This window comes from Mesocricetus auratus, unplaced genomic scaffold (assembly GCF_017639785.1).
Source record: "Mesocricetus auratus isolate SY011 unplaced genomic scaffold, BCM_Maur_2.0 Super-Scaffold_100021, whole genome shotgun sequence".
NCBI classification, from domain to species: Eukaryota; Metazoa; Chordata; class Mammalia; order Rodentia; family Cricetidae; genus Mesocricetus; species Mesocricetus auratus.
Window position 1 is genome coordinate 21,691,283 of NW_024429202.1, and position 72,089 is coordinate 21,763,371.

Here is a 72,089-nt window from a genome sequence, read left to right on the forward strand (position 1 = left end):
GTATCATGTTTAAATCCAAATGTTATTTCCCATTCCATTGCTCTTACAGTTACAAAGGAGCCAACTTCCCTGTTTTCTCACTTGGAAAACTCTGAAGGAGTAAACTGTCAAAAGCCCATTAGTCTAGGTCCTGTTACTATCCTGCTGATTGTTCTATTCCTTTTTTAAAACAATTTAAAATTCATCTGCTCTTGAAAGGGTCTCATTGATATTCCTGAAGTTTTATTTAAAGCACAATTACAACACCCAAATTGATTGCTCTTTGGGTTTTAAAGCATCCTTACATAAGGCAAGGTGGAATGAAATGGATTATTCCCTTACTGCAAAGGCAAAGTGGTTGAAATACTCTATGGTAGGTGTGGGGAATTACTCAGCTCTCCACAGATAAGTGAATAATTCAGATACTCTCAGAACCTTGGCAATTTTTTCCAAGCTGCCCCCATGATCTTAGGCTGTGCTGTGATTATATGTGTTCTCGCCACTGCTCAAGAAGACACCAAATGAAAGACCTCTGATGCTCTCCAGGAAGTGTGCCTGGTATAGAATCCTGATTCTCTGACACTCTTCCCTTTATGCTTGAAGAATACCAGCTCTGTTTTGACTACATACTCTCTGCCCTCAAATCAAGGTGTCACCTAGCTTCCGATAAACTCTGTCTCCCATCTTTGTATACCAGATATTTTCTCTAGGAGGTGATGTGCAATCGTTCCACTCACATCCTTAGTTTGGCCATTTTCTTTGTTCAGAAGTCTTTTGTTAATTGAAACCAATATTGCACAGACCACACCCAGGTTTTGTTACATTTTCAAACCTTGGGTAAATCTGATCCTGACTGCTCCAATTTCTCCTCAGTGCCTTCGTCACTTGTTTATGTGTGTGTGTATATCAAGTGCCCGACAGCAGAGACAATGATTAAGGATGCTGGAGTATAAATATTTCAGCATTGAATCACTTCTATGTGGAAAAACATCCACTGATACACATGAAAAAAATTGGAAAAAGAGCCAAGTATATTTGGAAACTTACAATATCACTTTTAGCAGGAGGTTGACAACAATTGATGCTGCCTTCCAATTAAGGTCACTATGTTTGGTTGGCAAAAAGTTAATGACAGAAAACCAGTCAAGCAACATCCACACTCCAATGGTGCTTGAAAGACTGTGAAAAGTGTTATATAAGAACAACACATGGGTCTTCACTGCTTTAAGGTCATAGGAAAGCTCACCAGAGGCATCTTGAATGTAATCACTTTTGCCACTGAAACTCCATTGTCCCTGTTACTAGTCCTAGTGTGTCTTTGTCTTTGAAATCTTAGCTCAGGAGAATTGCATGGCTTTTCTAGTATATTCCCCCATACTAGGGGGGAGATCTAGTATGAAATGGCATGATGTATTCTAAATATTCAGGCCTTCTTAAGAAACACTTCAGGACCTGTTTGCTATGGAAATGATAGGCGTTATAACCGATAGGGAGTCAGCATGAAGCTTGAGGGAATTATTTCAAAAAGCAAAGGAGAACAGGTGCCATCTCAAAGATGGAGAAGATTTACAGAGAAATGCATAAGAAAGCAGCAATCCAGAGAAATAAGCATAGATGTCCTCAAGTGTTATTTGGCTTTCTGTGCAGCACAGAAGAGCATTTGTAGCCTAGCACAAGACTTACACACCTCCAGACCACTGAGCACATGCCTGTTTACAATGCTACCTGGTAGATGGCTGCTTATGACTATGTGGTCACTGTTCTCTAAATTCAGAAGGCTCAGACAAATGTGTCTAGAAGAGAACCAGAAAGAGGCGCATGGCAGAGATGTACAGGATCTAACAACCTTACCTTCTGGAATAAAATAATAATAACTAAAGTAACTTATAAAAAGTTTTGAGGGTATACTTTATTAAGTAGGTCTTTGCAAATATATCATTATATATTCACACAAAATATGGGAGATTGTGCTTGCTTTAAAATATGTGGCTGTATTTGTGTGGCAGTTTTCTATTTTAATCAATAAATATTATTTCATGTTCTTTTCTGCCCAGAGGTTTCTTCTTATGTATTTTCCAATTATTATTGATGAGCACAGTGTTTTTCCGTGGCAAAAGAAAGTACAGACCAGACACAAGTAGTTACTGCAATAACAGTAACAATCTAGGCCATGAGAGTGTCTCTGGAACACTTAATAAGAAATTGAATTTGCCACCAGCCACTATCTTATATATAGCAATTAGTAACAATTTCAAGGAGACTTAATTATTCAACAATGTCAGTAGAGGCTACTTTGCAACAAGGTTTAATGTGGATGATTAATGATTGATGACTGATAGCATCCCAAAGCTGTAGGACTAAATGGGTAGATCAGGGGAAGATTGCCCAAATGCCTCTGATGCTTCATCAATGTCTTATCCTTTTTCTTGACTGGGCCTCTGACTGTATCTATTAATTAGTTTTAAATGCCACCAGACCATCATTAGAGTTCAAAACAATCTCTGGATAGTTCAGGGATGTACCAGGAGTTCCATATTTGCTAAAATGTCCCAGTGATGCTGAACTTGTCTTTCTAATACCTAGGATCACGTAATTTAGACATTTTTGATGGACAACCAGATCACAGTCTTCCCTGCAACTATTGGATTTTTCAGCAGCATGGAGATTTGTCATTTGCCCCACAGTGACTTTTAGCATTCAGAATCTACCACGTGACTCTAATTTGCTTATTTAGAAGGGTCATGAATACAAGATGAATGTCACACTGCAGGTAGTAGAGCTTTTAATGAGAGGGAAGACATTCTAGTTATGTGGTCACCCTATTGCTGTTACATTCAATAGACTACTTTGAGATGAGTAAGAAGAATAAGACAAAACATGGCAACAACAGCTTTTAAGATTCCTGCATTTGACCCAAAATAAGTGCATTTTAATTTAGACAGAGAATAAGAGTGGGAATTGTATTTCATACAGGACAGTTTTTCCATATTTAACACAATACTACTCTTGTCGTTTTATCAATTTGAAATGGCTAAAATGCATGTGTTCTCTAGAGAATAAAAGTTATTTAGCTGTATAAACACAGAAAAGTGATCACTTGGAATGGTATTGCACCTAAGGATAGAGACATAGAATCCTTTATTCTCTTTAGGTGTCTATCTGTGAGGTAAATTGAAAAAGTATGTAGAATGATAAATATGAAATAATGTAATTTGAGTGCTTCTTTTCATTTCAATTCATATTTAGAGCATTTTAGATTATGCAGTTATGCTAATACAATAAAATTCATGGACTGGTTAGATGGCTCTGTATATAAATTCCCTTGCCTCCAAGCCTGATGACCTGTGAGTTCCCTAGAATCTACATAGTGGAAGAAGACACCCAACTCCTTCAAGGGGTCCTTTGACTTACCACATGTGAACCATGGCTAAGCCCCTTCCATATGTACGCACACAAATACATATTTTGCCTAAACATATACACACAAACACATAAGAAACAGAATCAAAGAAATTTCAAATTAAATAATATCACATTTTGAAACTCAGTTACCAGTGTGATGTACTGGGAATTAATAACCTCTATGAGGTGATTAAGTAATAAGATTACAGCCTAAGATAATGGGTGGGATTACCATTCCTAGAATAAATGAAAAAGAACTAAACAGTCTTCCATTTACCCTCTACTACTTCAGTGGACACAAGTAATAACTATATCACTAACGTAAGATGTGACCTTGGCACACAGGCAATCCTTAGGGCCACAATTTTAGGCTTCTCTATGTAGGAAGAGATCTATGTACCTGTAGCACTGACCATGCCCATTTGGGTGTGGCCACAGGTATGTAGAATGTACACAGGATAAAAGAGCTAGAAGGAGGAGACTCTTGCTCTTTGCTTTAAGGTTTCAGCCTGGTGAGCAATGTGTGGACCTTTGGTTCTCAGCTTTCTTGGCTTCTCATGTAAGTGATTTCTTCCTCAATAAAATATCATACCACATCTCTATTTTGTGTGGATTAATAGTTCTGCATTACCTCTGTCTCTGAAATTGTGAGAAAGAAATGTTTATTTTTGTATAAACAACACAATTATGGTGTACTTTGTTTTTCTATTTTTCTACCATATGTATTTCTGTGTGTCTGTGTGTGGGTTTGTGCACCTGTGTATTAGTGCCTGCAGAAGCCAGAATATGCTCTCTAACACTTGGGTTGGAGCTATAGACAATTGTGATCCAAGGTGGGTTCTGAGAACCAAGCTTAGGTCCTCTGCCAGGACAGTACATTCTCTTAATTGCAGAGCTCTTACTCAAATCTTATCTCATATTTTTCAGTAGTTGTTGAGTGGTAAGGAGACATGACATCATATTATTACTCCTCCTGTTCTTACCAAAATCAAATTCAGGAATGACAATTTGAGATTGATAGGGAGAGATTTTCAAGTCATCTATCAGTGAACCTCTAGTCACAGGCTGATAAAGTAGTCATGTGGAAGGGAGGGAAATCGGGCTGGAGAGATGGCTCAGCAGTTAAAGGCTAGGCTCACAACCAAAAATGGAAGGGAGGGAAATCGTCCTTAGCATTCATCTATTTAATCTAAACTGAATACAATGTTATTAAACTGATCACTACACAATAATTCATTTAATTAAGCAGTGGGTGTTTTATTTTGAAATATGTGTCCCTTAAATATTTTCAACTCCAAGATTCCATTAGTTGCAATTCATGGGACCTTGGAGAGTAGATCAGTATTTATTCCTGGCATACAATTGGACTCTGGGAGCCCATTCCATATGGAGGGATGCTCTCTCTGCCTAGACACCACAGGGAGGACCTAGCACCTGCCCAGGATGATATGACAGACTCTGAAAATCCCCCATCGAAGGCCTGACCCTCCCTGGGGAGCAGATGGGAGATGGAGTGGGATGGGGGCTTGGGAGGAATGGGGGCCACGGAGGAAGGGAGGGAAAGGGAATGGAGAGTAATATGTGTAAAACGTTAAATATATATATATAAAGATTTTGCAACTGCACAGCAAAATGTGCCTTAAACAGTTGGTTGGTTTTACTACAGTGATTTTAAAAATAATGTTGTTGATATATAATTAACAAAATAATATGCTATAAAGATTTTCCTACTATGCTGTGTGTTGGTGGCACACGCCTTTAATCCCAGCACTTGGGAGGCAGACGCAGGCAGACCTCTATGAGTTCGAGACCAGCATGGTCTACAGAGTGAGTTCTAGGACAGCCTCCAAAACAATACAGAGAAATCCTGTCTCACAAAACCAAAAAAAAAAAATAATTCCTTCTAAAGTACAAAGTTCACTTGTATTCAGCCTGTGTAGTTACAGTATTGTGTACCATCACAGCTACCTAAATTGGTATGTTTCTCCTACCTCCCAAAACAAACCAAAGATTTTTTTCCCATTTCTACTTTCCCAGAGTACCAGGAATTTACTTGTATTTCTGATACTATACATTCACCTGTTCTGAGTAAGAGTGATTTGTACTTCATGGTAATAGAATATATGGGATTTGGTGTTTGGTTCTCTATTGTACACAATAATTTCAAATTTATGTTATGGCATGCATATTCATATTCATTTCTAAGAAACTTGCTTAATCTAAAAAATAGGCACCTTGGTATTTGGCTACTATGAGTATTTTTATTTTGATATATTATATGCATATTTGAACGAATATTCTGTTTCCTTTGAATATGCTATGCCTATGCTTTGCATTTTGAGAAATGACTTTTCTAAAATGATTGCCTGATTCTGACATGAGACTGTAGACACATGTTCTTGCAGTGCAATTGCCAAGAAGTGGTATGCAGAATTGGTAAGTGGTGGATCATCAGAGCTCAGATTTACCTGTGGATCAACCTGCTGCGGGTTTGGAATTGGATGGCAGCATTTGAAGGTGGTACAGATAGGAGTAATGATGAATTTAAAGGATGTAGGTTACTGGGAATGTGTTCAAGAGAGCATTGCTTAACCTGGTTCCCACTCTCACTCTTTGCTACCAAGATGCTATGAAGTGAGCACTCTGTTCTTGCATTCTTTCATACTCCTTGTAAATGCTCTGCTTAATCAGGTGGTCCATACATTAACCATTCTAAAACCCCAACTTAAACTTTCACTTTATTTTTTATTCTTTGTTTTTTTCCAGAAAGAGTTTCTATGAGTAATATCCTTGACTATCCATTCTGGAACTCACTATGTATACCAGGTGGACCTTAAACTTACAGAGATCTGCCTGCCTCTGTCTCCCGAGTGCTGGGATTAAAGGCATGCACCACCACTACCTGGCTGTATTTCTTTAAGTTGATTTTCATAACTTACTTTCTCAAAGGAATGAAAATTGGACTAAGATGCCTTCCCCCCAGGACTTTCCCCGCTTCCACATAACCATTTGTTTTTTGACTTTTTAAATTTATCATTTCATTTAAATATTTTTAAAATTTATCTCTGAAAGAAACAGAGAGAGAGAGGGAGGGAGGGAGAGAGAGAAAGGGATAGAGAGAAAGAGTGTGTGTTTATGTATGAAAATACCACATGTATATGGTGACCATGAAAGACATAAGAGGACATCTGACTCCTTAAAGGTGGAGTTACAGGTGACTGCACACCATCTGATATGAGGCCTGCCATAAACACTGACCGAAATCACCAAATCAAATTCAGAACCTCAACTATAAGCAGCAATTTATATCATATTTAGAAGTCTTTATTAAATAGGAATAGTTGAAAGTAGTATTCCAGAATATCAAATTGCCATAATCCCATCTTGTCAGCATCATGACAATCTTAAAAAAGAAATAAGTATCCTTGCATTCCATGCATTTGTGTAAATCAAAGAAATGTAGCCTTGAAGGAGACATACCAGGTCTGGAGATATTCAAATCTCCAGTCTACAACAGTTCTCATTGCTTGACCTAGCTGGCAGTTCTACAAGAGTCCTATTTTTCTGGGTTTTTCTTAATTGGTCTGGTTTAGATTATTTCCACAGTGAACATCTGTTTTCCTTGGGCATTTTAAAAATTAATCAATAACCGTGGTTTAACATCTCACTGATTAGGGGGTCATAACATTTAGAGGTCAACAAGAAACCTTAAGCTGAAAAGTGAAATGTCTATAAAGCTCTTCGAAAAGCTGAGCTACTTCCCTAAGAGTATGGAAGCCATTTTCATGTGTAGTGTTGTTCACATGAATAGCAATTCCCTAGGAACCACCTAATCATTCCTGACTGGCTTGCACTAACCTTTCACTAGCAGGAAATCAACTTCAAGGCACAGTTAAAAACTACCTGCTGGAATGGTGAAGACATACTACAAATGAACAGGTCAACTCAAAGTAAAACTGGAAGACACGGTGAGAGATAATTTATGAAAACCTCTGTCCATTCATATTTGGAAAAATTAAGTTAAGTGTGCAGAGACTGGGATAACACTTGCCAAAGAATGGAGATATCCAGATTTGTAAGATGTTTTTAAATAAGCAGCACCTGCGGGAGAAGGGCCAAAAGAACATACAACAATCACCTGGCATCAAACCTTGGAAACAGAGGTCGCTTAGTTAGTTGCAGGTGTTAACTCTTTATAGTTCTAAATTACCTGAGAAAGTCTCAGCTGTGGAATTCAGCAATCAAATTAGCCTGATTTTAGAATGCTAATTGATATGAGTGTCCAGCCCACTATGGTGAGGACATCTCTGAGCAGGTGGGCCTGAACTTCAAAGAAAGGTAGTTGGTTGTAAACCTGGTTGCAAGCAGTAAACAGGTCTTCTCTGTGGTCTCTGCTTCAGTTCTTGCCTCCAGATTCCTAGTCTAAGTCCTTGTTCTGATTTCCAAAAGTATTGAACTATTACCTGGAGTTGTATGCTATAGTAAATCCTTTCTTCATCAACTGAATTTTCTTTACAATGGTTTATCATAGCATCATAAAAGGAAACCTGATTTTTAGGAACCAATAGAGTAATGAAGGTTAGTTATTTCAGCCAACTCCAGGACAAACATCAGGGCATGATATTTAAGAGAACTTGGACAACAAATGCAAAATATATGATTTTGGGTTGCTTTGTCATTTGTGTTGTTGTTGTAGCTTAATTTCTTTCATCTTCATTGAAGTTTTTTGTTGTTGTTTTCAAGACAGGGTTTCTCTGTGGCTTTGCCGGCTGTCCTGGAACTAGCTCTTGTAGACCAGGCTGGTCTCGAACTCACAGAGATCTGCCTGCCTCTGCCTCCCGAGTGCTGGGATTAAAGGCGTGTGCCACCAACGCCTGGCTCCTTCAGAGAAGTTTTTGAGAAAGAAATTAATTACATGATGTTAGGTGAGTAGGAAGGTAGGGATGGTTTGGAAGTACTTGGGGGGGGGGAACAAAATGTAGTGTAATGAAATTCAAACAAAACTATAATACATAGGAAAGAAAGAATTAAATTCACCTTATTTGCTGATATCATCATCTTATATAAATGATGTATGCTTAAGATTTATTTATGTGTGAGAGTGTTAAATGCTACAGCATATAGGTGGAAGGCAGAATACATATGACAACTGAATTTCTGCTTTTACTAAATGGGTTCTGGAAATAAATTTGTTGGGGTTAGCAGCAAGCACCTATACCTTTTGATTATCTCACTGGTCCAAAATGAATGTCTCCATGTATTTTAACTCTCAAGGCAAAGAGATTAAGTTACACAGTACAAAAAAACAACAACAACATTTTTAGGTTATGATTTTATACTGAGAACATTTAACACTTTAAATTGTAGCAAGTCTGTTTGTAGTTGCAGTGATCTTACAGTGTCAGTCCCCTGGTAGGCAAATTATTGTGTTCTGTTTTCGTATCTCTTGAGTTCAAGAACTCTGCTTTAAAATGTAGAAAAATGGTCTACTCAAATGGGTTCCTTGATAATACCAATTGCTGCCCATTCTATTAATGTGAGATTGAACCCTGAACTTATATGGCAGAACTGACCTCTACATGTTTGCCATGTTGCATATGTACACACACACACACACACACACACACACACAGACACACACACACACACAAAGAGAGAGACACCACACTACAAAAAGAAATATAGGTGATGTAGGAACATGCCTCCTTGATTTGAATGACAAATGCCCTCCATGGGCCCTGGTATTCCAACACTTCAGTTACAGTTGTTGGCACTGTTTGTGAAGGTTCCTGTGGCACAGCCTGAATATGGGCTTTGAAATTAACAGACTCACATCACTTACACAGTTTGCTTTCTCTGATTTGATCTGGCATTTGAAGATATTTGCTCTCAGCATCCTAGCTCAATGCTTTCTGTGTATTATTGTGCCTCGAGCTCTTCCTTGTCTGGAGCAGCAAGCCCAAATAAACTCTTCTTCTAGGAGTTGTTTGTGCTCATGTTTTATCACCACACCAGAAAAGTAGCTGATACACAAGTCCATTATGTGACAGGTTTAAAATGAAGATAAAGGCAAGAAATCCTAGACTTAACACATTTCACTTTTCATCTGTTCCAGTCCAAATTTCATTAGGTTGAAATTGAAGAAAAAGCAGTTTCAATGATACCATTGAACAGAATGAACCGAATTCATGGTTCATCAGTGAGGGGTAACCTCATTGTAGTGCTTCGATGAGAATTGTACTTACAGGATCATATATTTGAATATTTGGTCCCTTGTTAATAAAGCTGTTTTGAGAATTATTAAAAGGTGTAGTCTTATAGGAGGAGGCATGCTTCTGGGGTTGGGTTTTTTATTGTATGCCTTCTTTTCCTTCATTTTCTTTTCGTAATTTTTAAATTTAAATTAGAAACATGAATGTTTCACATGCCAATCCCAGCTCCCTTTCCCACCCTCCTCCCTTGTCCCTCCTCCAGCCCCCCCAGCCCCCACCCCATCCCCACATCATTCCCCAGGGAGAGTGAAGCCCTCCTTGGGGGGATCTCCAAAGTCTGTCATTTCATCCAGGGAAGGACCTAGGCCCTTCCCCATATGTCCAGGCTGAGAGATTCCATTGTGTTTTTTTTCCACTGAATAGTACTCCATTGTGTAAATATACCACATTTTCTCTATCCACTCTTCAGTTGTGGGGCATCTAGTTGCTTCCAGGATCTAGCTATTACATATAATGTTGCAATGAACATAATGGAACAGACATCCTTGTTGTGTGAATGGGTATCTTTTAGGTATATGCCTAAGAGTGGAATTGCTGGGTCTTGTGGTAGACTGAGTTGTGGTTGGGTTTTGAAGTTTCAAGAGCATATTCCTGGCCCAGTCACTCGAATTTTGCCCCAATTTGCAGATAATATGCAAACTCCCAACTAGTTCTCCGGTGTCATACCTTCCTACCAGTAGTCATATTCCACTCCATGATAACCATGAGCACATCCTCTCAAACTCCATGCAAGTCTGCAACTAAATTCTGTTTTTCTGTAAGTTGCCTAGCTATCTGCAATAATACAAAAATTTCATGTTGTGAAGAGAACATTCTTTTGATCAAACACTTGCATTCTCCTTTCCTTGGTGTGAAAACATTGCCTTATGCAGCATTTTCATTTATCATTGCTAATTCAACATAACTGATAATAAAGGAAAGTAAGGCTTATCAGGGGTAACAGTCTGAGGGCATCAAGAGGGGAGTCATGATGCTACTGGACCCATGTGTTCACACTCAGGACACAGAGGAAAAGGGATGTTAGGGCTCAACTTTTATACTGGTTTGTTTTTGACAGTCAAATAAAAACTAGAGTCACTTGGTTAATCACATATTACTGAGAATTCCTCTCCATTGGCCTTGCCTGTGAGCAAAACTGTAGAATACTTATTATTGACTGTGGTAGATGTTGGAAGTCCCAGACTACTGTGGGAGGTGGAACACCTTGACAGGTAGTTCTAAGCTGTAAAATAAACTGAGCAAGACAAGAGGAGGAAGCCAGTAAACAGCATTCTCCCATGGTCTCTGCATCAGTTCCTGCTGCAAGGTTCTTGCCCTGACTTCCTGCCCTGACACATCTAAATGGTAGACTATTAGATGGAATATGAGTCAAGCAAGCCCTTTTTATGTCAACTTGCTTTTACTCGGATTGCTTTATCACAGCAGCAGACAACATCTATGAAATGGACCCACTGACATTTTGGTTCATGTATTCTAATCTAGATAATCACTCACAGCCACACAGAATAATTAGAGTTTGTCCTAGAGCCTCTCAATTTGGCAACCATAAACCATAACACCTAACAATGTCAAGTTTTGAAGCTAATTTTGCTCATCTGCAAGAGGAGATTAATTCCACTTTTCTCACGTGGCGGTATAAAGGTTTAATGACATAATGTGATTATTCAGCATAGCAAGAGTCACATAAGGACTTAGGGTTTGAGTTAATCATAAATAATAAATAGTGTTCTTGGGAACTCCTCATTACTCTCATTCTTTAATTTCAATGCTGAGTTTCAGGGCGCATTCGGTCCTTTGTTCTATGTCTCTTTCTCTATTTTTGTGCATATGGAAAGCAAACACAAAAAGCAACTTTTACAACATTTTTCTGAGTCTTGGAGAAACTAGGGATTCTTACTAGACAGGGAATATATATTGGTGACAATAGTATCTATTCATCAGTCACAGTACTTAAATATATGTGCTTTCTTTGACAAAATGTAATAGCAATATTCAAACAAAATAAATTGTCTTTTGGTAACTAAACCCCATGAATGCAGTTAGGTGAGCTTAAAAATTTCTTTTATTTAATACTGATAATTTCTGCTGTCTAAAACATTACCAATTTATAACATGTCAAAATATTTATTTGATGTACTCAGTCAGGTTTAATAGGATCTCTGTATATAACTTAGGTACACAGATTGGAAATGCAACCAAAGTGTGTTACTAAAGTAGGTACGATGAATGTATTCTTTTGATACATAACTAGAATAATGGTGGTCCTAGATTCTATGATAATCGAAGTAGAACAAGTCCTGTTGACCCAGCCAGTAAGCAACATTTCTCTAAGGTCTTGGCATTACTTCCTGTCTCCAGGTTCTTAATTTGAGTTCCTGCCTGGCTTTTTGTTTATGTTGTTGCATTTTATTTTCCTGTTTTTCCAGTAAAGAAAAATACTAACAGTCCAATTTTCCTAACAGGAGCATTTTCTGATAGCTGAAAATGGATGTAAACATCATACTGACTTCATTTTAATTTTTCCTCCTTCAATTCTGTTTAGAGTTTTTCTTGGATATTCAGTTTTGTTAACTATGGTAACAAAATAGATTTATTGAAGTTATTTCAAATTTTTCATATAATATATTGTATTTATTATTCATTAGTTCATGAACAACTGTGGTGTTTTCAGTTAGGGGGTAATAATGTTACTATGAACATCTGTATATACCTATTTTTTCCAGTATACATTTTTATTTAAAGTAGAAACATGCTTGCTTCACATGTCAATCCCAGTTGCTTCTCCAATACCCTCCTCACTTGCCCCTCCACCAGCCCCTTCCAGCCCACCATCCAATCTCCACACCATTCCTCAGGGAAGGAGAGGCCCTCCATGGGGCATCTCCAGAATCTGTCATTTCATCCAGGGCAGGACCTAGGCCCTCCACCATGTGTCCAGGCTGAGAGAGCATCCCTCTATGTGGAATGGGTTTGCAAAGTTCATTCGTATGCCATGGTAAACACTGTTCTGCTACCCAAGGCCCCAGAGATTGAAGAGGCCATCTCACTGACACTACATTCAGGGGATCTCTATCAGTCCCCTGTTGGCCTCTCAGCTATCAGTCTGGGGTTTAAAAGCTCCCCATTGTCAGGTTAGCTGTCATGTGGGTTTCTCCAGCATGATCTTGACCCCTTTGCTCATTACTCCTCCCTCTCTGTCACTGGGTTCCAGGAGTTCAGTTCAGTGTTAAGCTGTGCATATCTGCCTCTGCTTCCATCAGTCACTGGATGAAGGTTCTAGGATAGCATATAAGGTAGTCCTCAATCTCATTATCAGGAAGGATAATCTCATTTAAGGTAGTCTCTCCACTATTGCTTAGTTTGCCAGTCGGTGTTATCCTTGTAAATCTCTGGAAATCTCATTAGTGTCAGATCTTTCCTCAAGCCTATAATGACTTCCTCTATTATGCTATCTCTTCCTGCTGACCTCTATTCTTCCCCTTACTCAACCTTCCTGCTCCCCCATGTCTTCCTCTCCCCTCCTATTCTCCCCATCTCTTTTTCTAAGTCCCACCCCCGTGTTCCCAATCTGCTCAGGAGATCTTGCCTCATTCCCCTTCTCTGTATCATGTAGCAATTCTGCTCTTAGTCATATATCCAAAAGATTCCCATTCATACAACAATGATGTCTATTCCACTATGTTCACAGCAACATTATTTGTAATAGCCAGATACTAGAATCCCCACAACTGTAGAGTGGATAGAGAAAATGTGATACATTTACATAATGGAGTACTACTCAGTGGAAAAAAAGCAATGGAATCTTGAAATTTGCAGGCAAATGGATGGCACTAGAAGAAACCATACTGAGTGAGGTAACCCAGTCACAAAAAGACAAACATGGTATGTACTCACTCATATATGGATTTTAGACATCAATTAGGGGCGTGTCAACCTACAATTCCATTCTGGGAAACAGCTACTTCGATTTTTTATCTATGTTTTTATGTGGGTTCATGCATATTTGTATATATATCAGCTTGCATATGCATTGGTGACTATGCAGCGGTGCCTTTATATAAACAGGTTTAAAGTTGATAATAGAGATGAATTTTGATCACTCTAAACTGTTATCTGTAGGGGAAGGATCTCTAAATCAAACACAGAACCCATTAATACAGCTAATCTCCTTGATTCTTCTTTACAAGGTTGGAATCATAGGCATGCTGCCACATCCACCAGGTAAATATGGAGGTTCTGAGGCCATGAACTCAAGTCCAATACTTGTGTGGAGAGAGTTTTAACCACTGTAACATCTCCTCACTCACAATCATTGTAGCATTTTGTTTGTTTTGACTAATATTTCTCTGCATTTCCTCCAATTACCTTAGCTCCTGGAAACCACTATTCTACTCTGTTTCTAAGGGATCAACATGTTTAATTTCCATATATGATTATGGCTATGTAATTTTCATCTTTCCACCACTCTATTACTTTTGCTAATATAATAACATATATGTTAAACCATATAGTGTCAAAGAGAAGAATATCCATATTTTTCAAACTACATTAACTGTTAAAACAAATATTTATTTGAGGTAGTTCTGTGTTGGTATATATTTTGTTCTTATCCTCTCCTTTGATGAAAATCATATTTCTGTATATCTCTTCAGAATCTTTCCACTTTCTAGCTTTAATTTTGTTCTGTTTTAATGTAGAATGGGTCTATGAGAATAAACTGCTGTAGTTGTCTTCCTGATTTTGGTTTAATTTAGCTTACCAACATGGTCTTTATTTCCAAATACTTTCTTGTAAATTTTATAATTTCATTCTTTTTTCCCTCAATATATGTTTTCATTTAAATTAGAAACATGAATGCTTCACATGTCAATCCCAGCTCCCTCTCCCACCCCTCCTCACTTGTCCCTCCACCAGCCTCCCCAGCCCCCCACCCCAGCCCCATATCATTCCCTAGGGAGTGTGAGGCCCTCCTTGGGGGGGGGGGGATCTCCAAAGTTTGTCATTTCATCCAGGGCAGGACCTAGGCCCTACCTCGTGTGTCCAGGATAAGAGAGAATCCCTCTATTTGGAATGAGCTCCCCAAAATCATTCATACACCATGGTAAACACTTATCTACTACCCAAGGCCTCAGTGATTTCTGTGGCCTCCTCACTGGAACTACATTCATGGAGTCTGGATCAGTCCCTTGGTAGCCTCTCAGCCATTACTCTGGGGTTCAAGAGCTCCCCCCTTGTCAGGTCAGTTATCTTTGTGGGTTTCACCAGCATGGTCTTGACCCCTTTGTTCATCACTCTTCCATCTCTATAACTAGGTTCCAGGAGTTCAGTTCAGTGTTTAGCTGTGGGTATCTGTCACTGCTTCCATCAGTCACTGTATGAAGGTTCTAGGAAGGCATATAGGGTAGTTATCAACCTTATTATCAAGGAGGGGCTATTAATGTTGTCTTTCCACTATTGCTTATCTTGCCAGTTGGTGTTATCCTTGATCTAATAGATCTCTGTAGTTTGTTTTTCATTCCCATTTCTCTACTTTAAAGGTATCTGTTCTATTCATTTGCCCACTTAATTGCCCATTTATTTGGTGGATTAGTTTTTAGCTTCTTATATAATGTATTTGTTATGTCATGTCAAATGAATTGTTGATAATAATTCCCCCCATCCTGTCGGTGTGCTGTCTACTCAATTGTATCCTGGGCTGATCAGAAGCGTTTTAAATCTGATAGCTCTGTGGTACCACACTTGTGAAATATCAGCATTTCGGTTACAGATGCAAATAGAGCATGAGTTAGAGATTTGCCTAAGCTACAGAGCAAGTTCACCTTAAAGGTCACCTGACATAGGTATTCTCAGAAACTGTGAGCAGATATAGGGGTTAATTACATGTAACTACATTTGTCACTCTTGCTATTACTTGCTGAGCTATGGGGAATCCTAATCAGGAGGCTAATGAGTATGTCCTGTAATGGAGTGTTTATCCTTAATTTTTTCATGTAGCTTCAAAATATCAGGTCTTAATAGCTATATAATTGATTATCATGAAGTTTATTTCTATACTAGCTGAGAGAGAGACATACCCAGTTTCATACCTGTGTAAGTAGTTATCTAATGTTCTAGGCACATGTGTATAAAAGAGCTTACATACAATGCATGGTTTGGGCAGCCTTGCTGAGTTCAACAGTTTATTGAAGCAAGAGGGCTAGCTTATATAGCTTGAATGGTCAGGGAGGAGAAAAAAAAAAAAAGAAACACAGGGAGGAGAAAAAAAAAGAAACAAGGGAGGGAACCCACCTAATTGGCATTTGCAAAAGTAATCGAGGACAGACTAATGTTAAAGACTCACCACTTTGAATACCAGAGCACAAGGGAAGAAAAAGGGAAATGTGCTAAGTCATCCTCTAAATAAGGTCAAGCATCCCAGCCTAGAGTCACTCTCCAAGTAAGGTTTAGGCAGAGAAAGGGAAGCCACTGCTGGGAAAGGGAGGTTTCTGGCTTGCCCCAGCTCAGAGAGCTCTCCGGACAAGATGAACCTCAGCCTTAAATGCATGCTTCTCTAACCGGTTTGTTACTACTTCCTTATATTTTGATTTGAAAACAGGTACCAGGATTCTTACAGAAATTCTCTATTGCTTGGGATTGCTCTGCCTAATCAAGAATGTGTGTGCTGCCAAAAGAATGTTATACATTTCTTGTCATATGATGGACTGCCCTAAAATATCATCTTGAATTTATTATCTTCCCTGCTCTGTTCAAAACAACATTAATTTTACCAGTCCACAATGCCTTTCCATGCTCATGGGACTTCAACCTTTTCTTCTTTGTTTTATAATTTTTAAAATAAAAAATTTCCTTTCCTTTGCTAGATTCTTCTATATGTATTATTTTTAGGTTGTTGTAAGTCAAACTGTTCTGGGATCTCTTTTTCATCTTTTCATCACTTATTAGAATAAAAGATTATATATTTTATACCAGACTGTTTTGAGGGGTCACCAACCAGCTCCCAAATCATGACATAGAGATTTATTATTGGTTTTGAATGATGGGCCTCCCTTAGGCACATTTATGCTAGCTCTTTGAAGTTAAATTAATCTGTTTGTCTTTAACTTTTCCCCCAGGGCTTTTTACCTTTCTTACTTTTGTATTTCTTTCTTTCACTGCTTCTCTAAGTTTGCCTGACTGAGTCTGCCTGGCTTCTTTCCCCAGGCATGTACCTCATTCTCCCCTCATTCTTCTCTAGTCTTCTTCTTGTTCTTATTTTTTCTTTCTATTTATTCTCTCTGCCCTGCCTAGCAGCCTCTCCTATCCCTTTTCTTCCTAGCTATTGGTCATTCAGCATTTATTAGACTTAGGCAGGCAAGGTGAAACAGATGCAACATATGTTTAAATAATTAAACACTCATCCTTACATAGTTTAAACAGATGCTGCATAAACAAATGTAGCACACCTTTAAACAGTTAAATCAATATTCTGCAGCTAAAACAAATGCAACACATACTTACATAGCTAAAATAATATTCTACAACAATTTTTTATTTTTTAAATACTGATTCTGTAGTGAAAGTAATTGTCAGACTTTTTAAAAAATCTTGCAAGCTAAATTTAGCAATATACAACACACTATAATTCATTACTTGAAAGGATGGTTCAACATATACAAATCATTTAGCAATTTAAAATACATTAAAAGTCAAGGAGAAAATACAATATATCAAACAAGCAAAATTCCCACCTTTTATTCATGGTAAGAATCTGAAGGAAAATATCACTATATGAATAAAAGCTTTGGAATAAACTAGAATATGCAGAATTGGGGATAGGGGTGAACCATGACAATGTGTCATAAGCCTATTTTGTTTTTTCAAATATAATAATTAGTATTCTAAATATCCATTATGATCTTTTTTCAAAAATAAATTACTTACAGAAAACTTCTTCATATAATACATTTGAAAACGTTTTTCTCATTTTTTTCTGTTTATTGTTTTCTACTTATTTTTTGAAGTCACATTGCATTACTTTTCATGGGTGAAATGAAGTATGGATGATAAAAATCTATATTCTTATTGTCTCTACTGACTACTAAAGGCAACTAATTATACATTTTTTCTAGCATTACTACTTTTAGCTCCATGAATGATTCACATCTCTAATTGGTTTAAGTCTTTCTACAGTTTATCAGCAAATTATAAATTTGAAGTATGACAAATTCTTTGTGGTATTGTTATTATCACATTATCATATTGGATAATAACTTATTTTGTATTCACTTGTGTTTTTTGAGACTGTGTGTTCTAGACAGGCTTCAAACTTGACATGTAGCTAAGGATGACCTTGGAAATCTTATATTCCAATGTACAAGTGATACTCAGGTGTCTGTTTGTTGTATTCTTTCCGGTATTCTAATATTACAAGTTCAGAATAATCCTTAAAGTGTTTTACATACTTTGTTACTTACATTGAGACCATATTGCAAAGCATCCTACTGAATCTGATGTAGACTTCTTTGTTCTTAATACTCTTTGCTGCACTAGTTTAGGACAAAGAATCTGAAACTATCTGAGGGCATTGAAAAAGAGAGCAGGTATACAAGAGGGAAGAATTCATATGCAAGTACATTTTACTAGATCTAAATATACATGATAACACCAGAAGTAACCTAAAATCTATTCCTTATTATACAAGGGCTATACTTTTCTTAAAATGGACATAAAAACATAAGAAATAATTTACATCTCATTTCAAATCTGTTAGTAACTTTATAATTCACATTGCTCCTCCCCAAAGGTTATGATTTCAAATGTTGGCTTAACTTACTATTTCAAAATTTGAAAATATTGAAGAGGGCAGAGAAAATGAAACAGTATGACCTCAAAAAATGCTAATTCCTATATTCTCAGTAGCGAGTATAATTGTGGTTTTGGCAATAGACAATAGCAGAGTTATAGGGAAGATGGGATGGGATGACTGTACCTTAGGTACATATAACCATATCTCCATTGTGTTGCTAATTTCAGTTGGACTACTTAGTCTCCTGCTTGCCTGTTCATACAAGGGCTTTTATTCATCTTTAGGAGTATTTTCTCCCTTAAAAGCCTGAATTTCATTCCAACTGGTAAAAGATATTGCATATACATTCTAAGATATATGCAATTCAATTGTAGAGACTCACAGACATTAAATGTAAATGTAGTGTATTCTAAGAACTAACTCAGTTGTATTATTGTATTCAGAGAAAAGAGCCTAAGCTCTTGTTGTTGTTGTTGTTGTTGTTGTTTTTCCGAGACAGGGTTTCTCTGTAGCTTTGGAGGCTGTCCTGGAACTCACTTTGTAGACCAGGCTGGCCTTGAACTCACAGAGATCTGCTTGCCTCTGCCTCCAGAGTGCTTGGATTAAAGGCGTGCGCCACCACCGCCCGGCGAGCCTAAGCTCTTATCACTAAACTTTATCTCCCAAAAGTAGACCATTTAAAAACAATTCTATATTATAGAAATAAACAATTCTGAATAATAAAATATTGACTCTCCCTAGAGTTTGAAAGGATTCAATAGTAGTTAAAAAAGGAAAAAAATCCTAATTATATTAAAATGCACATATTTCCAAAGATAAATAAATGGAGCAAATTACACTATAACCTTTTACTTTATTTTCAGTGGATTTGTGAACAATTCCAATTAGGAAATCCTACAGTAGTGTATCTAAGGGAAATATGCATGCAGCATTGGACTTATTACTATTACTTGGAGTCAGACTATGTGTGTGTTTCAACAAGACATTGTACATAATGAATTTCCTATGAAATTCATTTTCTAAAAGTGGTTTAGAAAAATATAAACAAGCTTTGTTTTCAGTCAAAATATCTCTTTATTTGTATGTTACAATTTATATTGAAGCTTGGATATAAAAACCTGAAATAAAGAATCCCATAATAAACACAGATATTTCTTGGAAAATGTATCTTCAATATGAAGGTAACATAATATTTCACATTTCTATGACATTTATTTGAGAAAATGTGTGCATAACCATAGATTAAGGATTCATTACTCATCCTGATATGTATAAAAATAATTTAGAAGGCTAAGGTATGTATGAAATTTAAAAATGAAAGATTATTAACAAGAAAATTGGAATAACTTGTCCTTCAAATGTATTTTTTTGTTTTAAATAGCTTGTTTTACACGTCGATCCCAGTTCCCTCTCCCTCCCCTCCTCCCGCACCCCTCCATCCCTCATATCCCCCCACCCTATTGACAATTCCTTCTGCATAGGGGATATCTAGAGTCTACCATTTCATTCAGGGTAGGGTCCAGGCACTTCCCTAAGAGTCCATGCAGAGAGAGCAAGCCTCTTTGTGTTATGGACACATGATGTCTGTTAGTATTCGAGGGATAAACACTGATCCACTGCTCACGACCCCATAGGTAGCCCAGGCCTCCACGTTGACTCTCACATTCAGGGGGTCTGGATCAGTCCCATGCTGGCCTCCCAGCTGTTGGTCTGGGGTCCATTATTTTAAGAAATATAGCATAATGGCTTCATAGTGCTTACTTCTAAGTGCACATTTGCTCATTGAAGTTAAAATATAGATGGATAAGCAACCCTAATTTTTTTATTTTCTTATTTTGTGGTTTTTCAAGACAGGGTTTCTCTGTATTGTTTTGGAGGCTGTCCTGGAACTCAATCTGTAGACCAGGCTGGCCTTGAACAGAAATCTGCCTGCCTCTGCTTCCGGAGTCCTGGGATTAAAGGTGTGTACCACCAACGCCCGGCAAAAACAACCCTAATTTTAAAATACAGTTTTATAAAAATTGAATAACTACCCTTTATATTTTAAAGAAATTTTCTTCTAAGGACATTGACAATGTTCCTCTTTAATAATTTTAACTTTTTCATTAAAGGTGGCATAGCATCAAAAATTTGCTAATTTTTACTCTACTTCCTCAGGACTTTAGTTGTAGGGCTTTTTTAAAAAGTGAGTAACAGTTTTATTGGTGAATTTACAGGGGGGTGCTGGTCATTTCAGCTGAAGGGTTAGTTGCTTTGTCTACAGGGGAATGGCAGTGATCATATCTTGGCATTAAAACAGGATGTCTACATGCAGGCAGAGCTTCAGTGTCAGGTCAGGAACAGGTGTGAAGTGGCAGTTTCAACTCCATTGCATGCCTTTGACATTAGATTTCTCAACCTCACCTTCCATATTATTTTCATTGAAATTTTCAGTGTACTTTGCCCCAGTTGGGAAAGTATAAGTCTCCAGTCCATGAAGTGTATTGTTCTTAAATTGTCCTTCATACACTGCTCCTGAAAAATGTTCCGGTCTTCCAGGGCCATTCGTCTTTTCATCGTTCCAGCTTCCTGAGTAGACAAGTCAAGTAGGAGTGTTGTAGATGCCTGTCTCATTTTCTCATAGATTCAACAATATTGTCTTGTGCAGGAACCACCTAATGAGGAAGGGAGCCTGAAGTATACTTGTCACCATTTGGAAATATGTATGTTAAACACTTCTGAAGATGTTTTTCTCAGTACCATCTTGCTTCTCCCTGTCTCGAAAATAAACTTTCCCACTGTATGGGGGTGGGATGGAAGGGTTTGTGGGGAACATGGGAGGATGGAAAGGAGAGGGAAAAATAAAATATTCTCTTAGTTACACTAAAGGAAATATTGTAACAGATGGCTCATTTGGTAGAGCATGAAACTTAATCTCAGGGTCCTTGGTTCCTGACCAAGTTTGGATGCTGTTTTTTTGTTGTTGTTATTTTTTTCTAGTCAGGGCTTCACTGTGGCTTTGGAGGTTGTCCTGGAACTAGTTCTTATGCACCAAGATGATATCGAACTCTCAGAGATCTACCTGCCTCTGCCTTCCAAGTGCTGGGATTATAGGCATGTGTCACCAACACCTGGCTGGGTGCTATTTTGCAACATGTTGTTTTCTTGTCCCGCCCAGATACCAGAGCTACTATATTAATTATAAAACTGTTGACCGGTAGCTTGAGCATCTTATTTGCTAGCTCTGTTTTAATTATTAACATATTTCTATCAATTTATTTATTGCTATGAGGCTGTAGCTTACCCAAAGCTACTCTGGCAAGGGCCTGCCTACCTTTCCCAGAAATCCCCTCATTTCCTAGTTCCACGTATTTCCCTGCCTAATTAGCCGAACAGTGTTTATTCATTAACCAATAAGAGATACATAGATACAGAAAGACATTCCCATCATCATGTAATGAATGCAAGAGTTAAATGGCTTGACAAAAATTTAATTAGTTTTAGAAACTGGAGAAAGGGTACTTTTGCAAATCATTTAAAAAAGTTCATGTGAAACTATTTATTCTGGGACTACAGAATTTATTTGTGTACTTAAATGGTATTCAGAAACTTAACAAATATTTTCAAAGGAAATTATTTTTATGTCAAGTATGACTATATGGATGGGAATAAAGTTTTTAATTTAATTTTTTTGTACTTTATCATGGCCTAATTTTAAAATATACATTGAAAAATGTAGCAATAACAAATAAGCGGGTTTTGTACATTCAAAAATAGAATTTGAAAAAAAATGTGTGAAACGCTGCATCTCAAGTAGCCTATATTTGGAAGAAATGTAAATGTTGGGAGAAATGAAACAAACAATAGTTTATAACTTCAAAACACAGAAGCTTCAGGCAAAGGCGGAGACATCTACTGACTAATAAAAGTTTGAGTATCTCACCCAGAACACTGACATTTCAGAGATAGGATAAGGTCATTGTATATAGGTAGATAATGGATCTCATCAAACAAATAATAAATTTATATTTAATTTTTATACTTCCTCCAATTGTATAATTGCAAAGTCTCTGAGAATTTTAAAGCATTTCTTATGCATTTTTTTCTTTTTGGTTTTCCTCAGAGAGGATTTCTCTGTGCATTAGCCCTAGGGGTCTTGGACCTAGCTCATTATCCAGTGTGGCTCAAACTTACAGAGATCCCCTGCCTCTGCCTCCTGAATGATGGTATTAAAAGCATATACCACCACTGTCCAGCTGTTTTGTTCTTCCATGTACTTCTTCTTTGAAAATATATAATAAACTGGTGTGCTTGTATATGACTTACAACAATTATACTTAGACCACTGCAGTAACACATATAGTAGAAAACAATCAACAAAAGCATCACACTTTGGGGGACACTCATTGGATTAGGCAAAGAGTCATATAAATCTCAGATATAACACTACTTTTTGCAGCAATTTCTCCAGTATTCTCTAGTGATATCAAAGCAGGATAGGTTTTAAGGAGACATGTTACTATATTTAAGATATCAAAACAATACTAGATATGGGTATTTGTCAAATATGTTGTTAGACTAGATAATCTAAGACATCAATGCAAATAATTTAAAAATATTTTAGTATTTAAAATTTAGCAGTATTTACACTTAGTCCTTTCTCATTCTAGCCTCTCACATCTTTCCTCCTTTCTTTTTTTTTTTTTTTTGGATGCTGTTGGTTCAGCCCAGCCTCAAACTCACAGAGATCTGCCTGCCTCTGCCTCCCGAGTGCTGGGATTGAAGGCATGTGCCACCACTGCCCGGCATCTTTCCTCCTTTCTATGTCCCTACCTTCATTCATTTCCTATTAGTCTATTAAATGATCTTTGTACTCATGTGACCCCAGCTATTCAAGAGATTGTTTTCTGCCCATATGATCTTGGCATCTGTAGAAAACAAATTGACTACATATAGGCACCAATACTATCTTGGTGCGCTCTTCTCTCCCTTTGGTCCCTGTGCCTGTTCTACTTCAGTGGTCTGGTGGATTTGATCCTATATCTTTACATATGTTAAAGTCAATATTCAATGTCTACTGTTAATCTACATTGTCAGTTTTATTCCTTGTTTAATTTAGGTGAAGAATTATTTTATACATTCTCCATTTTCCGGTTCATAAGAACTTTAGGTTTTTTTTTAATTAGTGGAAAAAAGTTATTTGAATTTTCTGAGAAATCACAGAATATTTTGTTGCTTTAACTATTTTTCCACAGATATCAATGATCTTTACATACTTTGATTTCTTTGTTATTTCCATGATCAATATGTTATATTCAGATACATTCAAGAAAGTGCAGAAAAATCTCTCTAAAACATTTATATAGCCAAGAATTTATTTTAGTATTAAAATTCAAAAACAAAGGAAACAGAATAATGTGGTTACCTCAAACCAAGTAGCTGCAATAAAACAAGGACAAGGCATAGCTTTCAGAGACAAGGGGCAGAATGAGATGCATACTTTCAAGTGGTAAAAATGGCAAGAGATTGACATTCAGAATTCACAGAAATGAGGTGAACAACAAACTTACAGTTAAGAATACACTTAATGCAGGATACACTTCTCATTCTCTAAAGCACAATAGCTGAAGTTAAAGTTGGTATATTAAGATGAAAGAGAAAATTAATCACATGCAGATTTAGAACAAATCTGTCTATATTCATAGATTGCACAGTTATTTAATGTATTGTATTGTAGTGACCAGCCACCCCATTTTAGCAGCCATGACAGGTTACCATGTGCTTGCATGACCTTGAAGTTCCTGTCCTGGTCACTAGGGCAAATGCCCTCCTGGTGGCAAGGAGCCAATCAAAAGTTAGCTGGTACGACTGTGCTTTAAGGCTCTGAGTGTGCTTTACAGACAGTGCACAACAGTGATGTGCAGAACATAGCAACCCCCGTGGGAGAGTCCATGGGCCATAACAACCAGTTGACTAATCAATATAGGGCAAGTAGTACAAACTTAGAAGCACACCAATCCTAAGACTGTTTCATTCCCCTAGACACTTCCCTTACTACACCCTTTAAGGTTCCTGCCTCAAGGTTGCTTGGGAGTCTTTCTCTAGCCATCCATCATGGGGGAGGGGTGAAGGGTCCCAGCTAACGGGGTTAGCTTGTCAAACATCTACAATAAAAGACCCTTTGCTTTTGCATTGAAACGGGCCTCTTGGTGATTGTGGAGATCAGAATTTTGGCACAACAGTATTATCCGGAAGACATGAAATGACTTCTTTAAAGTAAGACAATACAGAAAGACATAAAGATAAAATTTTTAACACAAAAGGCACAACCTATTTCAGATAGTGATATTTAACATTTTGAATTTGATATGTTAAAAATGTTATTAATACCAAAAAATTAAATACCCAGATACAATTTAGTATTACATATATATTATATTTTATATATAATATGACATATTATGTATTGTATATACATGAAAAATCAAAATTCTGGTGAAAGAGAAAAAAAGTATGTTTTCTTGACTGAAGAGATACCTGATGTTCATGAGTTGAAAGTTTTGAAAATATAGGCACATGTGTCAAAATATGAAAAGAGAAATCCCATAAATAAGCCTACAAAAATATATCTAAATGATATTTAATAAAGGTACTGAGTTTCTCTTCCTGGTGTAAGTAACTTAAGGGAGAAGGGCTTATTTGGCTCACAGCATGTGGCTACAGAATGGCAAAGGAGTTGCAAAGGCAAGAGCATGAGATAGTTGGTCTATGACATCATATATACAACCATAACACAAAGGGATATATCCATCATGCTACTCACTTCCCTTCCCTTCATTTAAGGAGTCTAGGATCTCAGTCATCATAAAGTGATGACATCCACAATGGATGGGTTATAACATCTCAATTAGGTTAATGAAGGTAATCCCTACAGATATTTCCCAGAAGCTTGTCTCCCAGCAGGTTTTATATTCTGTAATGTTAACACTAACTGCCACAAGCCCTTAAGCCATATAATAGAATAGCAGTTTTAGCAGTTAGTGTAAGCACAACTTGCTATTTTCAAGAAATGAAAAGAAAGAGAAAAAAATTATAACCTCTCAAATATCACTGTAATGTTGTTACTACAATTAATTCTAAAACTTAAAGTTATAAAACGTGTCAAATAAACCACGGGGGGAAACATTATATGAACTTAAACTTGGTGCTTTTTAGTTGCAATGTCCAAACAAAAGGCAAAAATAAATCAATACAATAGTTTACTAAAGGTTAATATTATTCTGAGGAGAACATCGCTAAGTATATTAAAAGGCAAGGCAGTAACTCAAGCAAAGTTTCATTGGGTTACAACAAAGATTTGAGTTACAACACTTATATTTCTAAAGTTAACAAAATGACAACATCTTTAATAAACCTAATTTTCTGCATTTACATACAAATGTAGAACAGTTTCATTATTTACTGGAGAAAAATTTGTAAATTTAAATTAAATAACAACAGCCAGTGTAGCTTTGCTTTTTTATATCTATGATACATTGTTCTCGAAAGAAAAAAGTATCTGTTTTCTTTTTCTAATAATAGCTACTTGAGGGTAAAAGAAAAATGTTTCCTACTTTATTCTGAAAGAGTCCACATTAAGTATCTTATATTAGTCATTTGGGTGGAATTTGTATTGAGGAATCCCAAACAGTATGCTAAAGTACAAAATTAACTTGATATAAGAATGATATATACTAGTTTTTAAGTTTAAATCCATCAAGAAGTCAACAAAGTCACATTTTTATTAATTAAAGCTAATGAATTCATTAAACTACTCTTTCTATTTTGAATTGTAAATATAAAAATAAAAAATTTAATATGTAGAAAATATTCCTGCTATTAGTATACTATATGTAGAATCAGTATTTCTAGTTTAAAAAATGCAATGTTTCACAATGATGAAAAGGTCTCAATCACTTCCCAACACACTGATTTTTTGTTGTTGTTTTTCCCCCCACTTATTTTTTAATTTAACTTTTTACACATGTTAGTCTCAGGTTCCTCTCCCTCCCCTCCTGTCCCGGACTCCCCAGTCCTCCTAACCCCCCACCACACTTCAATCCCCTCCACATTGTTTTAGCACAGTTTTTTTTTTCCTGAAAGAAAATATCTGTAAACATATTTTCCCTATGTAATAAAGCTGACTGCACATTCCTGCTAGGGACTGTACTAACCATCTAATTGAATTTGATAAGTATGTGTGAAAATATTGATTCATGTCTCACTGTAACAATTATTTGAGCAGTTTCTTTTCTCCCCTATAAAGACATGTTTTTATCTAAACCGAATAACAGATTTTGCATATATATTTTACAAAGTTTTGAGAAATAAACTAATACAGTTTAGAACATGCTTCAAGATAAAAATGCAGTATGAAGAAAAACAATATTCTTCATTTAGTGGTAAGGCACTATTTGTGTGTTGAGTAGTTTGTATTTGTAGTGTATAATATTCATTGTTGACTTGATGAGATTTGGGATTTAGGGCCACCATGGAAACAAATCTCTGGGGATGTATATATGCGAAGTTTCTGGATTAGGATGATTAGGATTAGAACTTTTAATAGTGGACAAAGTCATTCTGTGCTGGAACACCAGTCTGCATATAAGGAAGGAGTCCAAATAGCACCAGTGTTAATCTCTGTCTGATTCCTGACTTGGAATAGTGCAACCAGATGCTTCCTGGGCCTGCTGCCAGGCCTTTGTAGACAGGATGGCCTGGATTTTCACACTTTGAAGCAAAAGCCTTTTGGTCCTTTGAGTTGCATTTGTTAGATATTTTGCTGTAGCAATATGAAACGTAACTGATGAAAAAAAAGCTATTATGAAGAAATAAGGATATTATTGTGATCAACTTTACAACATGGTTCTTAGAGCATGGAAACTTGGTGGCAATTGTTTGTCACTTTGGACTAGAAGACCTTGTAAGTGCTACACACAGAACATAATGTGTTGTATTGTAGATGTTTGGAAGACCAGAGTTCTCAGAGAAAAGTGGATAGGGCAGGCCAGCTTAGAAGGAAACATTCTATTGGGAACTAGGGAAGAGGCCACTCCTGTGATATTTGGATAAACAATTCTGCCAATGACTGTGAACTTTAATGAGGCTGAGTGCAAGAATAATGGACTAATTTGTGTGTTAGAACAAACTCCAAGACAGACCACACTGTGGCATGACTGTTGCTTCTTTCTCTCATCCAGGTTGACAGTGAGAGAACGTAAAAAGCAAAGCCGAAAAGACAGGAAAAACGTTTGGCAGTGAACAAAATCATGTGGGCCAGTTTCAGCCTAATGATGAGGCAGTTTGAAAATAGGTATATGTGTTGAAGACTGGTATGAAACTTTATGTGGGTAAACAGGAAGTTTCCTAAGGGAAGACTCCACTGAGACTGCATCTTTTGAGATTCAAATTAATTGGAAATGGAGATCCTAGTGAGAGAAGATGATAAATGGCTTCTCAACTGCTTTGAAGCAACTGCCTAGCAGAGTATTTTGACAAGTCCAACACAGTAGCTCATAAAGTCCAAAAGAGCAATGGTCCTTCCAAAGCTGGCAATGGAACATGACAGTATCACCCATGTGCTACTGGTTGCAAGCATGAAGGATCCAATTTTGAAAAGGTCATGTGTTGCTGATGGTTTTTCTTGTCCTACCAGGCTCCATTCTCAGCCTCAGTAAACACAGGAACACTATATTACTTATAAAACTGTTGACCAATATCTAGGGCTTATTTTGGCTAGCTGTCTTAATTATTAACCCAATTCTATTAATCTATGTATTTCCAGGGGTCTTGGCTTACCTGAGAATGCCCTTTGTGGTCTACCTAGCATCCTTTCCAGGGCTTCTCTGCCTACCTCTCCCAGAATTCTCATCTCCTAGCCCCGCCTATCTTCCTGCCTCTATTGATCTAACAGTGTCTTATTCATCAACCAACAGGAGATGCACATATGTAGAAGTACTTCCCCCATCATTCATGAAGTCTTATACCATGGTTTCAGCTAACTGCTGAGGAGAGGCAATACATAGCCAAGTCAGCATCCCTTCAAGGGGACGCTGAGAGTATACTACTAAATCATGGATGCTGAAGCCTATAACAGGAGTGGGAACATCCCAACATAAGTCTTGACAACATCATTCTATGGGAGGATGTGAGTTTCAGTATTCATCTCTCTCTCTGTTTTTTAACTGATCATGCATGTTGGCCAGTTGTCTCACGCACCTGCTGCCATTCCTTCCCCACCACCATGGATTGTATTATTCCCTCCTTAAGTACTTGGCTTAGTTATTTTGCCACAGTCATAAGAAAGGTATCTGATAAAATCTTTATCAGGGGACTTTTACATAGTAGAGATGTTTCAAATATTCATTTTTTGTATACATTGTAAGTGGTTAACGATAAAATATTATGTTATATTATAAAATAATATCTGATTCAGTTTTTCTGTCTTTCATTTTATATAAAAACTGCTAATCAGCCTGGTGTTGGTGGTGCGCGCCTTTAATCCCAGCACTCGGGAGGAAGAGGCAGGCGGATCTCTGTGAGTTCGAGGCCAGCCTGGTCTACAGAGTGAGTTCCAGGACAGTCTCCAAAACAATACAGAGAAACCCTGTCTCGTAAAACCAAAAAAAAAAAAACTGCTAATCAAAAACTGACATGAATTCATATCAAGAACTGTGAGTTTATCATAATTTGTTCAGCATTATAGTAACAGCTTAAGTTTAATTTTAAAATAAAGGAATTTTAATTTAATCAAACTGGTATTATGAGGTCTTGAGAAAAAGGAGATTGAGAAATAGAAAACTCAACTCAGACAAAAAACTAATGAATGTGGTATTCTGAAACCTCAATGACAAAATATTTTTTACTATTTCTGTCCTGTTAGTCAAGAAAGAAAAAAAAACGTAATGGTTTGAAGTTCCACTGTTGGACACTAGACGTCCTATTTTATAGCCTGTACACTGTAGTAGGGGAAAATTAGGCTAGACTTCACATAATAAAGTGCAGCATTGAGCACGTAGCAAAACCATATTTTCTGCAATCTCTTGAGAAGCACGCTAAGTGCTTGGGAGAAAAAAATCTGGCTTACATTGAAGAATAGAATCCAGAACACTGAGTACAAGCAAGGAAAATTAGTATAGTATTGACAGACTCAGGGAAAGGAACAGTATCGGGTCAGGACTCCCAAGACTAAGGTCACAGTCAAAGGAGATCTATTTGTCCCAGTGGGACAAAGGGCAGGCAATAAGAGACAAGGACAGGAGGTAGATAATCAGGGAGAAGGGGTAGGACAAGGGATAAGTGGCAGTGGTATTTGTCCAGAGGTACAAAGAACTATCTCTGGATAGAGAGGAGATAGAAGTGACACATAGGAAAATAGTAGTTCATAAAGGTACAAGGTGAAATCCTGTTTTAGGATGAGATGTTTAATTTTAATTGGGTATGTTAATTAGGTGATCCATGGGGGGTTTTTGATTGGTGGATGTCAATTCTTTGATAGCTGGATCTTAGTAGGTAGACTCTGGAGGAGGAAATAGTCCAATAAAAGAACACATCTCGGTGCTAGCTTTTGGAATATACTCTAAGAGTTTTTAGCAAGGTAGAGGGTACTGGGGAGAAGGGCAAGGCATGCCAGAGCCATGCCTGCCACTCTCAAGCTGCCCTGAGTCTCTTCACATAAATGATAAAAAAAGATAATGTAAAAAATAAAAAAAGAATCAAGAAAAGAAAAGATGTGAAAGAAACTGGATTTTGTGCATAGGCAACATTGCTGGAATTCTAGAGTCAATAGGATGGGCTTTAATGTGGTCAGTGAGAGAAACATAACAGGTCATAGACATGAATAAAGATTCTGTTGGACACTGAATAAGGTCCTAGTGATGTATGCTTTTAGGTAAATGTGCTTCTGATTGTCTTGTGTCTTTAGAAAAACAGTAATAATTACTTGGTTGAAAATGGTTTGAATGCTGTAATGGAAACACTGGGTATTTAGTAGGAGAATAAGGAACATGAAGTTACATGATAGAATATTTAGAAAATATTGAACTAGTAAATAACTTCTTCAACTGTGGATCAGGATCCCATGTGCTGTCATAGAAATGGAAACAGGTGCTATCAAAGTTTTGGCAACACAAAAGATTCTGAAAGCACAACGACAAAAAAGCAAGCAAATACCCACAAATCAACATTAGGAAGAGCTCTGGGAAACCTTTGAATAGGGCAGAGGTGCAAGAAGGGTCCAGGATCCCAGAAGAACATGGCATCAACTAAGGAGTCTCAAAAAGGCTCCAAGAGACTGAAGTAGCAATCATGGAGCCTGCATAGTTCTGTGCTAGGTAGTCTGTTTATATTATGTGGTTGTTTGGCATAGGGTTTTTGTGGGACACCTAATGGTGGGAGTGGGTTTTCTCTTGCTGTTTTGCCAGCTCTTGGCACCCTTTTCCACCTACTGTCTTGCCATACCCATCTTTGATATGAGACTTGTTTCTTACTTATTTCGACCTGTTTTGCTGTGTTAGGCTGATATCCCTGCAAGACCTCCTCTTTTCTGAATGGAAATGGAGGTGTAGTGTATTCAATGAAGAGGGGAGGTGAGAGGAGGCACAGAGAGGAGTAGAGAGAGGGAATGCTGCAGTCACTTTGTACTGTATGAGAGAGGATTAAAAACAAACAGAAATAGGAACCTCATTACCTCTGCTAACATCACCACAGAGAGAAAACCTGCACAAAGAACCAGGATGCATACTGAACTGGAATGCATAGTGATTGAACCTGAATGCATAATAAACCTCAAGGGATCCTAGTATTGTTTGCCAGTGTTGGGCTCTGTGATGTCACTGTGACCATGTATCCTTTTCACCTGCATATCTTCACAGCATGCAATCGGTGACTAAGGTCAGAAGATCACAGTGCTTGTACTACATACACAATGCTCTCCCAGAAATACAATGGTTTCATTAAAGAGAAAAAGGGGGAAAAAGGCAGACAGAAAGAAAGAAAAGACTTGAATGTTTCTGCCCATCATTCATCAGCATCATATTATTGTCAATTTTTGTGTAACTTTTAATTGGGTTATGTGGGGATTTTGCTTGCTTTTCTCTTTGAAGTTTACTGCCTGACTTGCTATTTTGGATTTCATTTAAAAAAATCAATAAATGGATTTTACTTGTGATTAGGATAGAAAATTTAAATTGACCATAAATATACTGTACTATTTTTGCAGCATGTTTTTATGCAATACAGCCTGCTAAGCATTGAGAATTATAAAAAAGAAAATATTGGAGGTATTCTGCTTATTTAGTGCCAAGAATTTATCCATGATACAATCTTTGAAAAATAAGCAGTGTGCTATTACCTCTGATGCTATATTTTAATATGTATTTATTTAGTGTATATGTGTGTGTACTTTCATATTTTTATTTCAGCACATGTTTGCATGTGTGCGTATAGCACATAAATGTGTTACTGATTGTACACACGCAGTAGTGCTCTTAAGTGTTAGTCCATCTTCGAAGCTCATTTCAAATACTGGTTATCACTAAATATTTGACTTGTATAGATCTTATACTACAGGGATGCAGCTTGATTCAGATACAGAGGAAACTATTGTGAGCATTATTTAATTTAACTATGTTTTATGAGATATACAATGATTATTTTCATTGATCTTCATAGAGATTTATATATTCTATCTGGCTGTAAAATTTCCCTTGAACAAATTGCACTGAACTAGTATAACAGCAAATGGTTCAAAAAAACAAAATAAAATAAATAAAAGAATTCCCATTAATACAGGGTAGTTTAAGATATTGTTAATAGGGTAAGAGAAATGGCTCATCAGGAAAAGTGCATGTCACACAAGCCAGGTAGCCTGAACCCATGTAAACATACAAGGGGAGATACGACTGAGTCATATGCATAGCATCCCCTCGAACACCACACACTACTACTAATAATAATATATAAGCTATATATAGATGATATTATTGTATATTTTACTTTAAGAAAGCACATGACTAAACTGAATTCTAAGTCAGTGATATGAAACAAGTCACAGCATTTTACTAAAAGAAGGCAGAGCTGGAGATAGGTTTATTGGTATATCACTTGCCTATAAAGCAAATTGCCCTAGGTCAAACCCCAGTATACCAAAAATGAATACAAACATTTTAAGCAAAATAAATACAGCAAAGGAAACAGAATCTCAATGAAATTTTAATGTTACTTCTTCATGGAGCTAATCCAGACCATGGAAGCTGTAGAACGCATTTATAGAGAGTACTGCTGGTTTATAAACAATGCTTTTTAAAATGCCTGCATAAAATTCACAGATAATTTGAGAATGTTTTACAACATTATTTTTCTCTGACAAGCTTAATAGCAAGTGCATACAAATGGTTTCTTATAAAACAAAACCCATAAAGTGTATATACGACCTCCTGTGGCACAGACAAACTACGTCATGTTTTAAGCAGAGTAAGGCATTAGCACTTTCTGTAATGTACTATTGAAGGCTCTTTATATTTTGCATAACGAGAGTGTTGACCATAAAGAGAGGTATATTCTTTTTACTATCACTTTATGTTCTAAGTAACATGTTTTATTAGGCTCCTGGGTAGCAAATTAATTTGAAAAATTCTCTTAGAGTGTGCATGTGCTTTGAAATATTTGAGTGGTTTATTTTGCTCTCCTTAATGTTACCTATTTACATTTTTGCCATTTTGTGGAATTCAATTGCTTTTCAGTAATAGGGATAAACAACATTTTTTTTAATATAATGGAAAGCTAAGTTAAAATTACAAGCAGCTATGACTTAGAGCTTGGGAAGTTAGCAGCCCTCCTATTGAGATGACTATTAGTGTTAATTTTTGAATTTGAAGAAGTAATCATGCAACACACCCTAAATTCATTCTTTTCTGAATAATGGAATAATAAAGTGCTACTCTGGAGACACATTGATAATTTGCCTATTTATCCTTATTTATCAAGAAGATATCAATTTTCAAAAGAATAAAATTACCCATTTTAAATTACATCTCTTAAACCTTTTTCCTATCTTGACTTTGAATCAAATCAGGAGCATGTAACCAGGCTAAGTACGGTGAGCAGAGCAGCTTTGAGATAGACATGTGTTTATAAACATAACAGGAGGAGTGATCTTCTTTGTTGGAATGGGGTCTTCCCTGTGCCTCATTCCTTTCCTCTAACAAACATCCAGAGTAACTGTCATAAAGGGAAATGAATGGGGAGAGAGATAAGGAGAGGGGGGAAGAGAGTGAGCAAACAGTGTTTTTGAATATATCATCAAACTCTGATATTTGCTGTGTCTGGGATACAAGGTTGGTACATCCTTCTTCTTGCACAAAGTTCCACACATTTCAATAATATTGTCACATTAATAATATAGTTCCTATTTGTCTCTGTAAAACCTGTGTATAATGACTTCTTTCATTTGGTGCTATAGGAGGAGTGGGATCTTTAAAACAGATACCTTAATAAGATGTCCTTTTGGGGTGGGGGAGAGTGGGACCTGGGAAGAAGAGAGGGGGTGAAGAGGAAGAGAGTTGGTCATGGGGGAACAGGAAGTTGAGGGGGTGGGGGTAGAATAGGGGGAAGAGGGAATCATAGGATCGAATACAGATCAGGCACCAGAGTGACCTCGAGTGATCTAAAGATATAACACCAATTGTCAAGCTAAGCAATAGTGGAGAGACCACCTCGAATGCCCATTCCTGATAATGAACTTGATGTCTATAACCATCCGGGAGCCTTCATCCTGTGACTGATGGAAACAGAGGCAAACACACAATTAATCACTGAACTGAACCCAAGGAACCCAGTGACAGGAAGAGAGGAGTGATGAGCAAATTGGCAAAGAATGGGCTGGCAAAACCAGCAGAGAGAGCTGATCTGAACAGGGGAGAGCTCTTGGACCCCAGACTGACAGTGGAGAGGCCAGCATGGGACTGATCTGGACCCCCCAAATGTGAGTGTCAGCGAGAAGTTCTGGGCAACCTATGGGGCCCTGAGCTGTGGATCAGTGTCTATCCCTGGTATACAAACAGTCTTCGTGTGCCTATAGCACAAAGAGGGATGCTCTCTCAGCCTGGACTCTTAGGGGAGTGCCTGGACCCTACCCAGAGTAAAATGACAGACTCTAGATATCCCCTATGTGGAAGAATTTGGCAATAGGGTGGGAGGGAAGGGGAGTGCGGGAGGAGGGGAGGGAGAGGGAACTGGGATTGACATGTAAAACAAGCTATTTAAAATTAAAATAAAAAATGTTAAAAAATAAATAAAAGATGTCCTTTTGGATTGAGCCACCAAATTAAATACAGCATTTTATTATAGTTACTGTCATATTTGGGGCATTAAAGTGAGATTTGATATATCCCATTTCTTATCAAGGCATGCTTCCCTGAAGCTGACAAAAAGCTACAGACCAGCCAATCATTGACAGGAACTCTCAAAAACACATACTTCAAAAAAAAAAAAAAAAGAAAAGAAAAAGTAGCTCTTTTCATTTCATCCATTCCAGGTATTTTGGTACAGTCATGGGAAGATGACAAATGCATAAGATTCTCAATTATATTTTATAATAATAGTGTTTTGGAGATACTTAGAAAAAGAAAATCAAACTTACTGCTATTTCTGAAGGATAGAAAAATAAGGTAACGTTGAAGGAACACAATATGTCCTGAAGCTACAGAGTGTGTTCTATGTAAATACTATTTCAATCACTCACAATGAGAAAAAGACTTACACAGTAATTGATGACACTTGAATAGAACACTGAGATCATCATTGCAGAAAAGAAATGCAATTCATGTGCATCACAGCATCCATAATAGGTCTTCCCAATATATTTGCCTTACATTAAATACTCTCTGGGCTGTTATTTGGTCCTGGATATCATGCAACTATGAATTTTCTTCATTAGTAACTTTTGCCTCTTGGGTATGCAGTTGAAAATACTAGATAGTATAATCTTCCCTTCCCTTCCCTTCCCTTCCCTTCCCTTCCCTTCCCTTCCCTTCCCTTCCCTTCCCTTCCCTTCCCTTCCCTGTCCTTTCCTTCCCTTCCCTTCCTTTCTCTTCCTTTCCCTTCCTTTCCCTTTCCTTCCCTTCCCTTGCCTTTTGTTTTCTCCTTACTTCATTTATTTATTTTTCCTCTTTTTATTCTGTGTACATTATTTGTATGGGGATTATGGTTGTTTGAATGATTTCTGCAAATCACTACACTGATCCTTACACTAGAGCTGAAAGGACATTAGCCACCAAGACGTCTTTCACTAGCCAAGTACCTTTTTTATATTTTTACTCAATATATGTTTTTATTTAAATTAGAAACATGAATGCTTCACATGTCAATCCCAGTTCCCTCTCCTACCCCTCCACCCTTGTCCCTCCACCAGCTCCCTAGGCCCCCACCCAACCCCCACATCATTCCCCACTGAGGGTGAGGCCTTCCTTGGGGGGAATCTCCAAAGTGTGTCATTTCATCCATGGAAGGTCCTACCTAGGCCCTTCCCCATGTGTCCAGGATGAGAGAGCGTCCTGCTATTTCGAATGGGCTCCCAAAGATCATTCGTACACCATGGTAAACACTGATCTACTACTCAAGGCCCCAGAGATTTCTGTGGCCTCCTCGCTGGCGCTACATTCATGAAGTCTGAATCAGTCCCCTGTTGGCCTTTCAGCCATCAGTCTGGGGTTCAAGAGCTCCCCCTTATCCAGTCAGCTGTCTTTGTGGGTTTCACCATCATAGTCCTGACCCCTTTGCTCATCACTCCTCCATCTCTGTCACTAGGTTACAGGAGTTCAGTTCAGTGTTTAGCTATGGGTATCTCTGCTTACATTAGTCACTGGATGAAGGTTCTTTGATGGCATATAGGGTAGTCATCAACCCTATCATCAAGGAGGGGCTATTAATGAAGTCTCTCCACTATTGCTTAGTTTGCCAGTTGCTGTTATCCTTGTAATCTCTGGAGATCTCACTGGTATCGACTCTCTCCTCAAGCCTATAATGATTCAATCTATTATGGTATCCCTCATTTTGCTCTCCTCTATTCTTACCTCGACTCAACCTTCCTACTCCCCCATGCCTACTTCTCCCCTCCCCTTATCCCCCTCATTTTTCTTGGTTCCCTCTCCCCTCCCCCGATGTTCCCAATCTGCTCAGGATATCTTGCCCCATTCCACTTCTCTGGGGCATCATGCATTTATCTTGGGAACCTCCTTGTTTCTCAGACTCACTGTCACTGGGATTGTAGGCTGACACTCCCAGGATCCATATCTAAAATCCATATATGAGTGAGTACATACCTTAATTCACCTGAGGAAACCTGAATCCTTTCCTTTTCTGGATCAGTTATAATTCTCTTCTTGAAAATGTAGCCGTATGGAGACTTTTCAGAAGAATATCAAGAAATTTAAGTTTTAAAAAAATCTGCAAGTCTTTCTCTTCATACCTTTTACTTTGTTAAGAATAACACATCAATTATTTCCAACTCTATACACATTCATGGGAGTAGCAAAAGGTATTTTAGAATCCCAGGGCCTTAAGTGATGGTATTATGAATAAGACCATGTACTGATCATGTAGAGGACCTGGATTTGGTTAACAACATCCCCATTGGATTACTTACAACCTTCTGCAAGTCCAGATACAAAGATCTGAAACCCTCTTCTTGCCTTAGTTGTTGCTTGTACTCTTGAACTTATCCCCACAGACAGGCCAAGAGGCAGAGACACGCATGTACAGCCCCCCCACACATACACAAAGAGAGAGAGAGAGAAACATATATATGCAAACATGCTCACTTACATATTATATATGAAAACATTTGAAGCAGGCAAAGGAGTTGTACATCCGCATTCTCGAGAAGCCAAGACCAGTTGGAAATACTTAGATTGATAGAAATGAGTACCCAACCAGGAAAATTTTACATCTTAAAAAATTATTTTAAAAAGTAGCAGGATGCAAAGTTAAAAAAACACAAAAAGTAGCCTTCTTATGTACAAGTGATTTATATACAAATGAAGGGATAAAGAAAATATGATACAATGGAGAAACACACAGCCATTAAGAAAATGAAATACTTAAATTTTCAGGTAAATGAACATAAATGAAAAAAAAAATCATTTCAAGTCAGGTAGCTCAGACCTAGAAAGAAAAGTATGCTATTAAGTCATTGATAACCATGCTATGACCTGTAGAGCCACAGAGGGTAGGGAAGAGAATAATAGAGTATAGGATAGGACAGCTGGATGTCCCCAGGGAAACAGCATAGGTGGTGATGGAAGGATGGGTACCTAGAAATTGAGGATCAAGTGCAGAGGTAAAAGGGAGATGGGAACAAAGGAGAGGATACATGAAGAGACAACTAAAATTGAAGGCCTTTTCAGGAGTAGTATGGAAACTTCATACAATAGAAGATTCTTAAAAACGCATACATATGTGCAGGAGACCTAACTTGTATAGTTGAATAATTGGGAGACTGATCCTGAAGTAGCCATCTCCTGTTACTAAATGGTGCTTACAGCCCTTGGCTTAGATTACTTTTAATTGAGTTTTTGGTCCAAAGGTATCTGCAAACTACTTAAAGTCTTCATAAGACAACAGGTTGATGTCCATGTACTAAAGTCTAGGCCCCATTGCTGAAGACAAAACATATACAACTCTGAACATCGAGAAGTTGAGCTGTCCATACATAGAGCCTTCACCTTTATGTTCTAGCATATTTGATATAGGAAGGGACTCAATGCTACCAAAGGAAAAATGTAGATACCTACCCAGTCTCAAACTCTTGGATTGATAATTATGTACTGCCTATAAGATTTGCTAGTACAATGGTGGCACCTAGCTTGTAGGAATAACTAACTAATATCTGATTTGACATAACGCCCATTATACAAGATGGAACCCATACCTGATACTGCTTGAATGATCAAGTACCCAAGACTAGAAACCTATGAATTTATCATGCTTGAAAAATATGATAAAATAGCAACATGTTGTGAAATGGCTAAATCAAGATAACAACCATGGTGGTTTAATGAATGTTGAGCTAATCAGTACACTTACTACTATGATTTGGGCTAACTTACTGATCATATTCAGTCTGTGATACTCATACACTCGTTTTCTCATAGACATGATGAAAACCAATATCATAGCCACTTCTCTACACTTTGTCATAGACTATCCAGATAGGAAAGAGCAAAATGATGAATGGGCAGTAACAAACAATAAAAGGTATGGTCTGGAAATAACACAGAACTCTTATAGCAGAGTATAGTAGCTGGATCCAATCCAATGACACTTGTTTCCAGGTAAAAGCTCATTTTAGTAGATGATACTATGTGAACTGGATTGAGATTAGCCTTGGGTTTGTTTGACATAAAGTCTTATAAGATTCTAATGCAGGAATAAGTTTATAGTATAGTGAAATGTATTTTGAACAACATTTTAGTTGTCATATTATGTTCACTGACTTTCAGCCAGTACTTTTTCCTTTAAACTAAATTAAATAAGTTGCACAGAAGAAATAAAATAGTTTAGCATTTATTATATAAATAGGATTTTGATATATAATTTTCAAGTGTGATTTCATTTAGCCTCAGCAAAGACAATATGAAATAATATCATCTACATAAAATTCTCCATAAATTTGTAAGCTAAAGACAATCTTTAGTACTATCTCCAGTAACTTTAAGCTAATAAACTTATGAATGGTACCTGTAGTCTAGATAATAGTAACTAAAATTGTTTATCTCAATCCTTCCATGTTGTCACCTGAGGGTGTTTGTCAAATTTTGCTTGTTTCCAAGATTATTCAGAGGAACCAAAATAACTGATCAATACAGCGGGAAAACTGTCCAGGGCATAACAATAGGGTGAGACATAAACAGAGACAAAGTAAAAGTATATACTAGAAGGAACAATTTAGAAATTATTTTAGAACAATGGAACAAATGAAGCCTCAGTGTAGCAAATCAATATTTTTTTCATTTTGATTATTTATTCACTCAATATATTCATGGAGGAAGTATTTTTGAATAAATATTATGGCGGTGATTTCACCTTCTATTGAGGACGCACTGTGAAGAAAAGGGTGGAGTCAAGAACGCAGGGAAAAAAAAACAAGATAGGTGAAGATGAGTTCTGCTGGATTAGGGAGAGTCACTCTTTTTGTCCCCTGAAGACTGAGTAAACTCTAACATAATACAAATCAGTAAGCCCTGTTCTGAGACAGGGACCCTTTCCTCCTCCTGGATTGCCTCATCAGCCTCAATGTAAATGGAGATGCCTAGTCTCCTACACCTTGATAAACCATGGTTGGCTGATATCCATTAGAAGTTTGCCAGTATTTGAAGAGAAAAAGATGAAGTGTGAGTGGATGGATGGGTGGAGGACAGGGAGAAAGGGAAGCTATGGAGAAGGACTGGGTGGATATGAGGGAGGGGAAACATTGGTTGGGATGTAAAGTAAACAAACAAACAAAAACCCCAAATAAATGAACAACAACAACAACAGAACAAAACAAAACCAGAACCAATTCTGTGATATACGTGGAAAACTATTGAGCATTTCAAGTGACTAGTGATTAATATATAATGATTTAATAGAGTAGAGTATGATCAGATCATCTATGGTCATGCAGACCAAGGTAGAAATCTAAAATCTATTCTATGACACTGCCAACTGAATGAGAGAAACACAATAAAGAGAGGAAATGATTTCCTCTTGGGTTCAGCTAAGAAAGCAGCAGAACAGCTATGACACATAGAGGCAAAATAAAACTGATATTCAAGCCCTTTATCCCTCACTGGTACTGTAAACAAGAGCCAAAATAGAGAAAGCAGCCTCCTTTTCTCCCTTACATTTCCTCAACAGAAACTACACCCCCTAAGGGTAATATGTATCCATACAGATGCTGAGAATCTGGAACAAAAGGCTACCATACTCCAGCGGTGGCAGGCAGGACCTAAGAAAAAAAGATGACCTGTCCTTTCCCTTCTCCCTGAAGGTCCCCAGTTAATGAACTAAATTATATCAGATACTATTAAGTTATATCTAAAATGTGGTATCAGAAGCAAAACCTGAAGAAAGATCCTGTGTGAGGTTTTCCAGTAAATTGACTTCTGGAGAGTGGTCCCTAGCAACAACTCCTGTCACAAAATCCAAGTACAAGCTGCACACCCTACTCAGCAAGGTAGGGAGGCTTCCTTTGTTGATCTACCCAGAGAACTATTTGTTGCTTTAATCAGCAAATAAGCTAAGAGGGCCTTTAAGCTACAAATAAAATTCTAAAATAAATGATATTTTCAAAATGTCTTAGATATACTGTGTGATTGCGTTGCACAAAAAAATAACAAAACATAAGCAGACTGCTGATAGCGGTCATATTTCCTCTTTGTGGTTTACAGAATACTGAAAGGGCCATGTGAAGTTTTTGTAACCAGGAAGAAGAAATGGTGTTACAAAGAACACAGCCTGGAAGCCAGAAGTCATGCCAGTAAGAGAATGTACAACTTGTGTTTGATCTCAGATCAGAAAAATGACCTCATGTGAAAGGGGCAGGGGAGGGAGATGATGAAAACTTTAAAACTAAGGAAATGACACTGAAAATTTTTGAAGAAAATCTAGTAGCCTTATTGTATTTTATTACAAACAGAACATGAACATTATATATATATATATAATATATATATAGCTTGTGGTGAATGTTTTGTGAGGTATCATAATCCATACACAATGTTACATGTTACAGACAAGAAAAATTATTAAAATCATTAGAAAGGAAAAATAAATCCATTTAGATAGTAAAAGGCTTGTATGTAATTGTAGAAATAGCTCTGAGACTATCATAGCATTTCAGACTTTTGGGGTGTTTGCAGGTCAGGTATGAACAATAACAGACTCCCAGAATGGGAATTTCTCATGTTCTTCCTAACATGCTTCCTGTGTTAGAATCTTAGCTGTTTGTCTGACACATCTGTAATACCTGTGTATTTGGTCTCTTCTTGTGGTAAATGGGGAAATGCTTGAGGTTTACTGAAATTCAAGATAAAATTAGGGTGAATTTATCAATGACTAGTATTTTTTTTTTTTGGTTTTTACGAGACAGGGTTTCTCTGTATTGTTTCGGAGGCTATCGGTCCAGCCCGGCCTCAAACTCACAGAGATCCGCCTGCCTCTGCCTCCCGAGTGCTGGGATTAAAGGCGTGCGCCACCAACACCCGGCTTCAATGACTGGTATTTTAAGTTCCCATGAAACAGTTCTTTAACTCTGTTATATGGTGTGGGATTTTACTATAATGGAAGATGGTGAGAGACTGTCAACCTAGAAATATTACCTTTCTTCTTTTTAATACTTGTTGTTCAGATAATCAATTAATAAGCTTAACAGAAACAAATGTACTTGATTTTATAAAGTAGAAAAATTAAGAATATCATAAGTCCAGTAAGCCAAACTGTCTACAGTTATTTAAAAATATGTGATATCTCAACTTCATTAGTATTATTTCAAAAACACCGTTGTGGCAGCAATGATGACAACCTGTCTAATAGTTAAAGACTGAAAGTGGAAGGAACATAACAAACAGGAACAAGTCAGCATGGGAAAGAATTAATAGTGGCCAACTGTAAAGGGGTAGAACAAGAACTCAAGGAAAGGAGACAGATGGAAAAGGGTTTACATAATGAAAATCTGGATTTACCAACTAATCCTCTGTGGAGAAAAGGAAGTGGTGAACATTTAGTTGAAGCTTTCTCATCCAATTGTACCATTGCTTCAATTAGTGCCTATCTATTTTTTCCTAGACTCAGTTGACCATAAGCTTAGCATGCATCCAAGGTTCAACCCAAGTTAGTTCACACGCAGTGGAATCAATAAACATGTAGCAATATGTAAGAGATAGAAACAACACAAAATGGGATGTCAGGTACATTGTGTGAACATTGTATATACACGTAACCAGTGTATGTTTGTGTCTGTGCTGCAGAACAATGATATCTGGAATCTTTTTCTAGCCATTAACCCTTGGTGAGCACCATACTGAACCTACTGTATATTAATCAACTCAAGAATCACTTGGTGTCCAAACAATGCTAACTCAGTTTTTTAGTGATGGGGACAGCATAATTCAAAGGAATTCATGAAACTTCCAAGGGCACAAAGCAAGAATCGGGAACACAGAGAAATTCTGTTTAGACAACATGTATAGCTGAATGGAAGGTATCTTCATGCACCCAAAGTAAGTTGTTGTCATGATTGATAATCAAATTATCACAATTACAAACTTTTTGTTTGTGGTATGGAAATTGGAGGAAAATTCGTAGGAGTCTGGTGCCTTTTTTCTATGTAGCTCCCAGGGATCAAATTCAGCTATAAGTAGAATTGGCACAAACCATTTTATTGGCTGAGTCACCACACTTGCCCAGACAATCTCTTTGATCAGCATATATTAACTGTGCTAAAAGAAATTTCATTTTACAAAGTCACATGTACACTGAGTGTGCTTTGATATTTCCACACCAAGCTACTCTCTATTGTTACCCCTTATATGGTCTCTCCCTTTTCTCAATATATGAGAGAGAGAGAGACAGAGGTGTGTGTGTATGCACATAAATATATATGTGTTTACACATATGTGAATAACCATATGCTATATTTATTTGTGCATTTTTACTTATTCATTTGTTCAGAACTTATCTATTGTTTGATGAATTTCATTTCTGTGAATTTTTATAATTTGATAAATTTATTTCCTGTTTTTTTTTTACCGGTTTTGATTTTATATATGAAGAATTGTAATCCCTCCCAGAAATAAACCTAATTTCTAATTTATAAACATCTTATACCATGATGCAGAGTGTCTCATCACTAGAGCAGTTGTTTTGTTTCCTTTGCTAAGCAATGTTTTTTGACCTCATGTGCTCCTAGTAGTTCTTGCTGTAGCAGACATGCTTACTAGCCATTTCTAACTACATATATTTTGAAGTTCCCTATAACTTCATCTATTAACTTCAAATCTTCAAGATTTAATATTAGGGATTTCATTTAAGTGGTGTATTTTGTATAGTGTGATGGATGTACATCTACTTTTATTCTGTTACATATCAATATCTAATTTTTTGACATCACTTTCTGATGAGGTATTTTCTCCAGGTTAATATTTTTGAAACTATTCAAAAAGTGAGTAATTGTAGCTGCAAGGGTTTATTCCTTAATTCTCTAGTCTCATGTATTGGTCTATATGCTTGCTTTTGTGGCACTTATTTTTAAACTACTGATCTGTACTATAATTTGAAATCACATGTTGTGAAATCAGGTATTGTGATACCAGCAGCACTATTTTTTTATCATATTTGCTCTGCTATTTATTACATTTGCTTCTTTATGTGAGTTTTAGAATTGTTATTTTCTAATTCTGTGGGAAAAAAACGTCATTGAGATTTTGATGGGTGATGCATAGAACTTACAGATTACTCTTGATAATTTGTTAGTTTTTACAATATTAATTAGGCTGATCAATGAATATGCAGGTACTTTTTATCCTGGTATATAGTCTTCAATTTCTTTCTTTAATGTTTAGTGTTCTAAACTTTTCAGTGATATTTCACTTAAATATTTCGGTTTATTCCTAAGTATGAATTACAATCTCTTCTTAATAGGGTTTGTTTATGGATTTATTCACAGTATGTTCAACAATGCTTTACATGTTTCCTTAAAAACTACAAGCTGATGTTGACCCCAAATGTCTTGTAGCCTGTGGGCCTGCCAGTAGGACATGCTCTACAGTAATAGAACCAGACATGGCCAGTGTCCAAGCCAAAGACATATCTCTTTCAAACATCAGAGTAGGTAAATACCTTTGAGTTATACACTGAATGTGGGGGAACAAGAGAGTCAATAGCCCTGCCTGACTAGCTAGGCATTCTTACAAAATAACTATAAATTGCCCCATCTAGAGCTAAGAATGTATTACAGAAATGGAGAAATCCTCTGGAAATGTGCCCAGAACTTTTAGACTTGCTAATAAGTAAACGGCGTACGGCAAAGGGGGGAAAAAAAAACCTTAAAGTATATATTCTGAAATCCATGTGCATGAACCACACTACACCTCCTCAGTGACACCAAAACAACCAGTCTAAATCCAGGTCTTTATGACCGAGAACATTTACCACAATGCCTTTCACAATTGGAGCTCACTTCTGCTTAAGTGTATCAGCAGGCCTGCATCCAACCCAACACCTTTACCTGACTGCATTTTGTGGCAGTTTTCTCAATCAAACATCAGGGCAGGGTATAATTAGGTTCCCTGAGCTGTGATTACTGTTTTATTTTCCTGTTCCAAGGCATCTCCAACTTAAATTATAGGACTGCTTACAATATGACACTAGATAACAATATTAGTATGAGATATGGCATTGGTGCAATGGATTTTGTTTCCCCGAGCAATAGCTCAAAATGCAAGAGTCAGTATCAGCTCACACTGGGCCCCCTCAGCCATATTTAAGGGTTGAGGAACTTTGGGACGTGCCTGCTGGCATGTCACACAGTTAGATTTCACTTGTGCTACCTACTATCTCCAAGGTTGCATTATGGTCAAGGCTTTAGGCTTCCCTTCCCCTGCAGCCATGGTTTCTTTGTGAACTGATATCTATTTTCTACATCACCTCTCAGTTTCTTTAAATGTTTCCTTATCTGCTCATCTCTTTCTTGATTTTCAAAGCTTTTGCTTTCTTTTGTTCTGCTTTTCAGAATATAATCTTTTTATCACTTTAATATTTAAATTCACGTCATCTAAGAACATCAGTGACAAAGGTTTGGGGAGAGATTACAATAGCCAGCGGGTTAGGATGATATGGGTAGATAGTGTCTTCTCGACTTGACAAGATGTATTCATGATATGTCAAAAATATGGTCACTTAAATAACACCTGCCTAACAGCAGCACAGGTTAAGGTGGTAATGTAAGTAGGGGAAATTTCACAGGGCCTCTTTCCTAGGTGTACCATTACTGGAAAATAATGACTTGAAAAAAAGGAGAATTAGTTATCTCTAGTAATAAACCCGTTAACAAGTTATATCATCCCAAGTAGTGAGCCTTAAACATATACACATAAGAACAATATAGTATTATTTTTAAATGCATATAATAATACAACATATATTATATGTTGTTATATAATAGTTACATGTACACACATATATATAAAACAGTAAATTGAGAGGAAGTTGAGGTATGGGAGATTTTGGAGGGGAGAGAGGAAGGGATGTAAATTATTGAAACAATTTACTCTATTATAAAATTCATTAAAATATTTTACATTAAAAAGTAATGATCTGTGTGCCTAGCCCTAAGGAATATACCACCAACACAATTCCTATACTTAAGGCACAGGTAATGTCACAGAATAGGTAACAGACTGATTGCAACTGTGAGAGGAACATGAAGTCTATTGTGAAATTGTGTTTCCTAAAATGATGTGGAAGGTTCCTCCATAATATCTCAAAAACATGGCTGCCTTATAAGACCTGAACAAGTACAACACCAACAGAAATGGTAACATGCTAACATTGGAGAGATAAAGATTATGGCACCCTTCTATAGATGAGAAACTAATGATAACTGAGGAATACTGACAGCAAGAGAAAAACTCTTTGCCAGTTATTATCCCTGTATTTGTTTATTCAATACCAAGTTGTGTGGACAAGGTTTTTTGTCTGTTTGAGTCATCAGTGAGTTGGGGGAGCATCAATTGAGAAATGTTTCTATAAGACCTGATGGTGGGCAAGCCTTTTAAGAATTTTCTTAATAAATAATTGATGGTAATAAGGGACTAACCCATTGTGGGTAGAGAACCCTTTTTAACTGGTCCTTCTTAGTGCTGTAAAACAGGTGGCTGGCCAAGCCACAAGGAGCAAGTCAGTAATCAGCACTCCTCTATAGCTTCTGCTATAGTACCTGCCTCCAGATACATATCCTGTTTGAGGTCTTGTACTGACTTCTTTAGAAGATGAACAGTTTCTCAGCCATTTTAGACTCCTCAATTGAGAAATCTCTGTTTAGTTCAGTCCCCCACTTTTTAATTGGATCCTTTGGCGTTTTGGGAGACTTGCTTCTTGAGTTCTTTGTAAATTTTGGAGATCAGCCCTCTGTCAGATGTGGGGTTAGTGAATATCTTTTCCCAATCTGTGGGTTGCCTTTTTGTCTTGCTGACTGTGTCCTTTGCCTTACAGAAGCTTGTCAGTTTCAGGAGGTTCCAGTTATTAATTGTCGATCACAGTGCTACTGGTATTATGTTCAGGAAGCGGCCTTTTGTACCAATTCTTTCAAGGGTACCTCCAACTCTCTCTTCTTACTGGTTCAGTGCCGCTTGATTTATGTTGAGGTGTTTGATCCATTTGTATTTAATTTTTGTGCATGGTAATAGACATAGACCTTTCTGTAATAGACATAGACCTTTCTGCAGTCTTCTACATGTCAATATCCAGTTATGCCAGAACAATTTGTAGAAGCTGCTATCCTTTTTGTATAATTTTTAGCTTCTTTGTTGAAAATCAGGTGTTCATAGGTTTGTGGATTAATCTCAGGGTGTTCAATTCTATTACATTGTCTACCTGTCTGTTTTTGTGCCAATATCAAGCTGTTTTCAGGACTAACTATCCTTAGCTTTTAGGGAAATGCAAATCAAAACAACTCAGAGATATCATCTTACTCCTGTCAGAATGGCTAAAATCAAAAACACCAATGATAGTTTATGATGGAGAGGGTGTGGAGAAAGGGGAAGACTCGTGCATTACTGGTGAGAGTGCAAAATGTACATCCACTTTGGAAATCAGTATGGAGATTCCTCAGGAAAATGGAACTCAGTCTACCAAAAGACCCAGCAATTCCACTCTTAGGCATATACCCATGAGATGCCCATTCATACAACAAGGGTGTCTTTTCCACTGTGTTTTTATCAGCATTATTTGACTGTAAGCAACCTAGATGCCCCACAACTGAAGAGTGACAGGGAAAATGTGGTACATTTACACAATGGAGTACTATTCAGCAGAAAAGAAAACCATTGGAAATTTACAGGCACTAGAAGAAACCATCCTGAGTGAGGTAACCCAGTCACAAAAGACAAGCATGGTATAAACTCATTCATATATGGATTTTAGACATGGATCAGGGGAGTGTCAGCCTACAGTCCCAGTGCTGGTGAGTCTGAGAAACAGGGAGGTTCCCAAGAGAGATGCATGATACCACAGAGAAGTGGAATGAGGCAAGATCTCCTGAGAAGATTGGGAACATGGGGGGAGGGGAGAGGGAACCAAGAAAAATGAGGGGGATAAGGGGAGGGGAGAAGAAGGCATGGGGGAATAGGAAGGTTGAGTCAAGGTAAGAATAGAGGAAAGCAGGATGAGAGATACCATAATAGACGGAGTCATTATAGGTTTGAGGAGAGAGCTGACCCTAGCAAGATTTCCAGAGATCTACAAGGATTACACCAACTGGCAAACTAAGTAATAGTGGAGAGACTATATTAACAGCCCCTCCCTGATAATAAAGTTGATGACTACCTTATATGCCATCCTAGAACCTTCATCCAGTGACTGATGGAAGGAGAAACAGATACACACAGCTAAACACAGACCTGGGACTCCTGGAACCCAGTGACAGAGATGGAGGAGTCATGAGCAATGTGGTCAAGACTTTGTTGGTAAGATCTATAAAGACAGCTGACCTGACAAGGGGGATCTCTTGAACCTCAGACAGATGGCTGAGCGACCAACAGGGGACTGATCCAGACTCCATGAATGTAGGGTCAGTGAGGAGGCCTCAGAAATCCCTGGGGCCTTGGGTAGTAGATCAGTGTTTACCATGGTGTATGAATGAACTTTGGGAGATCATTCCACATGGAGGGTTGCTCTCTGAGCCTGGACACATGGGGAAGGGCCTAGGTCCTGCCTTTTATGAAATGACAGACTCTGGAGGACCTCACCCTCCCTGGGAAATGATTTGGGGATTGGACTTGGAGTGGATGGGGGGAGGACTGGTGGAGGAACAAGGGAAGAGGGGTGAGAGAGGGAGCTGGGATTGACATGTGAAGCATGCATGTTTCTAATTTATATAAATCATATATTGAGAAAAAAGAAGATGAACAGTTACATTAAAATGTAAGCAACATAAACCTTTTACTCCCATGTTTCTTTTTCTCATGGTGTTTCATCACATCAATAGTAACCCAATTAAAACAGAAGTCAATGACAGGATTGTGGGATGTTGCTTCAAAAAACGTGTACAGAACAGATGCACATATAAACTTCGAGATTTTTTTTTAGCACGGACAGAGCCTTCATAGGTCAAGGTGCTAGTATTTAGGCGTTTTTGCTGGTCTGCATTTGGAGTTCTGACAAGATCTGCCCTCAGCTGCTGCCACTAAGAGCACTAACTGTGCCTCTTCACTATGCTCCCTTTATTGTTGTTGTTGTTTGTTTTTGTTTTTGTTTTTCGGTTTTTTTTTTTTTTGGTTTTTTAACTCAGGGTTTCTCTGTATTGTTTTGGAGGCTTTCCTGGAACTCAGCGTGCAGACCAGGCTGGCCTCAAACTCACAGAGATCTCCTGTCTGTGTCTCCTGAGAGCTAGGATTAAAGGCATTGGCCACCAACGCCCACCTCTATGTTCCCTTTTGAAAGAGTTCTGTCTATGCCTGATCCCATTCTCTCTTTCTTTCCCGCTCTATGTCTGTTTACCCTGACTTGCCTCTCTTTCATCTTTCCTGCTGCCCCATCCCTGGAAGCCAGTCTTCTCCCTCCTCTTTTCCATTTTTATTATCCTTGTCCCCTAATTAAAAAAAATCTCCACTTGAACTCTGTCTTATGGTATCTTTTTCTCTTGAGCCTCTTTTAAAACTTACAACATTGTGCATGTACAACTACTCCCAGTGCTGAGTAGAATTAGACACAAATCCCTAACCCTAACCAAGAAGTTAACTCTAGACTGTGAATGAATCCTAGATTTGGGATGCTGAGCACGTTACAGTTTGGATTTGGTTTTGCTTTGAGTCACTGTGTCCCAATTCTTCCCTTTTGGAAAAAGAACGTTTTTTTTTTTTATTTTACTGGAGGCTACAATTCAGAGACTTGAATTTTTATAAGAGATTTTGAAGTTTTACAGAGACTTTGGATTATTAAAGAGAATGAACCTTTAAAACGTTTTAATTTTTAAAGATCATGAGACTTTGTAGTTTCTTAATGGTTTACACTGTAACATAAATATTGATATGGGATCTTGTGGACAATAAGAAAGGAAAGGTTATGTTTATTTAAGGGATGTGTTTGTGTATCAGTTTGAAAATGGATCAATTGGGCTAGCTAGTTTTTATGTCAACTTGACACAAGCTAAAATAGTATAGGTGAAGAAAACCTCAGCTCAGAAAATATCTGTATAATATTTGGCTATAAGTAAGCCTGTTGTGCATTTTTTAATTAGTGATTGGTGTGGAAGGTCCAGCCATCATGGGTTGGCACATCCTTTGCCTGGCAGGCCTGGATTCTCTAGGATGTAAGGCTAAGTTAAGTCAGTAAGCAGTAGTCTCCATAACCGCTGTATCATCTCCTGTTCCTGATTCAGGCACTGTTGACTTCCTGTCTTGACTTCTTCAATGATAATCAGTAACGGAGAATATTAAGTAAAACTAGTCCTTTCCTCCCTATGTTGTTTTGATTATGGCATTTCATCACAGTGATAACCATCCTAACAAAACACAATTGATGATCCCTGAAATAATGCACATATATCTAAAATTCAAATGACTAAGGAAGATATATTTATTATTTATGCATATATGTGACAAAAATTTAAAAAAGATGTCATAATTATAGGTTGTATAAAAAAGAGAAATGGAAGATATTAGAAGGAGGAAATGAAGAGGGTTGTCTAAATTATGGTTACTTTTCCTGTGAAGAAACAGCATGACCAAATGCAACTAGGCAAAGATAGGATATGTGCATGTAATAATAATTAAGGAAAACAGAGTTCATGGATTTCAAAATCCAAAACCAACAGTAAATGAGAGGGTTTGAGAGGAGGAACAGGAAGGGGAGGTGATATAATTATAATCTTAAAATATAAGTGGAATAATAGAAACACAGGAAAACAAAATAAAAAAGAAAGATTTGTGAATATATTACACATTAGATATAAAAATTGCTGATTCACAACACTTAGCTGGTATATCTTAACAAGGTTTTGCATGGCTTCTGTGCTTTTGATAATACAGGAAAGTGGCTTCTGATAAATAAGAAATAAATGCTTGTAGTAATGTCTTCTAAGCATGACATGTATTTTCCCAACTGGGCCAGGATTGGAATATGGATATCCTTAAAGTTTTCCCAATTACAAATGATTGATGTGTTCCTTTGATACTTGATGGATCTTTAATCTAGAAAATACCAGAGTAGAGAAGTGAAAGAAGCACAAACAAGAAGACTAGGAAAAAGGCAAATTGGTAATTATGAGAACCAGACCAACAATAAGTCACAGGAACACTCCCTTCAAGGGACAACTGTTGTCCAGGATTTTCATTATTCAGGTAAAGCCAGACAATAAACTAATACTTAAAGGAATTTTTGATGAGTCAGAGCAAAGCAAAATTAGAGATGTTATTAAGAAATACTGAGATAGTCAAAATTTATATTATATAATAAACACACACACACAATACCACAGAGTACTACAGAGTATACTGCCCAGGTAGCTGTCTAGTCAGTAATGACTATGTGATGTTTTTCATGGTTTCATAAGTCACATTGAACAAATTATATAATTTATGACAATACTAAAAAATTTAGCAGAAGTAATATCAGAAGCTATACCCATAAATTGTTACCAACATGAGCTAAAAATGAGTAGCAATGGACAGGGGAAAGACCATGAGTCTTAAATACTACCTAAAGAACTACTGGCAACTAAGGAATGCTGACAGGAGGAGAAGCAACTTTCTCGAAAGAAGAGCACAGCACTTGGTTATTCAATACCAAATAGTCAAACCTGAATTGTATATGTGTGAGTAACATTACACAGACTCAGAAGGTTTCACTTAGGAATTACATATGTATACGCGCGCACATACACACACACACACACAGACACACACACACATATATAGTAACATATAGTAACAAGTAGTCAGAAAGAGATCATTAATCTGACAGAACAAGTGAGGGTATATCGGAGGGTCTGAAGGAAAAAAAGGAAATGTGGAGTGATACAAAATAGCTTCAAAACTAAAAGAAGAAACAATAAAGAAAAACAGAACATGAAAATATAGGTGGTTTATCAGATTCTTTAAGAATTCCCTTGTAAAAATGCAACTGGAATGTGGATGTATGAGTTAGATTGTTTGGGCTGCAGGATTAGAGATGAATGGCAATAAGTTCAAGTTAAAATGGGGCCCAAGAATAAGTAGAATTTATTTAATCCTTATAGATACTGGATTGTGATGTCTTAGGCAAAAACGAATATTTCCTCTGTAGGTAATTTTGGCTTTATCAGTTGTGTGTAATTTCCTTGACAGCAAGGCAGTAGGAAGTATTAAATAGATCTCCAAGTGAGGCAGTTGGTTTAAAATGTAGCCATCCATCAAAGGTATTATTTTTATAAAAGATTTATTTTGTTTTTATTTAGGTGCATGGGTCTTGTGTCTCTGTGTCTGTGTGAAGGTATATACACATGCCTGAGGTCCCTACAGACATCCATCAAGTTTGTTAGGTGCTGTGGACCTGGGGTTGCATGCAGTTTCTAGGAACTGAGCTCTGGTCTTCTACAGCAGCAGCAAGTACTCTTAACTGAGCCATCTATTCAGCTCTCCAAAGATTTTTTTTTTAATTTAACATATTTTCTTTATGGATCCTTTGGGAATTTCACATTATGCACCACAACACTGCTTACATCCTAGTCCCCTGATATCCTCCTTTCACCCCTGATGCAATCCCCTCTCCCCCCCCCCAAAATAAGACAAAATCAAACTAAAATAAGCCAACAAACAAAATCCCTCTTCCATCTTGCAACTTATTGGCCTCTCCAACACCTCTTCATTTTTCCCCGTGGTATTGGATGCCAAGGTGCATCAAACAATATACCCTTTTGCCTCATCAGCTTTAATTGGAAATAACCATTGCAATGAGTCATTGGTCTGATTTAAGGTCTCTGGTTTCTGGTACACTATCATCACTGGATCAGCACTGAAACTCCTCTTGGATATCCTGAGGCAGCCCCATGTCATGGACATCCTACAGTTATAATTTCACAGGACCAATCCTTTCATAAGCTGCAGAAGACCCGAGATGTGGTAGATACTAGGGTGTGTCAACCCATGGCCAAGCTGCCTGCCTAGGTAATAGATGAATTGGCCAGTCTGGTACACTGGGGCCTTCCCACTCAGGAAAGGGACAGAGCCAGTTCCCCTATGCTCATGCCATAAGGGTCAGTTCTCCCTGGTCCATTATGAGGTCAGTACTCCAGAGTTTGAGGAGACTACCTCTTCCTTGAATATCAAGGCCAGATCTATTTCTTCAGTGTCAAGTGATGGGTAGGTCCAGTATTAGCCGGACCAGTAAAAGGGTGCTGATGAAAAAATATGACTTTAAAATTGATAAAGCTCAATGATAATATTCTTTCTTTCTTGATGAGTTCATATGACAACCAACAGAGTATAGGCATTAAAATTTAGGAGTTCCCCAGTGTCTTAGAACTACATATTTTATTGGGAACATTGAAATTCTAAGTTCTGACTTACCATTAGAAACTGAAACCTAATTTAATCTTCTAATTTCATTAGTGAAATAATATATTATAAATTGAGTAACTTAAATGTGCTGCTTGAAAATGAAAAGGGAAGATTCATTTAATAAATAGTTGAAATTGCTTTGTCTGAATTGAAATATTCCTATGAAAATAAACATGAAGTGACTTTAAATTAAAATGTCATCAAACTAGTGAGGGATGTACCTAAGAGGTAGAACACTTGCTTAGTCTGCTTGATGTCCTACATCTAATTTATAGTCCTGTATAATTTTTAAATAAAATAAAATATAACGTAAATAAATAAGCACATTTAATTTTTAAGTGATTCCTTTTTGGAAATTATAAACATGCATAACCCATACTAAGAATATTGATGTACAAAAATACCTTTCACTTTGTTTCTAGAAAAAATTTCATCTGTGTTTTTTATGTGTTCCTAATTTTTTGTAGATTTTATTATAATGAAAATGTGATTTTTAGAGAGGAAAAAAGATATATAAATATTATATAATATTACTGATTAATTTGTGATATTAGTAGTAATTTTAGGGTAGCATGTTATCTTTTTATGAAGTGTCTCTAGTGACTGGCTTTAAATTCAAAACTATTCTTCATGTTAATTATTGCTTGTTCTATTCTCTCATATTAGATTTTCTTTTTTAAAATTAAACTTATATTGATATAATTGTACATTACATTCAGTTCTAAAAGTTCTATAGAGAATCAAAATATACTGTAGGCAATTTCTTATCAATGACAGTGTTTTTAAAAAGTGTATTACCAGTATGTTGGCAACAGTACAGTCAGAATATCACAAAACACTTTAGTTCCCTCCTTATTGGTACCGTCTATAAAAATCATATTCCCTTTGAAACTCCTAGGAACACCTACTTTATTCTTCTTTATTTTTCATTAATGCAACTGTTTTTGCTTCAAGCATGGGTTACAAATTAAAAACCTTTTCCCTTTAGTTCATCCATCTTTACTTACAGGTATTCATTCTCATGGGTCATTGGTCTGGCTAAAGGCCTCTGACTTCTGCTACACCAATAACGGGTTCTCACTGGAACTTCTCTTGAGGATCCTGTTGTCCTGTGTTGTGGAGATCCTGAAGTTTGGGATCTGTTGGTTTGTCCCCTTCATATACTCCAACAGTTCATAAATTTTTTTGGATGTTGGGCTGGGCCAACTCACAACCCTGATTCTGAGCCTGCGTGGTTGCTGGGCTGGTCAGTACTCAAGTTTTTTCCTCATAGTCACCCCCAGGGTGAGTTCCCCAACAGTGCCTCTGCTAACTCACACAAGGAAACCTGAAACAAGGAGTTGCAATTCTGCTCTCAGAATCTCTGATTACCCTCTCTCTCATCAACTAGGGCTAGCTCTATTCTTTAGCCCAGGCAAGGTGCAGGGTCTTCTCTTGATTGCTCTAGGAGGTATACAGGCGACAGGGGTATCAGTTCTCCTATTCTCATGCCCTGACTGTTGGCTCACATGTGCCCCCAACAACAGACAACAGGACTAACTTTAGTGTGCTGCCCAGGCAGGGTACAGGGCCCTCTCTCCTGTGTGCTGCAGTTGGAAAGGGTCAGGGATAATTCTCTCACTCTTGTGACACCAGGGCTGGTCTGTCCCACAGGTGGTTGTCAGTGAGAAGGGGGATCATCTTTCTCTTACCCATGTCACCACATGGCAGGCAAGTCAGGGTCAGGGTTAGCTCTCCTTTTATCATGCCTTCAGGGTCAGCTTACCCGAGTCCAGACCATAAGTTCAACTCTAGTGTGCTGCCCAGGTGAGGTACATACCTGTGCTGAGCAGTTGGATCATTTTTCCCAAGTGCAGGGTTGGGGAGGAAGGGGGACAGCTCTCCCCTTAGGGGTGCTAACTACGTTGCTGCTCCTATATCCAGCAAGGGACAGGGCCAGCTAATCCATGGCCAGTGAAGGGTGGGGCTGTCTCAGCATAGGTTTGTTCTAATGACCCCTGGGCTAATGCAGGCCATGGACAGCACACCGGACCCCAGCTATAATAGGACAAAGGACGCAGATGTGGCTCTGGGTAGCAGCAGCTTGGGCCCAGACATCACCATCAATGACAACACAAGTGAACCCAGATCAGAATGGTCACAACAGCAGCATAGCCCTCAAGTACAAATGTGGTTTCAGAGATATGACTACATCCTAAAAGACATTCAGAAAGTTTGGCGGAAATCAGAAAGCATTTCATATATGTTTTTGAAAAAAAGAATAACATGATTGTCCATGGTCCTTAACTAGCAGTGAGGAAGTAAACAATGTATTCATAATTTTTCATAATAGTATTAGAGAAGAGTTTTCTTGGTTCTTTTTCTGCTTAGTGTCATAATTACAAATAGTGTAAATATCATGAAGAATATATGGTGTATATGTTTCCCAGTAAGACTGTCAGAGAATGTGATGTTAGTCTGACATTTTGAGCTTCATTTGAGCTGTCTATAAGGAATTAGAGTCACTTACAAATATACCTTACAAACTGAGTTTTTCATATTCTAGCATCTTAGGCAAAATTCTTGATATTGCCAAACTAATAGACTATACATAAATGTGATATTGATAGTAAGATATATGAATATGAAATGTATGTTCTTCCTTAATATCAGGTTTATCTAAATACCTTATGTAATTGTGTATTTCAGTATTCACATATATGAGCCTATGGGAGCCATTCTCATAACAACCATGAATACAGAAGTATGAGGCTATTCTTTATCAAAATAGGAGAATGGCCCCTAAAGCATTTTTTAGGCTTTCAGGACTGTCTCTGGTAGACCCAACAAGGGCCACAAGTTATAATGCTGTACTCTGCCTGTTGGAGCTATATCATACAGAATACAAATAAACAAACTGAGAGGAATGCTCCCTCAAGCTGGATTTTCAAATGCTGCCAGTGAGAGCTTTAAGGCACAGAAAAGGAATTGCTTTGGGAACAGGACCATGGTAGAATATCTCCTGTATTTGGTGAGGCCAGCATGGGACTGATCTGGACCCCCCAAATGTGAGTGTCAGTGAGAAGGCCTGGGTAACCTATGGGGCCCTGAGCTGTGGATCAGTGTCTATCCCTGGTATACAAACTGTCTTCATGTGCCTATAGCACAAAGAGAGATGCTCTCTCAGCCTGGACTCTTAGGGGAGTGCCTTGACCCTACCAAGAGTAAAATGACAGACTCTAGATATCCCCTATGTGGAAGGATTTGGCAATAGGGTGGGAGGAGGGGGGGAAGGGGAGTGCGGGAAGAGGGGAGGGAGAGGGAACTGGGATTGACATGTAAAACAAGCTATTTAAAATTAAAATAAAAAAGTGATGATAAAAAAAGAATATCTCCTGTAATATAACATCCAGAGAAGTGTGAGGCATAGGCATTTCAGTGAGCTCTCTACAGTGTAATATATAAGGATATGGGTGACACAGTCAGTAGAGAAAACACCTACTATGACAATTTCCCTGTATCTATGACATTGGAAACACTGGTGCCTTGATTTTCATCTTGAAATGAACTTCTACTGCAGGAAAACAGGTTTAAAAATACTGCCATAATGTTTAAATGATTGCATTAAGAAGAGTAATGCATATTTGTATAAAATGTGATCAAATTCTGCAATATTCCTATAAACATTGGTTTAAACAATTCATTTAAATGTAGAAGAATTTACAAAAGCAGACAACTGAATAATGTCTACAATCATCTAGAATGAAAAATATATTTGACTTTCAATGATATGGAGAAATTCAAAGATTAACCTGTTTCCAAATTCAAACATACACTTTATTCAGCAGACATTTACAAAGTACTGGAAGAATTTAACGAAACACTGTTTTAATCTTAATATTCCTCTTTTGTCTTAATAAGTTTATTTTTAAATAACATGTACTCCATATTATTCAATATTCAATAGGCTACTTTATAAATCAACAGATGTATAGAAAAATTAGGTTTAAGAAATTCAATAAAATACATAAAACATGTACACAAAAGGGCTTTATCAGAAATTATCACAGCACATTGAATTATATCTGTGCAATTTAGTTCGCACAGTTTGGGGAGTCTATTTTGACAGCTAGTATCATCTTTCATTTGTATAACAATGCTGAATGCCACAATATCTCAAGTGTTTGATAAGTGCTTATTGAAAGAACAAATAAGCAAATGATTAGAAGAATGGTTAATATTCTTCAGAGCTGACAGAAAAAGATAGTTGCATTATTGTTGAGCATGGCATAAACCTCTGGATAAAATCGAACACAGTATTTCTTGTTCTTAGCCACAGTGGAATAGCTGTGTTGAGAGATAGTCCCCTCTGTGCCTGTCCACACTTCTAAGAAAGATAAATGGAAATAGTGCTGTGTCTTTTGCCTCTGTCCTATTTCTGACCACAGAAGCTGTCACCGTGATCTATTAACATGGTGGATTTCTTTCTTCAGTCTAAGTGACAGGATGGCTATTTTTGAAATAAGTTCTATCTTTTTGTTACAGGCACAATGAATGATTAAAGGTTTCAGAACTGAAAATTACCAAACCTTTGTCTAAGAATATAGGAGATCTTAAAGTTGACTTATTGTGGTAAGAAGAGAGAGGAGACATTTCACCCTATCTGTCTGTTCAAAATGGACAAGATATGATATGATGGGTTGTAATGAAAGGCAAGAGTTATTCTTTTTCCACTTTCAGTGGAAATTTCTTTTATGGAACAGAGAAGTGCATTATCCCAAGTCTAACTCCAAAGAAGAAAGAAGATAAATCTACAGTAGGAGTAAAATCTCCTCAATCATGTCTCATATAAAATTGTTAAGTCTATCTGGAATTCTTTTTCTGTTTAATGTAGGAGACACCTATCACAGCTCCAGATAAAATGAAATTAGTATTCTATGTTTATAAAATATATTAAAATTAGCATCTTACCTATGATTTTTACTCAGGAATGTATTTATTTAGTTTTTAATTATTTAATAACATGGTAAACGATTTTTAGAGCATGTTATCTAATAATATGATTTGGATATTATAATAATTTTGTATTATTGATGGAAGCATGGAATATCATTATTGGATTCATCACTATATATATTCATCAGCTGATTGAAAGTATTAGCTGTGATAAAAATTGAGAACATTAACAAACAGTGATACATATAGGAGCTATGGAAGAGACAAAAATCCTAGATACAGTATGAAACCCCTCCACAAATCTTAACTATTTTTAGATAGAAATAGAAAGATTTGTACTTTTGGTCCAAATATTGTCATGTAAACATGTGATCCATAGGAGTCTGAGGGATTTGAACACATTTTTTTCTGTTTCTGTTTACTTTCTATGCTGAGGAACAATCCTAGAATGTCACACATGCTAGTATTTTCCAACCAAACCTTAATAGCCATGTTATTGTTTTTTAAGATAGGCTCATACTGTAGTTCAGGGTAAAATGGAAGTGTAACCCAGTATGGCCTGGAATTCCTACCAATCACCCTGCCTCTCTCTATCAAGTGACTTGCTCCTAAGAATGAGTCTTCACATCTAGGTTATAAAATTGTTGGTTTTGTTAAGATTTTTTTTCTTAAATCATCTCAGTCCACTGCCCCGCAGATTTATCAGAGACCTGGCTGCCTAGGAACCACAAATAAGACACTGCCCATTGAAATGTGTATTCTTTCCCACCAACTGCCTGGATCCCACCACTGTCTCTGACCCCCAAATACCACAGAATACACTATATTAATTATGAAGCTGTTGGCCATTCGTTATGGTTTCTAAATGGCTAGCTCTGACTTAATCATTAACCCATAGTTACTAACATATATTTTTATAAGGTCTTAACTTACTGAGAACTGCAGACTTGCACCCTCTCCTTCTGGGATCACATGGTGACCCTCTAATCTTGACTACATTTCCCAGAATCCTCCTAGATGCATAGTTCCACCTATCTTGCTTCCCTATTGACCATCAGTGCTTTATTAATCAACCAATAGGAAACATATACACAGATGTACATCCCCCATCAGCCCACCATCCACCAAACTTTATAAAGCCTAGACAACAACTCCAGATTTTACCTTCTTACATGGGCTCCATATCCTGTCCTGAAACATCAGAAGAAGTCTTTAGATTTACCAGAGGTCAGACAGCATCTAACAACCCCAGGGAAGACATCATCCAGTGCCTGTGAACACTCTTTAAAATCTCCCAACAATGTCAGACTGCAATCCCATCTCTGGGCTCCACATACTGGACCTGAAGACTCATTAGTCACCAAAATCATTGGTTATTTATGACAGAAGACCAGAAAGGATAGATAAATAAAAAAGCAACCATCCAGCAAAGACAAACTCACATATCTATGCCTAGACCTATAATCATCCTAAACCCAGATCCCTAAACTCCAGTGTAAAAACACAACCAACAACCAAGAAGGCAATATGTCACCACCAGAGTCCAGTTATCCAATGACAGCTGGATCACAAAAAGCAACTTTGCAAAGGAAGGATTTTATGAAGATGATAGAGGTCCATAAAGAGGAAATGAAAAAAACCTTAAAGAAATTGAGGAAAGGGCAAACAAATAATCTAATGAAATAAAAAAAATTCCTAAGACAATGGCAAAAATGTCAAAGGAGGAAAAACAAACAAACAAAAATCAAATAAACAAAAAGATGAAGGAAATAGCTCAGTACCTGAAAGTAGAAATAAAACAAATAAAGAAAACACAAAGGGAGGGAATTCTAGAAATGCAAAATATAGGTAAGCAAACTTGGAGTTACATATATAAATATCACCAACCGATTATAAGAGATGGGAAAGAGAATGTCAGACTTTGAGGACATGTTAAAGGAAATAGATTCATCAGTAACAGAAATATTACTTCTAAAAGTTTTCTAACACCAAAGACCCAGGGAATCTGAAATATTATGATAAAATCAAATATAAGAATTATCAGAATAGAAGGAGAAGAATCCCAACTCTAAAACCCAGAGAATACATTTTGCCAATCTAATAAAAATGATGCCTCTAAATGTGCATGGAGCTTATAGAATATCAAATACAGTGAATCAGAAAAGGTACTTCATAATCATCAAAGGAAAATCCACCAAGATGACAGCTAATTCTGAACATCTATGCCCCAAATGTAGGAGAACCCACATTTGTAAAGAAAAAGAAAAGAAAGAAAGGAATAAAAGAAGAAAAAAGAAAAAAAAACACTAAAACTTAAATTATACATCAAACCCCACACATTAATCCTGGGATACTTCAATACTCCACTCTTATCAATGAACAACAGATCACAGACAGAAAATAAAGAGAGAATTTTGACTCAAATATTCCTGAGAGCTATCTACAGAACATTTCACCCAAACAAACAAACAAATTATATATATATATATATGTATATATATATATTTCTCAACACCTCAAGGATCATTCTCAAAAACTGACCACATACTTAGTCACCTAGCAAGTCTCAACAGATACAAGAAAATTGAAATAACCCCCTGCATCTTATTATACCACCTTGAATTAAAGCTAGGTTTCAACAACAGCAGAAAGGCTACAAACTCTTAGAAACTGAACCACTCTCTACTAAATTACCAATGGCTCAAGGAGAAAACAAAAAAGTGAAAGACTTCCTAGAATTCAATGAAAACTAAATACACAATATTTCAAACTTATGGGACACATTGGAAGTGGTGCTAAGAGGAAAGTTCATAGAAATTAGTGCCTTCATGAAGAATTTGAAATCATTGTATACCGGCAACTTAACAATACACCTGAATGCTCTAAAACAAAAAGAAGCAAGCACACCCAAGAAGAGTAAACAGCAGGAAACAACCAAACTGAGGGCTGAAATCAATACAATAGAAATGAAGAAAACAATGCAAAGAATCAATTAAACAAATAATTAGAGAAAAGCAACAAGATAAACTTGTATTCAAACAGACTAAAAGGAAGAGAAAACATATACAAATTTAAAAAATCAGGAAAAAAGGGGGAGATAAAAACAGACTATTAGAAAATCCATAGAATCATTAGATCATACTTAAAAAACCTGTGCTCATCAAAATTGTAAAATGCTTTTTAAAAGGAGCAAATTTCTTGTTGGAAGTTAATAAAGTTAAATAAATACTAGGCAAAAAAATTGTGGACATTTAATTCCTAAGGAAACAAAAACAGATTCTGTCATTAAAAACCTTCCAAGTAAAGGAAGCCCAGGGTCAGATGGTTTTAATGAAGACTTGTACTAGACTACCAATACTCTTCAAATTGTTTCATGAAATAGAAAGATCAGAGACACTTCCAAATTGATTCTATGTGTACACAGGCTCCCTCATACCCAAACTACACTGAGTCAACAAGGAGAATTACAGAACAATTTCATTCATGTACATTGATAATACTCAATAAAATGCTTGGAAACACATTAAAAAGATCACCAGCAATGATCAGCTAGGCTTCATCACAGAGATTCAGGGATGGTTCAACACATGAAAATCTGTCAATATAATCCACCAAATAAACAAACTGAACAAAAAACCCATATGATCATCTAAATTGAAGGCTTAACAAGCCTTTTAAAAAATCCAATACTCCTTCATGATAAAAGTCTTGCAGTGATCAGATATAAAAGTAACATAAACAGTATAATAAAAGTAATATATAGTAAGCTGAATGTCAACATCAAATTAAATGGAGACAAACTCAAAGCAATTCCACTAAAATCAGGACAATATAAAGTTTTCCACTCTCTCCATACTTATTTAATATAGTGCTTGGAGTTCTAGCTAGAACAATAAGACCACCACAGGAAATCAAGGGAATACAAATCAGAAAGGAAGTATCTCTATTTACTTAAGGCAGGTGGGAGAGCTCGGTCTGTGTTCACACAAGTGGAAGAGCTATCTCTGACCCCCCTACCAAGAGCATTCCTCTGGAGAGCAGGCCCTATATCATTCCAGGGTAGCACATTAGAGCCAACCCGGTGAGCACAGGTGTGCATGAGCCAGCCCTGAAATTATGAGCGAGGGAGATTGTTCCCTTTTACCCGTTTGTGTGGTAAAGAATGGGTGGGGAATAGTCGGCTTCCTCAACCCCTTCCCAATGTCTGGCCCTCATTAGCTGGAACACTTGGAAGAGCAGACCCTACCCCATGCCAGAGCAGTACAGTGGTTTCCAACCTTGTGAACACAGGAGTGGTGCTCTGAAATTGTGAGCATGGAAGAGCTGTCCCATGTTTCCATCTGGCAACTAGCCATACAGCTAGCTTCCCAGGCCCATACCCAAGGATATGGCTTGACCAACCACATAATCCAAGTTATCTATAATCTGCGGGAGCTAATGAAGGGACCTGAACTGCAGACCAAATCTGCAAGATCTTCACAACACAGGGCATTAAAGGATACTCAGGAGAATCCCAAACGGGGCATAGCATGGATAGTTTAGTAGAAATCATTAGCATTGAACCAAATCAATGATTCTTGCAATGTAAACTTGCTGGGGGTTGCTGCATGACTCTCTGTGTCACACTGAAAGTTCTATGATGAGATTTTTAAAAAAGTTTTTGCCCTACTTTATTTTGTTTAATTTTTACTTAAATTTTTCTCTCTAATTTTGATTTATTTGGGAGTGTGCAGAGGTAAAGGGTAGATGTGAAGGGATGGGGAAATAAATGTGACCAAGACAAATGACGTAAAGAATATATAGAATTAATTAATTAATTGTAAATTGAAAAAAAGTGAGAAATGTTCAACATCTTTATCCATCAAGGAAAAGCAAATCAAAAAAATTTTGAGATTCCATTTTACACCTGTCAGAATGGCTAAGAACTAAAACACAGGTGACAGCTCACAGTGGCAAGAATGTGAAGCAAGAGGAATACGTCTCCGTTACTGGGGGGAGTGCAAACTTGTAGAGTGATTTTTGAAATCGTTATTGTGGTTTCTCAAAAACTTGGGAATTGATTTACCTCAAGACCCAGCTATACCATTCCCGTACATATACCGAAAGATGCTCTATCACACCACAAGGGCATTTGCTCAACTACATTCATAGAAGCTTTATTCATAATACCCAGAAAATTGTTAAACATAGATATCCCCCAGCTGAAGAATGGTCAAGGAAAATGTTTTACATTTACACAATGGAGTATTAATCATTTGTAAAAACAAATACAAAGTCAACAAGACAACCAAACAACTACAAACAAGACAAGCATTTATAAGTGGTTATACTCAGAGACACCAAGAAAGAAGGAGAGCTAGCTCAAGTATGTAGGGCGATTTTCCCTGGAAAAGAAGGATATAACAGTGATCAAGGGTGTGGGGGGCAGTGAATATGGGAACAGAAGGAGGGAGGGAAAGGGAGAGGAGAAAGAACTGGGAGAGACCACTTGAATTAGGGGGCATCTTGGGCCTGAGCTAGAAATCAAGTGCAGTAAAAGCTCTCAGAAATCCACTGGAGTGACCCAAGCTAAGAATGCTAGCAATGAGGGATATGAATCTTAATGTCCATTTCCCATAACTCAAAATGACTTTGAGTAGAGGGATTGTGTCACCAAACTAGTTACAAAATAGTTAACATTCAATTTTTCCTACCTACAAAGCGTGCTGGGTAAAGGTGGCACAAAAATGTTACAGTGGTCAGTTGTCCAGTCTGAGACCCATGCCTGCATTGAGATCCCACCTCTGACACTGCCTGCAGGGTCAGGAGCCTGAGACTGGATAGCCAAGAGCCCTAGGATACAACCAAACAGGATTGGGGGGAAATGTCAATGAAATAATTCCTAATTTTATTCTGCTATACATTTTACAATCGTAGATTGTTTCCTAGTCTCAATTGTCATCAGAGAGATTTCATACAGAGAACTAGGGAAACATGCAAAAAGAGCCACCGCTAAACATTAGATGGAGTTAGGGAAAGCCAATGGAACAGGGGAAGGATGGGTTGAATGTAGGAGGCAGAGCAGTCAAGGGTACCAAAAGAAAGCCCACAATTAATTAATATGGGCTGATAGATGCTCAGACTGAACTGACAACTAGGGAGCTTGCATGGAATTGATCTAGGCCCTTTGCATACATGTTATAGTCGCTTAGCTTAGTATTCTTTTGTGGCTCCTAACAGTGAGAGTAAGGCCAGTCTCTGTCTCTTTTGATTAATTTGAACCCTTTTGCTCATACTAGATTGCCTTATCCAGCCGTAATAAGAGGGAGCATGTCTATCTAGTCTTACTGTAATTTGATATTCTATGTTTGTTTGATATTCATGGGAGGCCTGCCCTTTTCTAAAATAAAAAGGAGGAGTGGGTATGAGGAGGGAGAGGAAGAAAAAAGAGAGATTAAGTGGTGAAAAGAAGGGGGAAATTGTAGTCAGGGTGTAATTTATGAGAGAAGAATAAATAAAAAATTTAACACTGAAAAGTACACTTTGGAGGTAGAGGCATGTGAATCTCTGTGAGTTCGAAGCCAGCCTGGTCTACAGAGTGAGTTCCAGGACAGGCTCCAAAGCAATACATACAAACCCTGTCTCATAAAACCTAAATAAATAAATCAATATGAAATATAATCTTAATGTAGTGGCCAATTTTGATGTTTAATTTATAGTTCTGAATACTAAGCCTAGAACCAAATGTACTTTTTCACTACTGAATGCCAAGTTTCTTTTCTAAAGACTCCTAGTGGGATTACTTGATAATAATATTAAATAAATATCACTGGCTTTGGAAAATTATAACATTGCATCTATCTCAAATGCAATTCTACAGAAATAAGCTCACTTTGAAGTTTGTCACTTTTCTCTAGCAGCTCTTAGCTGTAGGACTCAGGCTTCTCATAACTGACATTCCTGGGAAGAGCTGTAAACATGTTGAAAATGACCAGATGACAGGAGTCTTCTCTCCATTTTCATAATACCCGGTCAAATGTTGACATAAACTGTCCTTATAGTGAAACTATAAGGAGAGGTAAAGGAATACCCCATTTCATTCACACAGCAACATTCCACTTCATATGTATGATTGATGGGCCTGCAAAACTCACTAGTCATCTTTTCAGTGAACGGCAAAAAACAATCTTAACCTAAAATAACTCAGTTGCCATGTATATTTTCTGTGCTTTGGGAAAATAAGCTCACTAGCTTTGCTCTCAGAGTTTGATGTGTATATTTCCTGGTGTCATTCATCCATGCCTTCAAAAGACCTATTTCCAATGATGCTGTCTACACCAATATTACCAATGAATTATTTAAACTCCTGTTGCAGATACCTTCTCTCAATTTCCTCTAAGCACCATCATTCCCTTTGGCATTTCAAATAGCCTTATTGATTTTTTATATTATACTCATGTATTCCTATTCAGGCTAGCATTAGCAGCCAGGGTGAATATCTTGTCATTGCAATGAAATCCAGATTTCAGTCATGAAAGATTTTATACATGCTTATGTTTTTATTTAGTTTCATTGAGTATGCTATTGCTTAATTTGTTTATAAAACAGAGGTCTTCTGAAAATTAGAGTTTTGATAAATAATATTAATTTTATGAATGTAATTTAACTCATCATTCCTGAAATAAGGAAATGGCCACAACATCTCTACCAAAAACGACGTGGCAAAGAATAAAAATGAAGACATGCTAAGGAGTAGAAATAAAATAAGAACATAAATACCTTAGTTATAATAATATATCAAAAACTTATCAATGCAACACACTGGAATTGATAAGATTTATTCTGAATTTTATAACACACATCACAACATATTTTGTTTGAATTTGTAATTCTTTTTTAGGTGGTAGTTTGTGGAATTTTTTTAAATTTTAATTTTAAATAGCTGGTTTTATATGTCAATCCCAGTTCCCTCTCCCTCCCCTCCTCCCGCACCCCCCCCACCATCTTCCCCAGGCTCCCACCCTATTGCCAATTCCTTCCACATAGGAGGTATCTAGAGCCTGTAATTTCACTCAGGGTAGAGTCCAGGCTGAGACAGCATCCCTCTTTGTGTTATGGATATATGATGTCTGTTTGTATTAAAGGGATAAACACTGATCCACTGCTCAGGACCCCATAGGTTGCCCAGGCCTCCTCACTGACTCTCACATTCAGGGGGGGTCTGGATCAGACCCATGCTGTCCTCCAGCTGTCGGTCTGGGGTCCAAGAGCTCTTCCCTGTTCAGATCAGCTGTCTCTGCTGGTTTTGCCAGCTCATTCTTTGCCAATTTGCTCCTCGCTCCTCTCTCTCTGTTGCTGGGTTCCTTGGGTTCAGTTCAGTGTTTAACTGTGGGTGTTTTCCTCTGCTTCCATCAGTCACTGGTTGAAGGCTCCAGGATGGTTATAGACATCAAGTTCATTATCAGGAATGGGCATTGGAGGTGGTCTCTCCACTATCTCTCATAAGCTCATTTCAAAATTAAACATGAAAAATAGTAGATGATGTCTACTTTAATAATGAGAGATGCAGAAGATATATAAATATTTTTATAAATTCAATAAGTATTTTTTTCAAATTCACACAGCAGAAAGAGTATTTTTTTCTGATGTCATTTCAAATTTCATAGTAAAATGAGTGATTCACTTTTCAGGGGCATCCATTTACACATAAACTAATATTCTGTAAACACAGAGGTCTGTCTCTCAAAATTAGAAAGTAAAAAAAACCTCAAAATTCTGATAAGAATGTGATGATAAAAATATGAATAGTACATACATAGCTAGTTTTATATGAAATTCTGAATATATAAATAATGTTAATAATCCAAATTGAACTAAAAATGTGCCATTCATCTCAGGGTAAATATTTTAGTCTTCTTTATGATGAAACTCCCTTCACACTCTGTAATTATATTTATCTTTGTTATATATCAGTTTATTTTCCTATTTGCTTTCATACAGAATTTACACTAGACAAATTTTCACATGTTTAATCAAAGATTAAAATTACTGTAAATCTCCCAAATCAATGAGATATTTGCTAAAATATATTTCACAATGAGGTTTAAAGCATATAGTTTCTTCTACTAAGGGAATTGTGTATATTCATTAAATTCTATCAAAACTCCAATTTTAATAATTTACTACTTATTTAAGGATTTACGGAGCATATTTTGATCATATTAACATTCAACATTTTCTATAACTTCTTCCACTATCACCTCTACCTACATACATGCTTCCCAACTTCATGTCCTCATTTTTACTCTTTTAATTTAATAACATACTGACCCCAACATGTGTTATCTATTTACTTCCATGTGTGGGTCAATGATAAAGCATGGTCAACAAACCCATAAAGAAAACTGCCCAGTAGCTCTTTGGTAAGAGATGGAGTGTCATGGACCCTTCCAGCTCCATTTTGGTGTTAGCTACTTTGATTGCTTACAGTAAGCTCAGTCATTGTGAATTCATGAATAAAGTGACCTTGTCATGTCCAGAGGACACCACTTTAGTTGCTTTAGTTCCAGCCCTCTTCCACATCGGTTCTTATAATCTTTCCATGTCCTATTCTAAGATAGTTCTTGAATATTGGAAGTCAGGTATGAGACAGTTCCTTGTCATCTGTATTTTGACATCTGTGAATTTGTACACTAGCCACCATCCCCTCCAATAAGAAATTTCATCATGGAGAGGAGGTGGTAGCACATGCCTATTTTTCCAACTGGGAGGTTGATGTTGAGTTTGAGGTCAGCTTGATTTAAGGAACTTACACAAAGAAATCCTTTCTTGAAAAGTCCAAACCAAGAAAGAGAGAGAGAGAGAGAGAGAGAGAGAGAGAGAGAAACAGAGACAAAGAGAGACAGAAACAGAGAAAGAGAGAGAGAGGGAGGGAGAGAAACTTGGACATGGTGGGATTTTAAAATGTTTATTAGTTATTTAGGAATATTATTCATTGCATTTTTATCATATTCACGTTCTTTCCCCAGCTCATCTCACATCCACCATCCTTTTATCATTCACTAAATTTGTGTGATTTGTTTCCCTATCAAGACCTTTTGAACTACTCAAATATTCTTGGAAGTGTACAGCAAAAGGATCATGGTCATCTTATGAGGGGATGCAACCTTAAAGAAAACTAACTTTGCATTTCCTAGCAGCTAATAATTGTCATCCAGCCAACATTTAGAGATAGGTTTTCATTCCAAATTCCCATTTTCCATACATGAAAGCATGTTTCAACCCTTGAATGCTTACCTAAAAGGACCGAGTTTCTAGATTCACATCGCCTTGATTTATCCAAGTTCTCCTATTTGGTATCCTCAGCAGAAGTTCTCAATCTATAGGTTGCTACCCCTTTGGGCTCTCATTATCAGATAACCTGTATACCAGATATTTACATAATGATTCTTAACAGTAATAAAATTAGAGTTAAGTAGTAGCAACAGAACAATTTTATGGTTGATGGTCTCTACAATGTAAAGTTCATAGCATTAGGATAACTGAGACTCACTGTTCTAGAGGGTAAACAAGTGTATAACGAATAGTCTATATTATTTTGGAATCTAATGGAACTCACTGGCCAAAACTCCAAAAGACTGAAAACTTTCCTGGTAAAAGTCCTTTATTTGTTTGTCTTTCATGTCTATTAGAAGCATTATTTCCTGTTAGAGCACAATTTAATTTTAACTCTGTTTATGCATATACATGTATGCATGTATTTATATGCACATAATCTTTTACTGTAGTATGTATATATGTAACTTTTTCAAAAGGAATTTTGTACAATTATTTGAATCCTTTATTTTTCCCTTATCCTGTCCCCTTACTGTGCCAATTTGACCCTTTCTGTTCCATTGTTCTTTTACCATCCTTCATATCAACATGTTCTATTTCCACTCCTTGAAAGACCCTCCTCGTTATCTCTCAGAAGTTTGTTGGCCTCTTCAGTTATAATGGGTGATACTCATATATCCCAAAGTTCAAAATCAGTACCCATAAATGATAGAAAATATGGAATATTTGTCATTCTAGATCTTAGTTCCCTCTACCAGAACGGTTATAGCTTTACCTATGAACATGAAAATTTCAGAATTTCATTTTTCTTAATAGACTTATAATACATAAGTTGTTTAAACATCAGTTTTATTACTCTTTAATCAGTTGCTAGAGAGTTAGGCTGTTTTCACTTCCTGGCTATTGTGAACGGAACAACAATAAGCATGGGTTAGGACTACCTCTAAGTAAGATATGGAGCACATCTGACAGAGGGCTGATCTCCAAAATTTACAAAGAACTCAAGAAGCAAGTCTCCAAAACACCAAAGGATCCAATTAAAAAGTGGGCTACAGAACTAAATAGAGGATTCTCAATAGGGGACTCTAAAATGGCTGAGAGACACTTGAGAAAGTGATCAACATCCTTAGCCATCAGGGAAATGCAAATAAAAACAACTTTGAGATACCATCTTACTCCTGTCAGAATGGCTGAAATAAAAAAATAAAAGACAATTTATGCTGGAGAGGATGTGGAGAGAGGGGAACACTCCTCCACTGCTGGTGGGAGTGCCAACTCGTACACCTTCTTTGGAAATCAGTATGGAGATTCCTCAGAAAAATGGGAATCAATCTACTACAAGACCAAGCAATTCCACTCTTAGGCATATATCCAAAAGATGCAAATTCATACAACAAGGACATCTGCTCCACTATGATCATAGCTGCATTAATTGTAATAGTCAAAACCTGGAAGCAACCTAGATGCCCCTCAACTGAAGAGTGGATAGAGAAAATGTGGTACATTTACACAATGGAGTACTACTCAGCAGAAAAAAAATGGAATCTTGAAATTTCCAGGTAAATGGATGGCACTAGAAGAAACCATCCTGAGTGAGGTAACCCAGTCACAAAAAGACAAACATGGTATGTACTCACTCATATATGGATTTTAGACATAGATCAGATACTGCCAGTCTGCACCTCCACTGACAGAGAGTCTGGGAAACAGGAAAGAACCTAAGAGATATATGCATGGTACCCCAGAGAAGAGGAATAAGGCAAGATCTTCTGAACAGATTGGGAATACAGCAAGGGGTGGAGGGGGAGTGGGAACTGGGAAGAAGAGAGGGGGAGAAGAGGAGAGATAGTCGGTCATGGGGGATTGTAGGTTAAGTGGGGGATAGAATAGGGGGAGAACAGGATGAGAAATACCATAAAAGAGGGAGTCATAGGTTAGAAGACAGATCTGGCACCAGTGAGACCTCTAGTTATCTAAAGGGATGACACCAACTGGAAAACTAAGCAATAGTGGAGAGACCACATTAAATGCCCTTTCCTGATAATGAACTTGACGTCTATACTATATCTCATACTAGAACCTTCATCCAGTGACTGATGGAAGCAGAGGCAAACACCCACAGTTAAACACTGAACTGAACCCAAGGAACCCAGCGACAGAGAGAGAGGAGCGATGAGCAAATTGGCAAAGAATGGGCTAGCAAAACCAGCAGAGATAGCTGATCTGAACAGGGGAGAGCTCTTGGACCCCAGAGTGCCAGCTGGGAGGCCAGCATGGGACTGATCCAGACACCCTGAGTGTGAGAGTAAGTGAAGAATCCTGGGCAACCTATGGGGCCCTGGGCAGTAGATCAGTGTTTATGCCTGGCATACAAACGGACTCCGTGCGTTCATAAAACAAAGAGGGATGCTCTCTCAGCCTAGACTCTTAGGGGAGTGCCTAGACCCTGCCCTGAGTGAAATGACAGACTCTGCATATCCCCTATGTGGAAGGAAGTTGGGGTAGGCTGGGGGGGGGATGGGGGGGAGGTGAGGGAGTAGGGGAGGTAGAGTGAACTGGGACTGACATGTGAAGCAAGCTATTTAAAATTAAAGTAATAAAAAATAAAAAAAATGGAGCACTTTGTGAACATAACAAGGAGTGTTATAGCAGGATCATGAAGTAGATCTGCTTCCAGCATTCCAGGATCTATTATTTTCCATAGCAGTTGTACCACTGTGTACGTGATTAAGCAGTTAAGTGATTCCCATTCCTCATGCCTATGCCAGCATTTGCCATCATATGTCTTTTTCATTCTGACTGTAGTATCTTAATGCACTTGCAAATTGAATTTATTTATACTTAAGGATGCTGTGCATTTTAAAAAGTTTTTTGACGTCATTTGAATTTAATCTTTTCAGAGTTATATTTAGCTACATGCTACATTTTTATTTTCATTTTATTTTGTGTTTATAATATAATTCCATCATTTGGACCTTCCCTTTTCCTCCCATATATAGTCATTCTTGCTTTTTAATTTTTTTTCATTGTTTCTTTTTCAAGTTTTTTTGGTTGCATATACATATGTTATTTGCTCATTACATGTAATGTTACTTGCAGGTATTTTTCAGTGATAACCATTTGGCATTAAAAACCAATTGTTATGTTCTTCCTGGTTTATATATGTTTTTCCTTCAAAAAATTCCTTCAGCCTGGACACTTGGGGAAGGACCTAGGCCCGGCCTGGGATTATATGACAGACCCTGAAAATCCTACATGGAAAGCCTACCCTCCCTGGGGACCAGAAGGAGTGGGAAGGGGGATTGGGAAGAACAGTGACTGGGGGCAGGAGGGGAGGGAAAGGAAACTGAGAGTAAAATGTGTAAAAAGTTAAATAAAATAAAATAAAATGGGGAAAATGTCAAAAAATATTCCTTAGTTGCCTGCAATTCTTTCTGTAGGTTTGGATCCTCATGGGCTTTCAAACAACCAGTTCAATTTAGTTACCTTTGTTCCCTTCATGTATAGGCATTCATGTTGAGAAGACCTTAATGTGTGTATCTTCTGAATTTGTTTGGATACACATCCCTGGTACTCTGGCTAAAATCTTTCCAT

General features: G+C 37.3%; 1 pseudogene; it reads right to left on the bottom strand.

Moving 5' to 3' along the window:
* Positions 1-20,728: 20,728 nt before the first annotated feature.
* Positions 20,729-55,087, bottom strand: LOC101844497 (annotated as a pseudogene).
* Positions 55,088-72,089: the final 17,002 nt, after the last annotated feature.